The sequence below is a fragment of the Tenrec ecaudatus genome, chromosome 9, assembly GCF_050624435.1.
Source record: "Tenrec ecaudatus isolate mTenEca1 chromosome 9, mTenEca1.hap1, whole genome shotgun sequence".
NCBI classification, from domain to species: Eukaryota; Metazoa; Chordata; class Mammalia; order Afrosoricida; family Tenrecidae; genus Tenrec; species Tenrec ecaudatus.
In genome coordinates this window covers 149,437,115-149,507,380 of record NC_134538.1, presented here as the reverse complement: position 1 = coordinate 149,507,380, position 70,266 = coordinate 149,437,115, and the positions used below count along the sequence as shown (strand labels likewise).

The following is a 70,266-nucleotide window of genomic DNA, read 5'->3' as shown; positions in this document are numbered from 1 at the left end:
CATGATGATTCAACTGCAGAACTTCAAAAGCAGGGGTCTTTCTTCAAAGCAGTGAGAGAGGCAGCAGACTGCAGAGCCGTTGTGGATGCCTGGCTGGCCTCTGAGCTGCAGAAAGGGGAGCTGGGAGACTGGGGGGCCCTTTCCCCCCCCCCCGCTGTGCTGAGAGGAGAGCACAATCAGCATCCTATCATTTGGGGCCCAGTAACACTCTCTTTCAAGGATAAGAGCCCTTGCTATCAGTGCCTGGTATGCAGATGTGAAGAATAGCCAGCCTGGCTGGGATGCTGTCAATGACAGAGCTGACTTCAGAGGAGACAATGCAAAGTGCTCTTCTGGTTGCTTGTTTGCTTCTTTGAGATGAAGTTGTTTGTCAGGAGCGACACCATCTCAATTTTCCTTTTTTTTTTAAGCTACTCAAACCACCATTAAGGTTTGAGATATAAGGAATCTGGATGGATTTTTCTGCTTGCTTGTTTTTTAAAAAGACAAACAAAAGCATTATATATATGTACATTAAATAGCGCATTAAATGAAGTCAACAATAATATCCTGTTAAACCCTCCATTTTTTGCACACTCTCCCCGACCGTCCTTCCCCTCTCCCCGTCCCTGGCCTCCTTGGGGTCGTCAGTCTTGTCCCTTGATGTCTAAGCCACCATTCTTCTTCCTTGTTTTTTCTTATAACAATAGTGATATCAGATCTTCATCTTTGTAAGACTGACTGTGTTTGCTGGGAAGAGTGTCCTCCAGGTTCTGTAGCTTCCATGTCTCTCGGTGTTTCAGGAGGCTATCCCTGCTTTTTATTGATGCGTATAATTCTATACTACGAAAGTACTGGGGCTTGTTTAGCCATTCGTCTGTACTTGGGGCTTTTGTCTGTTTCCTTGTGTTTGCAATTGCCGAAATTGCTGCAGTTAACATAGGTGTACATATGTCTCTTCGTGTTGTGTTCTTAATGTCTTTAGGGTATACAAGGGGTACCCCCTACCTCCCCCAAAAAGAGAAAAGATACAAAGCTCCACCGGGAGAAGCTTTCTTCTTACGTATTTTTCCCACAAAGGGGAGCATCAAACAACTTGCTCAGTCAGTGCACCCAGTGGCGTCGCCTGGGAAGGTTCTCTCTGGTCACAGTGAATTTTTTCATGAAAACCACATTTTTTGTGATGGCCGATTTAAGAGAACAGCGTGCGGCTGTGAATTTTTGTTTTGTGGTCGGGAAAAATGCCCCAGAAACTGTTGAGATGTTGAACACAGCTCACAGGGACAGCATTATGGGAAAAACTCAAGTGTACTAGTTTTTTCCCATTTCAAAAAAGGTGAAATGTTAATTAATGATACACCTTGTTCTGGATGTCCATCAACTTCCCGAACAGCCAAAAACGACACTCATAGTACATCTGGAGTTCGTTCCACCAAGTCAGACTCTGTTAATGAAGCTTTCTATTCAGAGATTCTGAAATGATTGTTTAACAGTGTGTGACAAAAAAGGCCTGATCAGTGGCAGACAGGGGACTGGTTTGCCACCATGACAGTGTACCTGCTCACGTGGCCATCTCAGCGTGCCAGCTGTTTGGCAAAAAACAGCATGCCTCTCTTGCCTGAAGCACCTCACCTGACCTCACTCTGTGCCACTTTTTTTGTTTCCGAGAATGCAGAGGGACATGAAAGGACAGAAGAGGTGAGGAAATAAAGGAGGGAGGTGCTGTCAGCCATCCAAACACATGGATTTGAAAAATATTTTCAAGAATGGAATCAGATTTGAAAAACGTATTAAGTGTAATGGAGAGTACTTTGAGGGTGATAAGGTTGTTTTGTAATATATATATTTAAATACATAGCTTTGAAAAAATATCCCAGGTTTTTTTTGGGTATCCCCTCATATACCCAGTAGAGCAATTATTGGATCATAAAGTACTTTACATTTATTTGAGAAGGTGCCATACTGATTTCCATAACTTTTGTACAATTCTAGACTCCCACCAGCAATGAAAAAAGCATTGCTATCTCTCCACATCCTCTCCAGCATTTGGTATTTTCTGTTTTAGTGGATTTTGCCAAAAGCATCGGTGTGAGCTGATTTCTCATTGTTTTAATTTGTATTTCTCTTACTGTTAATGATCACAGTCATTTCTTCATGTGGTTGCTAGCTGCCTGCGCATTGTCTTTGGTTAATTGTCTATTCATGTCTTACGATGATTTTTTTTCCTGGATTATTTGTCTTCAGTTTATTTTCTTATCCCGATGTTGTGGTTTCCTATACATTCTGGAGATTAACCTTTTATCTGATGCATGATTACAGAATTTTTTTTCTCCAATCTGTGTTTTCTCTGTTGACCCTTTGGATGAAATTTTTGTTGTGCATAAGTGTCTTATTTTTAGTAGATCCCAGCTCTTTGTTTTGTCTTCTGTAGTGTGAATATTTTCATTATGTTCGGTAGTGTGTTTATGCTCGGATGAAGGTTCTTACGTGTGCCCCTATTTTTTCATTGACGGTCTTAATCCTTGTGTGATTTATATTTAGGACTCTGATCCATCTTGAGTTTGTGTTTGTACATGCTGTGAGGTGTGGATCTCCTTTCATTCTTGTGCAGGTGACGCTCCAGTTTGTCCAGCACCACTTATTACAAAGGCTGTCTCTTGCCCATTCAATGTGTTTTAGTTCTTTCTCAAAAATTAGGTGTCTATTGGTACTTTGCTGTATTTCTGGGTTTTCAATTGTGATCTGTTAGCCTTCATAGCTCTTGTTGTACCAGTACCAGGCTATTTTAATTATTGTGGTTACATAGTAGAGTTTGAGATTCTAAGAATGAAAAGCCTCCAACTTTGTTTTTATTTTTTTGTAGTGTTTTATTTGTCCTAAGTTTCTTTCCTCACCCCTAATTTCTTTGAAGAATAGTGGTGGGATTTGGATCCGAATTACATTGAACTTGTAATTTTGGTAACAGTAACATTTTCACAAGAATTAATCTGTCTCTCCAGGAACATGATACACTTGTTCCATTTGTGTAAATTCGTTTCAATTTCTTGAAAGAGTATTTTGTAGATTTCCTTGTATAGGAAATCTTATTGGTTCTCTGATAAGATTTATTCCTAAACATTTCATCTTTTGTGGAGCTGTCGTAAGTAGGATTGTTCCTTTGATACAGTTTTCAGCATCATCCTTAATATTCAAGAATCCAACCTCATAGGCTGTTCTGCTGCCACATTTTTTGATTCGTTTGAGCAATTCTTTAACTGAATCTCCAGAGTTTTGGAATTTTCCTTTTGATGATGTATGTAACCCCTCTCCTCTTTAATTTGTCAGTCTTGACGTGGTACATGGCATTGTCGGTTTGGGTACCGTCAAGCTGGCTCCACGTATCGGGGCCTTCTATACAACCGGACAGACATTGCCTGCCCTGCACTGTCCTGACAGCCATTCCCACGTTAGAGCCCTTGGTTGACACCACAGTGTCCGTCCATCTCCTTGAGGGTCTTTTCCTGTTTTGCTCCCCGTCTGCCACACATGACGCCCTTCTCCAGGGACTGGTCTCTCCTGACCACGTGTCCAAAGTTCGCAAGGTGAAGTCTGGCCATCCTGGCCTCTAGGAGCCCTCTGGCTGTACGTCGTCAAAGACAGGTCGGTTTGGGTTGCCCAAACAAGAAGGGCCACAGGAAGGCCTTTCAAGCAGGTGACAGCCCAGTGCCGTCACTAAAGGAAACGTTTTCAAGACGCACTTCGTGCTGAAAGAAAATGATCCCAAGTGGAAGATATACAAGGAGCGAATTAGGAACCTTGTGGGCGCGTTTAAAGAAACATTGGCTAGGTGAAAACAGCAATCAGGATATCTACTCTGGGGGGAGCCCTGATAGTGTAGTGGTGACACGCTGGGCTGTGGGCTCGAGGCCACCAGTTCCAAACCACCAGCTGCTCCTCGGGAGAAAGAAGAGGCTTTCTACTCCTGTAAAGAGTTACAGTCTCAGAAGCCCATAGGGGGCAGTTCTACCCTGCCCTAGAGCAGCGCCTCTCAACCTGTGGGTCACGACCCCTTTGGGAGTCAAATGACCCTTTCACGGAGGCCTCCCAATTCATAACAGTAGCAAAATGATGGTTATCAAGTAGCAACGAAAATAATATTATGGTTGGAGGGTCACCACCACATGAAGAACTGTATTAAAGGGCCACAGCACTAGGAAGGTTGAGAGCTACTCTCCTAGAGGGTCCCATGAGTCAACATTGACTCGCTGACAGTGAATTTGGTTCTTGGTTTAATCGCAGAGTATGAGGGGAGCAGACTAGATGTTAAATCCTGGGCAATACAGAGAGTGTGTGTTCGTCAGGGTTGGCTAGAGAAACAAATTCTTAGACACGCATATGTGTGAAAGAGAGAACTTTACATTAAAGAGCAATTGTACATTAAGAAAATATTCCAGCCCAGTCCAGATCAAGTTCATAAATCCAATATCAGCCTATATTTCTGATACCAATCTATCCATCTCTCTTCAGACTCATGCAACACATGCAATGATGCCGAATGCAGGAAGATCACAGACCAGTGGTGGGAAATCTTGTGGATCCAGTGGCTGTGGAAGCATCTCAGCGCTGGCAGGGGTCTCCACATGGCTCCTCCAGTTCCCAGGCTCTAGCATAGCCCCATGTGTCTTGTCATCAGGAATACCAAGTGGAGAGTCTGTGAGTCCCGACTCCAGTGAGCGATTTACCTCCTTAGCGCCTCCTAATGGGGTCACCAAGCAGCGACCTGATTGACAAGCTAAACTCCACCCCTTCACTCTTAATCCTCTCAAATTGGCACCAAATTGTGTAACTACCACAGTGGATCATCGGGATTAAAAAAGCAAACAAGTGTGTGGTACAAAAAAAACCTTGAAAGTGCTGCAGCTGGGTCTCCTCCTCCTCCTAGCGACTCCGTGAGTGCTCAAGTAGAACCGTGTCCCATGGGGTTCTCCATGGCTGATGATTGAGCGCCAGATCGCCAGGCCTTTCTTCCGAGGCACCTCTGGGGAAGTGCACATCTCCAAGCTTTCATTTAGCAGCCAAGTGTTGTATTCCCTGCTTTGTACCATCCAGAGTGTACATAACATAGTTCACCAGAAAACTTCTCTTTAAGAAAAGATGAGAAAGCTAAATTCTCTCTCTCCCTCCCCCCTCTCTGCAGAGTGGAAAACCTATAGGAAATGCTTAAAAGTGAAAAAATAAATTAAGCAGTAGCAACAGAAGTACCTTCTCCAGGTGTCGGGAGGTGAATGCCGATGGGGAGAAGGGAGCTTTCCGCTGCTCTCGATAATGAATTTGGCAGAGCGCCCCGACTCTGGAAACCTCACACTAATTGATTAGAAATCAAAGGTAAATTTGAGAAAGTGGCGTTAGAGCGGAGGTAAGTAAGATGTGTGGGAGTTCGCTGACCAGAGCAGGTGAAGGGGCTGTGGGAAATCTGATCATCCCCAGAATCCCTTCCTCATTAACGGGATTAAGTCCTCATTCTGACCAGAGACCACCCGGAGGGGTCTCCAGAGCCTTCGAGGGGCCCTCCAAAGAAAACTTTTGCAAAGAAAACTCCCAAATTAATTACATTCCTCACCTCCCTGCCCCAGCAAGGCCCTCCCAGGTGCCTCGTGAAATTAAAGCTATCGAATTCCGTCTTCCCAAACAGACACACAGGAGCCACAGCACGGCGGGACAAAAGGATTCTTGTGGTGAACAAGCGGATTGATCCCACGGCTTCTGAAATTAGCCCCCCAGTGCACTTCCAATGTGGCTTAATCAACGGCGACAACCACTCTCAGCCCCAGGCTTATCTTCCTTTCTAGAATTGTGACTGAGAGCTGCTTTCAGAGGAAACCCAGTTCTGAAACCCCAAAAACTCAGTGACCCACCAAAGACTTGGCAGAATGCTGCTTTCTCACCCCTTCATTCATCCGTCAAAATCCTACGTGGGGCCATCCCCCTACCCCCGTTGGAGCTGTAGCCGGGTAACCATTTCTCCCCACTTGGCTTATCACCCTGTCCTCCCGCCAACTCACCCAGAAATTTAAGTCCTTTTCAGGAAACGGTCTGAAAAAATAAAAATTAAAACTCAATTCAGTGCCATGGAGTCGATGCTGCAGACACATCGTGAACCCATAGGACAGGGTAGAACTGTCCACCCCGGGCTTCTGACACTGGACGTCTTGATGGGAGTAGAAAGTCATGGCATTTTTCTCCTTGAAGGGCCTGAAGGGCTGGTGATTTTGAACTGCTGACCACAAGGATAGCACAACATGTAACCCCCCAGCCCCCACCCCCAGGGCTCTTGGGAAAGGTCTAGCTCCCCATAAAGGTCTTGTGGGCAGAGGCTGGACCGGAATCATCCACAGGACCTCCAGGAACCCCGCACAGGGTCGGGGCCACTGCCAAGCACCTAGTTATTGGTGGTTGTTTGCGTTAATTTCATTAATTTTTTTTATTGAGCAATAACTTACTGCACATCGATTTTAAACGTTTTAGGGCGGACACTTCAGCGGCTTTTCGTCCAGTCACTATGCTGATCTAGCAACTTGCTGTCCCACTTAAAAATGAGTGAAAGTGCATACTTCGGGTCAGTCGCTCTCTATTTCCCTGAGTAACCGTCTTTCTGTCTCTCTGCACTGGCCGACTTGGTGTGAATGGAGCCCCCCAGCCCTTTTAGCATACCGTTCATTGTCAAGGTTCATCCAGACAACCCTTGTTGAACAAATGAACCCTCTAAGCTTCAGGGGAACAAGCCCTCGCACCCGAAGCCTTTCCTCTGGCTTGTACCACCCGTTCTGCACCCCTGGGCACAGAGCTGCTAAATCTGTGCCCCAGGTTGCTCCCCATTTTCCAGGACGGCTCCCTCACACCTAGTGGGAGCCTTACGCGCAGTCCCTCCAACCCGAGTACTTCTACCCGCCCCCCTCCCCCCAGCGTTGGAGCCCTGCCCCAGCGCAGGGCCAGCAGTTGCTGGATGGCTTGCAGGTCAACCTTTGCCACCTGGCTGCCTCCACCGGGACATTACATCTCCCCCCCCACCTCAACTCCAGTCTTGCCATTCTCAGGGGAAGAAGGCTCCCACAGTGACACATTCTGCCCCCCAGTCCCATAGCTCTTCCCACCCTGTGGCTGGGGATCCGGCCATCTAGGAGACAGCTACGGACCATTGTGAGTGCCTAAGATCACAAGCCAATGGGCCTACTCGCAGCAAGGCAGGGTGCTGGCAGCTACCACGGAGAGGCGACTTCCTATTCTGAAGAAGGCAGGCGCCAACGGGTCAGAGGGCCGCAGCTACTGCCTGGTCAAGCCCTGAGGAGTGGGGGAGAAGAGCCATTACACAGGCCTCTGAGAGGTTGAGGAGGTCCCCACTCTGTGCCCACACTACCGTCGACCCTACTTCAGTGACCGATTCTGGAAAGGCAAGCTGCTAAGACATGTCTCCCATCCTGGACGAGTTTTCAGTTCGTTGAAGGGCAAGCAAATGTTGCCTATCAAAGGCCAACGGATAAATAGTTTAGGCTTTGGGGACAGACTACCAGGTGAACTAGAGCAACTGTTTTCACTGAAAAGCAAATCATTTCTTCTAACCCCCCCCCCCAAAAAAAAAACTGTACAAACCTCATACATCTATAGTCGATTGATTATCAATGGAAATACTAAGTCCATTCAGTGGGGAGGGGGTGGGGGAATCAGCATCTCCTTAATATATGCTGCTGAGATGTCTATATTAAAGCATGAAGCTGGACCCATAAACTAAAACCACTGCCTTTGAGTCAAATTCTGACCCTTAGCAAACCCCATGAACAAAAGAATGAAATGCCACGTGGTCCCACGCAGTCCTGCGTCATCTCTACCAGTGTGCTTAAGTCTGAGCCAGTCGTTGAAACCTCTGTTGCCTTTCATCTGTAGAGGATCTTCTTCACCTGGCCCTGTGGCAGTTACATCATCTCCTGTCAACTTGCGCAGGGGTGGTCTAGCCTGTCAATCAGACCTCTGTGTGGGTATGGCCTTCTCCTGAGGATTCTGGGAACGCCTATCTTTCTCCCTGGACACACACATTCTCTACTTCGTATTCCTGTTGAAAAGCCACATGGAGCCACGCTGATGCCACCAGAGCCCTGGAGCTGGAAGAACCACGTGGAGCCCCCTGCCAGCTTTAAGGTGCTTCCACCATCACTGGATCCACAAGACTTTCCACCCAGTGGCCTGTGATCTTTCTGCACTCGGTGCCATTGCATGTGTTGCGTGAGTGCGAAGAGGAATTTATAGACTGGTATCAGACATATGGGCTAATAGTGGACTTAGAGACTTGATCTGCATTGGGCTGGGATGTTTTCTTGATGTAAAATTACTCTTTGATACAAAGTTATCTCTTACACACAGATGAGTGCCTCTGGGTTTATTTCTCTAGTCAACCCAGGCTAACACAGGTACCAAATACAAAGACTTGGATGGTGACAATGACACCTAGATGTATGACAGCAACAGCATAAGCAGCAATAGGAAAGAGGGGGAGGGGAGATACATTGAACTTTATCACAATGAAAGTCTTTGTGCATCAAAGTGACTTGTTCTGTGAATGACGGGGGAAGACCCAAATCCATCTGCAGGGTCCACACTTAGATAAAGCCTCTGATGAATGCCCTCTGACCTGAGAGGGGGATGAGAAGGACAGCCTTACTATCAGACAGAGACCTTGTGAAGGGGGGAGCATGATAAGGATATCATTATGCCAAAATGTACTCCATCATTTGACCTCCCTTTCAACCCACTTAACAGTTGTTTTCATTTTAAAAGAAAGAAAAATGAAGGGGAAATAACTCTGGCCATAGCGCAGAGAGGTGAAGAGCCCGGCTCTCGTGCAGACAGTACTGGAAAGTGGGTCCTTGCGGGAGCCACTAGGACACCTGATCAGTGGACACCTGATGGGTTGCTATCCCTTCTGAATTTTTTTTCTAGTTTCTCGTATTTCCTACTTTCTTTTTGATTGAAGTTTCTCTGTTTTGCTTTGTTCCTGTTGTTAGTTTTGTTGTGGTTGCTTGTTTGGGTGAAGTTTGTTCTGTCTATGAAATCCAGCATCGGTGAATCTAGAGCCACGGTAACTGGATTGCTGGTTCCTGGGGGGGGTGGGGAAGCTGAGGGAAAGGGGGAGCGAAGAACAATGAGGACAAGCAAGAAGAACGTGTTCTCAAACTGCTCGTGGTGGTGGGGGGTCCCCCTCTTCTGAACATGGTTGAGCTACCGGACTGTATCCTGTGTGGATTGTGTGCCAATAAAACTGGCTTTTTAAGCCCTGTGTTATGTGGAAGAGACAGACACATGTACCAGACTATTTGAAACGATTAGCAAATTCAAGGTAAATCCTGAATCCCAGGAGTTAGGAGCATTTTTCAATCAAATCCAATGCTCTACTAAGGTGGTGGGAGTGGTTCATTTCTATTGGGAGGTCAAGGGAGGAATTGGTAAAAATGCTGCTGCCTATTTACTTTGATTCCATCCTTTCAGCGTCGCTGTGTGTTCTACTCTTATCCCGTCCGTGTGAACATAATCATATTTTGAACGGCGCTGAATCATTTTCATCATGAGGATGCAGAATGGAAACCAAGCTGAAGGGTCCTGGCCCAACGGCGCGGCACCCATTTCTTTGGAGGCGCTTCACGCTGCCTATCATCCTTTTGAGGCTATAAGCACCTCTTCTCTCGAATCATGTTGGATGGCAGGCCCTGCTGTCTTTCTCCTCCAAGTACAAACAATTTAAATCAATGTTGATAAATATCCAAGAAGTTCACTCTGTTTGAAAGGAATGTCATTTGCAATTTGTAAAGAGGCTTTTTATTGAGCTCTGCTCTGAGCGCAGTTTGTGAGCTCTCTCGCGCGGGAGAAATACTTTGGGCCCTGGCTTTGCGTGAGGAAGAATTCACGCCGAAGCCTGGCTTGTGATCCAAGTGAGTTTTAAGGAAGATAGAAGAAGTTTCAGGTTTACACAGTCGCCCTCAGGTCCCTTCACTCCCGCACAGCCTGCAGAGAAGCTACCACAACAACAAAGACCAAAAAGGGCATGTGGTGGCCTCCGGATCCAGTTCTTCCACTGGGAGGCGTGGTTCACGATACTGGTCAATCCCATTGGCTAAATTGAATTCAACTGGCCCAGGTGGGCCAAACCAGGTTTAATGTACACCTAGGTGTACCACCCCTTCCTGGCCGGAAGCTCCAACCTCTGAGCATGGGCAATGGACTCCCCAGTCCCTGGTCTAGCTGCTGAACAGTTCTGTTCATGGAACCTGCTGTCAGATTAGGATTTTGACTCTCCCTGCTCTTCTGTGTCACAGAGTGAGGACCAGCTCCCAAGACAGGCCTTTGGGATGGAGAACTCCCAGGCAGAAATGGAAACAGAAACCACGTTCTTTGCGGCACTTGTCACAATAACCAGAAAGTGGTACGGCCCAAGTATCAAGAGCTGAAAGGATAAACAAAATGTGAGAGGTGTTTATGATGGAATTAAAAGATAACATAATTTTCCCATGAACTTTGTGAATCCACTCTTATCAGGGGAGGAAATGCAAATTCTCAAAAAGGGGTTGAATCAGAATGAACCCGTTCAAAGTCCTGAAATCACTAAACAACAAAAACAAAAACCCAAAGTTCTGGAGTGGGGGTGAGGACAAAGAGGAGAATTTGCTTAGGGAAAGAGCTCTGGGGGGTCGTGGTTTGGAGTTGGGCTATGATTCGCAAGATCAGCAGTTCGAAACCACTAGTCGTTCTGTGGAAGAAAGACTGGGCTTTCTACTCCCGGCGGCAGTTACAGTCTCGGAAACGCACGGGGCGGTCCCACCCTGTACCACCACTCGCTCTGAGTCGGCTTCATGAGTTTGGCTTTGGAGCTTTTGCTTGGGAGGGATTAGGTTTACGATAATGGCGGTGTCATAATTTGGCAATGGATCCACAACTTAAGGAATCTAAGCCACGTCGCTGAATTGGATGTGTAGGCCTTGTTGAGATGGCCTCTTTGGGTTATGTCCCATGTCAGCACAATAGACAAGTTTTTAAAGAATTAACGACCGCTGGGCCCAAGTTGACTTCAGGCTCTTGAACTTTCAGACGTTAAATCTGAACACCCGCTGTGTGTGCAACAGACAACAGCTAGCAAGTGTGTGTGTGGGCGGGGAAGTGCCTGCCGATTTCAAATCCTCACCTTGCTTGACTTTGTCTAGACAGCTTGCGCCTTTTGCCCAACATTCTGTGAAGACTGGTGGGAGATGAGATAATATTTCTTCGTTCCAGCGATGAACTAATTGGCATCACAACGACACAACTGGGATACAAATGGAAATAAAGACCCAGGATGCAAGTCTTTCGCCCCTCTTAGGCACATTGGATTCATCCTGGGAGCAGGGGGTTGATTTAGATGCACAAAAAGCATAGAGTTATAGAAGATGTCAAGGACTGTGAGCGGGCCGAGTTTTCTCCTGGGAGTGAGAGCCTGAATTCTAAGCACCGGGTTTTCAGAAGGCTGAACTGTGCAGAGTTCTATATAAAGGGTAATTGTCCATTAAGAAAGCATCCCAGCCCAGTCAAGTCCAAGCTCATAAATCTGATATTAGCCCATATGTCCAATACCAGGCTATAAAGTCCTCTTCTGACTCATGAAACACATGCAATGAAGACGAATACAGGACTATCACAGTACAGGCCAGTGGGTAGAAAGTCTTTGGATTCAGTGGTGTTGTAAGCATCTCAGCATTGGCAGGAGTCTCCACATGGTTTCTCCGGATTCAGAGGTCTGGTTGCATCAGGGCAGGTCCATGTGGCTTCTCCAGGTCAGAGTACTAGTGTACTTCCATGTGTCTTGTCAGCTGCACTGTCTCCCAGGGAGAGTGAACAGAGAGAGAAGTGTCTCCTGCCTCCAAGGAAGAAATATTGGATTTCCCAGAATTCTCAGGAGAAGGCCATGACCACACAGAGGCCCCATTGGCTATGATCTGATTGACAGGTTAGACCCCACCCCTACAGTCTTACTCCTCAAACTGACAAGCGGTTCTATAACAACCGCAGTTCTCTTGGCAGTCCGTGGTACTTTCAACGTTCTTTGCCACGACATAGTTCAAAGGCATCGATTCTTCTTCGGTCTGCCTTTCTCAAGTGCCTCCTTTCACATGCGGAGGAGGTGACTGGAAAAAACATGGCTTCATGCAGGCCACCTCAGTCCTCAATGTCACTTCCCGGCTTTTCAACACTGAAGGAGGTCGGTGGCAGATTTGGTGGTAGGTGCCATCAGGTTGTCTCCGACACGTGCCTATGAGATGAGTAACAGCACAGAGCTTGGGCCAGGCCCACTGTGATCCTCAAAGGGGGCTAATGATAAAGCGTGGGACACAGTGGTCACCGAGTCATGATTGGTGGCAGATTAATTTGTCACTGTTGCAGGCAGATAATGAAAGTGTGGGAGGAAGAGCGTGATGCAGACCATGACTGCCCAAGGACACACTATCTGATTCAAAAAGCTTACAGGAGACATGCTTGTCCTGGGGCCACCACCTGACCGGCTGACACTTGATGCTCAAGGTATAACTTGTGACCATGCCACCTCTGGCACTCTCATTTCCATTAAGGGAATTTCCCGAGAGTGAGACTGTCCCTTCTGGGGCAGGCAAGGGGGATCCAATGTCCTTTAAAACATACCCTACCTCTGTGGATGGCAGTGGGAGGCCAAGATGCATTGTGGGAACGACGCAGGAAAGAAGACTCTGGTGATCTTCCTCTACCCACAACAGAGGGATGGGAGGAAAGTAGTTACTAGGCAGAGGGCCTTAGAGAGAGGACTACAGAAAAGCAAAGGCATAAATCTGATTTGAGCACTTAAAACGCTGTCAGCTGATGCCCTTCTGATGCATGCTGGGCCTCGTCTGGCTTTCAACCTTGCCTGTATTTTTTGTTTTGTTTTTTGTTCGTTCGCATTAGGGTGTGTCTCAGAGGTGGATGTCACCCTCTTGAGGTTGTGGTATATGGGTGTTTCTGTGTCTCGGTATTTGAAACCCAGAATTGATGAACCTATAGGGACAGCAAGTAGAATAAGGTTAGGCCGTGGAGTTGGCGTGGCGGGGGGGGGGGGGGTGGTGGTGGTAAAAGGGCAATGATATCAAGGAGTTCAGAAAGAAAAAGATTGTTTGGAAACTGATTGTGACAGCAATTGTACCGTTCTGCTTGACGTGGGTGATATGTATTAACTCCCAATTAATAATAACTTTTCAAACAAAAATTAATTAAATAATTAACATTTGAAAACCCTGCCCCGCCTGCTGTTTATGGCCAGAAACAGCAGAAATGGAAGCGGACTGCAAATGGAGTTATAGCTCCCACCGTAAAGACAGCCTTCGGCGAACCAAGGGCTTAGACCCTAAGCCCCCCTACCCTGTCTCCCAGATTCCAGGTGGCGGTGTCCCCTGTGACCTCGGCTCTCTGGTGAGTCAAAAGAAGCCAGGGCTTCTCAGCATGCTCAGCGCTTTTCTTGTTTAGGTGAAAACGATGCGTTTCCAAGCTCTTCAAAGAGTAAGGAAATCCCTGAATCCTAGGTAATTCCTTGTCTTCCTGAGAGTAATAGGCAGTAAGCCCACCTGCCCTTTGCTCGGGAGGGAAGCTTTATCTTCATTATGCTGGATAGTAAGCAAAGCTGCCCTTCGCTTTGGAGGGAAACATTATCTCTGCCTTCCAAGGCTGTTTGTTGAAGAGCATATTTGTACCGAAAAGAACTTAAGCACAAAGAAATGAAAGTCTATAGGGTTTCTTTGGGGCTTGGGGCCGTGGCTATGGGGGGGGGAGGTAAAGGGGACACCAAGGTCAATTGGCACATCACAGTCTGCAGAGACAATGTCCCCCTCCTACCATGTGGAGTAGCAACGCGGGTCTAAGACAACTTATGAGCAGCCAGGAAAGGGCCAGCTATTTGCTTTAGCCAGAGAAAAGAAGAGTGAAGAAAAGTAAGTTAAAAACAAACCAACAAAAGCTCAGCAAGTCCGAAGAACTAATGGGTCATGGGAAATCCAGTCTCCATGACCCTGAGACCAGAAGAACTAGATAGTGCCCGGCTACCACTGTCAGCCTGTTCTTAAAGAAGTCCTGGATAGAGTGGGAAGAAAACGTAGACCCAATCTCAGTGAAACAGATCAGGATACTGGTCTGATAGAGGCTGCTGGTGGAACCTCAAGGGTAGGGCCCTTAAGCACCCTCCAAGCCCAGAACTGATCATCCTCCCCCAGGCTCAACTTTCAGCGTTATGCTAGACAGGCCTATGAGGTGAACCATCACCTCGGGGAGGCACGCACTCCTTAAATCAAGGAAGAGAGCAGCGTCTGTCCAGCGATCAAGCTCAGAAGGCAGGGGGCGGGGAGGCAAGAAGGACCAGAGGGATGCCACAGTGCGGGGCTGGCAACCTGTGTCACCAAACCCAGTGTGTGTAGGCTGCTGAATGGCAAGACCATTTGCATCCAAATCACCATTAAACAAACAAAGCCCTTCAGACTGATGTGCTCAGAAGGCTGCTCCTTATTGGCTAGTTACATTGAGGATTGAAGGCTGACACAGGTTGGGCTCATCTGAGTGGGATTGATGGGCTCACGCTCCCCATGCTGAGATCACCGGTCATCAAGGTATTGATGGTCTCTGTGGCCTAGCCAGTGGGACAGAGACGAGACTTTCTACTCCCATAAAGAGCTATCATCTCGTCAACCCACACCGACAGTTCTACCCCATCTTCTACGGGTGGCTGAGAGTCGGAATCGACTCGATGGCAGTGGGTTTGATGTTGAGTGGCCTGGCCAGTTCCCCACTCACTGGCACAATTCCTCCAGTGGAGTCAGGGGGCTTTTCAATAATAAAGGCCCTTCCGCTGCCCAAGACGGTCTGAAGTCTTAGCTTGCACTCTCAGGAAGACAAGGGATTACCTAACCTAAATGCTTCTCTTTAACTAAACTGTAAGCAAAGCCATGGCAAACAGATGTCTGGTCACAAAAAGGGACTTGCATGGTTTTATGACCCCTGAGTCTCCTTTGATCCCAGTTATCTGGTGCTGGGGTCATTCCACTACAGGGGGCCAGTGACCTTAGTGGAATTTCCTATGGCTCAGCGGAATTGCTCAGCCTCCCCCTCCTCAACACCCAAGAAGCTCATCCAGCTGCTCCGAACACTGCAGAGATCTGTGGAGAACTGTCTCCCAACGCCCGTAGCAAACCCTACGGAAATGCCTCTGAAAAGTGGGTTTGGAACAAGCCTGACTTGCAGGTACACGCAAACCAAACCCAGCATCCAGGGATTCTGCTTTCAATGGAGTCCAAGACTGTGTCATTTACAGAAAGTGCCGCCCCCGCCCCCGCCCACCACCCGAGTGATTCCAGAGGGTAGTTAAGGATAGGGGGTCACCTATCTAGCCACTTCCAACTCCTGGAGATGTCCTGCGTGCCCCAGTAGAACTGTTGTCCACAAGGGGTTCCAGACTTGTGGATGTAGATCACCAGGCCTTTCTGCAGAGGCAGTTTGAGGTGGACACGAACCATTAACTTTTGGGTTAGTGAGCTCTTGTCATGTCCTAGAGACTCACGGGAGGATGAGGTGGAGGATAAATGTAGCTCAGCGCTTCTCCAAATTGGCTGAGGGGTCGTGTCTGATGCACGCTCTGGTTTGATGGGACCCAAGGTTCTGTTCTGGACAAGCTCTTTGGTTAGTTTATTGTGCCAACCTGGCCGATAAACGCATGTGGGGTTAATTGAAGGGCGGAGAGATAAATGGCTCAATGAGTCTCGCCTTTCTAGTTCTCGGGTCTCGTGCTTTCTGATGGTTGGACCAGGGTGCAGCTGCCTTAGCCAGTTCCCTGCTTCAGCTGGCAAGGCTCACTTCCTGCAAGACAGCCCTGAGGAGAAGCCACATGGACCTACCCCGATGCAGCCCTGGGTGCTGGAGCAGCCATGTGGAGACCCCTGCCAGCGCTGAGATGCTTACACGTTCACTGACTCAGCTTTCCTCCTACAGTTGACATCACTGCGTGTATTTTATGAGATGGAAGAGGACTGTGTGGATTGGTGTAGGACATATGGGCTAATGTTGGACTTTGTGGGCTTGGGCAGCACTGGGTGGTTGGGAGGTTTTCTTGATATGCACTAAACCCTAATATAAAACTCGCGCTTATACGTATGAGTTTCTGTGGATTTGTTTCTCTAACGTACCCAGACTAACACACTCTCGTTACCTGTTGGGGGTGTGGAGTCGCGAGTTTGGGCCCCCTGGGAGCCCATCTCTCATTTAACCCATGCCGATGGCTAGGCTCTCCTCCTTCGGGTTTCCACGGCCATTCTTTATCCCGTGTGAAAGGGGAGGACAGCTGGCCTCTGGAGGTGGCTCTTGCAGTGCGATGGAACCCATGGACCACCAAGATGACCTGGGCACTGAGATCACCAGCCGTGTGGGGAGACACGGAGAAGAGACGCTCAGGAGACCTGGCCAGTACATCCCACAAAGAGCGTCAGCACATCCCTCCGTCACTCAGATACCAATGGTAGCAGTTGAGGGGTCCACAGGCCTGAATCCACCTGTCAGAGAAACAGATCACCAAGTACTGGTGTTGCCGAAGCAAGAGCCCCGCCAGGTACGAGCAGCCCCAGAAAGCCAGTGATCCACTTGCCACCATTTCTCATTCCATTGGGAATCCAGGTTGTCATCTCTGGACCATTTCCAAGCTCCTGATGTGATTGTCAACGATCATGATTTCATTGCTCCCCCTCACCCCCCGATTCAACAGAGCTGGCCCCCTGCATCCTTTCCACCTCTCCACAGCTCGGACAGACAGTGGGAAGATAAAGCTTGCTTCCAGAGTCACCCTAGACTGGCAATGAATCCACTTTCCAGTCTAAAGCAATAAGCTTTCTGACCCTGTGCATCTTCATTTGTCTCCCAGAATAAACTGAGGCGTTGTGGACCCCTTGCCAGACGCCAGGAAGCCCAGAGGACATGCGGAGACAAGTCAGTTGAACACTGATCCTGCTTCTGGCCCTGGGGCAGGAGGGAGGGAGGGCCAGTTAGTGCCTCCTTTGACACGCCTCCTTATCCAAGTGACGACCTGTCCACCCGCCAGCGGCCTGTGGACTGCGTTTTAGAAATATCACTTCACCATGATGAGACAGGTCTTTCTTCCATCCCCTCAGGGCCTGGCCACGCGGAGTCGTCTCAAACAGATTTGCTGGAATTGAAACAGGTCTTGGCGTTGCCTGACCCCTCATTTCTCACAGTCATCAGAAAAGAGCAACGTCCCGGCAAGAGATTGAGAGCTGAGGGAGGGAGGGAGAGAGGCTGCCTCCGCCGGTTAGCTCGCTGGAAAGAAGGCTCTGGGCTCCTCCAGATGTGAAGTTGATATTTAACGCGGAGACCAGAGGCATCCACTCCGGCACCTTTATGATGCACCAGGAGATGTGTAAGGACTGAGATCCAACGGGAAGTCTGTCTTCCCCTCTGCCCTGGGAGACCTTCCAAGTCCCAAACCTAGCTGTTTCCCAAAGTCTAAATATCTTCAAACAGAGACGATTCTGGAGCCTGTTAAGAGAAGGGGTCATTTTTTGTCATTCAAATTTGAGAGAAGCCACTGGCCAGTCTGGGGCAGCCAGAGAAGGACAGCTGGCATCTGTCCCCTGGCACAGTCCATGGTTGTGGTTAGGGGCCTTCGAGTCGGTTCTGACCCATAGCGGCCCCGTGCACAGCAGAAGGAAACACTGCCCGAGCTGCCCTGTCCCCACCATGGCTCCTGTGCCTGAGCCCACTGTGTCCATCCCACTCAACGAGGGCCTTCCTCTGTTTTTGTTCTTTGTTGTCCCTCCACTTGACCAAACCAATGTCCTTCTCCGGGGACTGGTGTCTCCTGCCAGCACATACAGAGTATGTGAGACGGAGCCTCGCCATCCTTGCCTCCAAGGTGCACGCTGACCGTACTTCTCCCATGACAAATCGGTTTGTCCTTCCATCGGTGCGTGGTAACTCTTCAACATTCCTCACTGCACGACAGTGCAAACATCGATGCTACGCCGCAAGTATACGCGGGTCTAGGACAGTGGTTCTCAACCTTCCTCATGCCACAACCCTTTCGTACAGTTCCTCATGTGGTGCAAAACCATAAAATGATTTTAGTTGCTCTTTTATCACTGTCATTTTGCTACTGTTAGGAATCGGGCAACCCCTGTGAAAGGGTCGCTTGACCCCCAAAGGGGTCATGACCCACAGGTTGAGGACAGCTGCTCTAAAGGCCTAGGGGCCATAGCTGATCCCCATGAAAGGGCACAAAGCACGTGAAGTGGCTGACGGGGCAGAGAAGTGTTTGGGGCCCAGTCCAGATGTCTCCTGAGCATGAGAATGCGACCCCTGCACGACCCTTCAAGTTCAGGTCCCTGGAGAAACAACACGACGCCCCTCCATCGTGTAGCCACTGGCCGGTCATGGCAGCCAGAGAGGAACAGCTGGCCCCTGGCCCCTCCCTAAAGTCCCTCCTGTCACCCCTAAGTTGAAAACTCACTGTTGGGGGCTGGCCGGATCATTATGGGGTGTGAGGGAGCCCACGGAGGTTGGTGGAACTGTGCAAGTTGCAAAGTAAAGCCCAGAGCCAACCACAGGCCCGCCATTGTTCATGGACGTGAGAACCCCCATCAGCCACATGATGGCCAGGTCGACACACATTGCGTCAATGACCTCCCCAGAAGCTCGGGAAGTACCGTATGTTGAAGCTGCAGACCATTTGACCCGCCAGAGGGTGAACCACGTTGAATCCATGTCCTTGTCTCCCTTCAGGCTCAGGGACATCTGTTCCAGTCTCTTGTTCTGAATCTCACTGGGCACTTTGGTGGGGAATGGCTCTCTCTCTCTCTTCCCTACTGCCCTCACGGGCCGAGAACCTGGCTCCTGAGGACGTGGCATGGAGGCCCTGAATCAGCGAGCATTGACCAGCCCCTGAGGCCGGCCTCGTAGGAGCCACAAAAGAACAGGAGCCCCAGGAAGTTACAGGAGCACAGCGCCCAGCTGCACCGCCCACCCAGAGACCCTAGAAGGGGAGCAGCCTGCTGGCGCCCTTTGGATGCCCCCAATACACCTGGGGCTTTACTTCAGATACAAGAAGCAGCTGGTCTTCGTGATTTAAGGCTCAGTACAATAATAGAGAGAATTTATTTCCAAGCTGCCTGCTTTGGCAGAATTCCAGAATCCATCAACCAGAAAGATTAGGCTGCCGCTGATGATGATTAAAAAAAAAAACGTTTCGACACCCAGGCCGATCTCAGAGATAGTGCGCACGCGGTTCCAGCCCGCCACCGCCAGCTGCTCTTCCCAATGAGGTGAGCCGCACGCTTTGGGCTGGTCGCTTTCCCAGCGCAGAGCCGAGTTCCGTGGATGCTCTCTCCTGTGCTCTGACAAGGTGGAACCCCTGTAAGCATGACCAACATAGGGCAAGCACAGAATGAGCACCCGCTCTTGGGACAAGGACACCTGTAGACTCGCCCACCACTGCAGGGTGTCACAAGCCTTCTGTTGGCCAGCAGCGCAGGGCCAGGTGTGCGAAGCTTCCGGCCCTTGGTCTTTTCATGGTGACGTAAGAACGCAGCCTGCACAAGATGGCCCAAAACTAGAGCTCCCCCTCAACTTTATCCCAAATGGATCTTTGAGCAGGCCCCAGCCAGCACCTAGAAAAAAACCAGAGGTGCGCCCCCCCCACCGCGCACACACACACACACACACACACACACACACACACACACCTCCTCAAGTGCATGGCACAGTGGGGTTTGGTCTTGCCTGGATCTGGGAAGTTTTCAGGATGGGGCAAGGGGCGGGGGCGGTGTGAGCTGCCATGGAAGCGGGCCCTGGTTCGAGGTGATTTCGGCATAAGGAAACTCACCACCCAAACCTGCATGCCGGCCCCAGGACAGGCTGCAGTGTGGTGGCCAAAGCACGTGGCTATCTGGTCAGCACCAAAACCCATGCAAGGGCTCAGAGGAAGCACTCCCACGTGGCACATACGACATGCTGATACAAGGGCGTTTGGTGCTTCTAAATATGGCTAAAGAGTGTACCACAAGGGACAGTACCCAGGGGGTACCTTTCTGGGAGCTGTCGAGATTTTTGTCATTCAAAGTCCAAAGTGAGCAAGGCTCACAGGGGGAATGGCAGCGACCTGATTCTTCCGTGGATTTGCAGTCTCCGTGCAGACCAGGAGTCCAGCTCATATGCCTGTCTTGTCCTAAGCTGTCCTCCTGAGGCATGTATGTGTGTGCACACACAGTTACTTCCATTTCAGATGTGTATCTTTCAACTGTTCCGCACTTCATAGAAAGGAGGCCGTGCTAAACTTCTGACTAGTGTATCCTAGAAACTTGGTTTGGACTCTTCTACACTATTTCAGTGGAGTCCCAGGGTGATGCTCACAGGGAGCAGGCTGGCTGCTGTACCAAAAGCTGGGCGTTCGAATCCAGCCAGAGGTGCCTGGAGCTTTGTGTCCAAAAAAGCCATCCTTCAGCCACTGAGAACCCCGCACTACCCAGTGCCACTCGGACGCTCACGGGCTCCCCAGGTGTTGTCACGGACTCATACACATTTTGTCTTGTGGCCTTGAGCACAGTCCCCACCACGTCACAACACTCATCCCTCTTGTTCCTGTGTCCCACTTCCACCTGTCCTTCCTGCCTCCGCGTCTCTCTCCCCGCACACATCGCTAAGCGCATTCTCCTTTGTCTCCTGGGCACACGCGTGGCTCGGGTGGGTGAGCCGGGTCAGTGGTATGAACTGCAGACGCTGGGGTCCCATGCTTTTCCGGAACAGTTTTGCTCATTCACGCGCCCATCGGCAATACCGAAGCAACCCCGTCACCCGTACCCTCTCCAACTGTTTAATTTCTGTGAAGCCGACGAGACCGCAGCCGAGCCTCCCTCCAGCCTTCGTTCACACTTCCTGGACCACTCACCGTCCATCCCTTCATCTGTTTGTCAGCTCGGCTGGCTTCCACTGAGGGATAGAGTCCACGCGTGCCTCTTGCCCGCTTCCCTATTGGATTGTTGGTGCTTTTCCTACAGATCTGTAGGAATTCTTTACATACCCTTTGGCTGCCAGGTGGGAGGAAATATTGTGCATACCTACCTTCTCCAAGGGGCCAACCTGCTTTCTGGCTGCCCGTAGGGTGTCTTTTCATGAACAAGGGTCCTCTCTCGACTGCAGTCAGAGTGGGCAGGCGTATGTGTGTGTGTGTGTGCGTGTGTGTGTGGTTTTGTAATGAGGACATCTTTTCCTTCAGGAATTAAAAAGGGCAGCTTCCCTCTGTGGGGATGGCACTCGAAGCTGTGCAGCATCCCAGAGGCCAGCACTGCCCTGCCTCCTGAGACCTTGTTGGGTCCTGGGCAGCCCTGAGTGGCTGGCATAAGGGACGGCCAGCTGTTGGCAGATGTCCTTCAGTTGTGGGACTGGAACCCTCACGCCATCAGAGCTGGGTGCTATTAAAAATTCTAATCAGAGGCTGTAATTAACTTTCCTTGCTCTGCTGCCCTGCTCGCTAAGTAACCTTCTGATTATCATTTGGCTTCCCAGGCCTCTTGCCCACAGGGAGAGAGTGTACCATTCGGGCCAACGTGAGGCTCCAATCCACTCAACAGTTACCGGCCACGGTGTAAATGAACAAATTCGTATTCTGATTTTTCTCATCTGCTCGCCTGTGCTCCGTGGGCGTGAGTCAGCACACCCATGCCTAATCAAGGCCAGCACGCAGCATGTCAAGCTTGAGATCAGGGACACTAAGAGCCAGCCCTGGGGATCAGAGCGACATCACCGGGGAGCAGTGCCCCAGAGGCCCCCCTGGGCGTCCCAGGAGGTGGCCTCCCCACCTGTCACGCCAGAGGGACAGGGATTAGCACACACTGTGTGACATGGCAGAGAGCCGTTGATTCAAAGGCGGGCCTCGGTTCTGTTCAGGTGTCGACAAAGAATGGGAGATGACAGGACAGTCATAGGGAACTGTGTTTATTAACCAGATGCTGCACACACCCGGGGCAGGGGAGATAAAGCTGCAGACAGGTGTAGAAAAACAAAAAGCAAAACCCACTGCAAAGGTCTAAGGAGCAACGGGACACGGAGAACCAACCAGAGCATCCCTGCTCCTCCGGGTGCTCCCCAGCGAGAAGAAAAGCACCAGCCAGGGAATGGCAGGAATGCTGCCAGATGTGACCTTCCCCCACAGGGGGGTGATTTAGGGCCTGCGAGTGAGGGCAAGCTCTTTGAAGTGAGTTCAAACGGCAGAGATGGGGTCCCGGGCAGGCAGGGGTCATTCAGCATCCTGCCTGTTGCCAGCACCACTTCACTTGGAGTGACTCCCTGACTAGGACCTCAGGGGACAGACATTCCCTTCTGGAGTCGCAGGAATGCCCACCTCTGAAGGGGAGAGATGATGCAAACTCTAGGAAAACCATCCCCTAGTCCTCAAAGTCAGCCCACTTCACTGTGGTCCTAGAAGGATGCTGCCCTGGGAGGGTTTCCCAGGGGAAATAGTGGCATCTGCTGACTGCCACGCCTGGCTCCCACGGAGCAGTTAGTGGATTTTAATCACTGGCCATTTGCTTAGCAGCTGAGTACTTTCACTGCACCACCAGGGCTGCCCAGGAGGACTGTGGGATCCGGGGGTCATCCTGGACTTTGCATCCAGGTGCCCCTCCATCCCCAGAAAAAGAAAGCCTGCACTGGTGACCTGAGAGGATGTTCTGCTTTGCAAAAACGTGTTCAGAAAGGTGAGGCTGGTCAATTTAAGGTCATCTACTTCCTCAATGAAGCGTGAGTCCAGAAGGCGATCTTAGGGTCCTTGGGCGCCTCCAGTGAGGTTACGGGTTTGAGTGGGTGTGGAGGAGGATAGAGGCCCATCTCAGATGTTCTTTGTTGTCAAAACAAAGTAGAGGGGTGTACCACCAGTGAGGGGAGGACCTATGTGTGGTCTGTTCCCTGGAAGGAAATGTGCTAAAGGCTCAGCCAGACAGCAGGACCCAAAGATGGCAGGGAGGACTGCGGCTGGGGAGGCTGGAGAGCACTCCTCGCAGGAGCACCTGCAGGCCCCAGGGCTAGAGAGCAGCCGCCATGTCCTTAACAAGGTCAGAGGCTCTGCATTGCAGGAGGAGGAAGGGACCCCATCGCATTGCTAGGCATTGCCTGTGTGCACCTGTGGACTTGGTTAAAATGGAAGCATGGGGGGGGGGGGTTGGGGGGCTGGTCTAGTAGAGGTGGTTGCACACGTACTCCATGATGGTCTTCAGACCCAGCCAAGTCTCCTCCGCTGTTGGGATGATCTGGCTGGCCGGCAGCAGGAAGCCATAATGGCCAGTGTCTCTCAACTCAAACGTGAAGGCATACTTGATGCCGTTGTCATACGCCCAGTCCATGCTGCTCCCGCTCGCTGGGTCTGTGAATACAAGAGACAGCTCCTTGAAGCCTGGTTGCCTTGGCAGCCAGGTGGGAAGGGGCCCAAAGGCATGACAGGGGCCAGAAATCCTGCCTTCCCGAAGGTAGCCCCTAAAGGTTCCAGAGTTCTTGCTACAAGTCATTCATCAAGCCGATGACACATCAACTTGCACCAGGTCCATAGCCTCAGGCGCTCCTGACCCATCATGAGGTCTTCACCCGTCTCCGGACAAGAGATTGTCCATCCTCACTCCCCCTTTGTAGTGACTCACAGCAGAGATTCCTGCAGATCGCGGAGCACCCACCTTTACCGAGATGGAGTGCGGTTGGCTGCTTCCAGATGACCCCAGGGAGCTTTGGCTCCTGGTGCTACTTACACCCTGGGTAGCCCTCTCCTACACTGAGCATGGCGGACCGACCTGTGTAACTCATAGGATGTTGCAGAAATGAAGGCGTGTGGCTAAGTCATAAAAAGGGATGGAGGCTTCTGCCTTGCCCTCCCTCCCTTGGATCACGTACTGTCTCTGTAAGGTCACTCTAGCCAGCCTCTGATGACTGCTTGTGGCAAAGGACTGATGCCTCCTGCCAGGACCCAGGATGGACATGCCCGACACTTGAATTAGCCACCTTGGAAGTGGTGCTCCTGCCCCAATCAAGCCTGTGGGTGACTGCAGCCCTGGGAGACATCTTTTTCTTCCCCTTTCTGCTTTTCCTTTACTGTTTTTATAAGTAATTTTATTGGGGGCTCTGGTGGCTCTGATAACACTTCATCCATCCATTGTATCAAGCACATTTTATATAGGTTGCCATCATCCTTTTCAAGACATTTTCTTTCTACTTGAGCCCTTGGGATCAGTTCCTCATTATCCCCTCCCTCGCCCCTCCCATCCTTGTGAACTCTGGATAAATGATATATTATTATTGTTTTCATATCTTACACTGTCCGCTGTCTCCCTTCACCCACATTTCTGGCTTTCGTCACCTTGATGGGGGACGGGAAGGGAGGAGTTATAAATCGATCACTGTAATTGGTCCCCCTTTTCTCCTGGGAGACATCTTGACTGGAACTTGGTGAGAGGCCCTGGATTGGAGTCACTGGTTAAGTTGCCCTGAATGACTGGCCCACAGAAGCCATACGAGGGATGCGGTGGCCACCCCGGCTAAGTGTTGAGGGAGGTTTGTTTTTGTAGCAATGGAGAAAAGGACGCACAGCCCTTGGGACTGGCCCTTGCTAAAAGCCTTGTAAAGTCAAGAGGCGTATCCTTCTGCTTCTGCCCAACCTCTGTTGTTGTCAGGGGCCACTGGATCCATTCCGCCTCCCGGTGACCCATGTGACAGGGTCAAACGGGCCCTGTGGGATGCCTGGGCTACCATCTTTATGGATACCAACCACCAAGTCTTTCTCCCCCAGAGATGGGTTCGACCCATCCTGGTTGACAACCTTCTGGTTGACAACGAGCTAACCAAAGGCCCCACAGCCAGCCTTTCTCTGTCCTGAGAAAATGCCGACTGGACAGCCCGTGGTGGCACCAGCGGTTTCCATGGTTATTGACATGTCAAGCTCCAGCATTTCAGAACACACCTAAGAGGCCAACACATGTCCAAGCCATCAAGGTCACCAACACTTGCTCTATTTGGACCCCTGCTCAAAGGCGACCTCCTCTTTCTCTAAACACACGTGGGGACAGGCGATAAGCAAGGTTCTGCGCGGTGCTCTCGCCAATGAGCAGGGGAAGGTCTTCCATCACGGCGCTGAGCGCGCCTCTGTATGGATGCGTCAACTCTTTATCCAGCACTCCACTGGTGGGCATTTAGATGCTCATCAGTCTTTTGCGACTCTAAACAACAGTGCCACGAACATCCTTCGCATCCACGATTTAGCTAGGAGCTGAACAAGCCCCAAGAGTTTGCTGCTAAGTCCTTTGTAGATCAGAATCAGCGAGGGGGAGCCGGGGGAAGGGCGACTGAAGGGAGTCAACCTGAAAGCCATTCCAGTCCGAACAGGAAGAAGCAGACACAAGGAGATACAGAGCCAAACAGGCCGCCGGGGTGATGCAGTCTATGGACTCAGCCCACCCACACGGCATGGGTGGCCTTCAGGATACCTAACGGATGGACAGAAGTCTACTCAGTCCTGAAGAAAGGGGCCTGACCCTTCCACATGCCCTGGTTGGGGGGCCAGGGGGGCAGGAAAGTGTGGAACTGATGTTAGAATTCATATTATCTTATTCATATCATCTTTAAAAAACCTCACAGCCATCAAGGCAATCCCGACTGATGGTGACCCTGGGGGGCAGGGTAGAACTGCCCCCTGTGGGTTTCTGAGCCTGTCACTCTTTACGGGAGTTGAACGCCTCCTCTTTCTCCCTCGGAGTGAATGGTGGTCTCAAACTGCTGACCTCGAGGTTAGCGGCCCAACACGTAACTGCTACACCCAAAGAACCCCTTTCCTCTCCTGCTGGCGGCATCTGAGGACTATCCCTGGGTTGGGGCCGGGCCTCGGCGGGGGAGAAGAATGCATACCAGAGGTGGGAGAACAAGACCACTATTCAAACTGGAATCTGGACCAAACACCAGGCCCCTGGTGAGCCACAGAGCCCTCTCAGGGAGACCTCCTCCAGGGGCGTGCTTGTACACTCCCTGAGCAATCTGCAGGCCCTGCCAGAGTGCTGAGGAAGCTGAAGGTGGTGAACCCCCGCGGCTGTGTTCGCTGCAGAGCTCCACTTAATAACAACAGTAATAATAAACCATGAATAATTAATAGGTTGTTGCTGCAATTAGCAGCGCAAACACCAACATCATGATAATAGTTGCTTCCTGCAGCCAAACCCGGAGGGAGCCCGCGGAGATCCCGCAGGCAGGGCAGGGCGGGGGCCAAGAGAGGAGCTGGCCCTGCGGGACACAGCTGGTGAGAGCACGCAGACAGGAAGGGCCAGTGTGGACCAGTGCATTGTGGACCGGAGGAGGGATGCAGACAAGTGGCAGGTGCCCTGAAGGCGGGGCCAACTGGAGGATACCAGCTAGAGGAGGGGGCAAAGACGGGGGAAAGAAGCCACTGGCTTGAACAAGGAGGACAGTGGTGGTTCAGGGGGAATTCTCGCCTTCCCTGAGGGAGACTGGGGTCCAGTCCCGACCAGTGCACCTCCCACGCAGCTGCCTCACCCTTCAGTGTAGGCCGGCATGTTGCTCTACTGCTGAAAAGGTTTCAGCAGAGCCCCCAGATGATGACAGACCAGGAAGAAAGGCCTGGCAAGCCACCTCCAGAGAAACCCCTGGGGGCACCATTCTGCTCTGACCACCCGGGTTTCCCTGGGTTGGAGTTGACCCCACGGCAGCGGACACCGGCGGCCTGGGTGCTGCTGTTTCTGCAGACATCTGTGCACCTGCAATTGTCCCCTCTTCCTCCTGCGCCCCCAGAAGCATTTCCCCTTTTCTCCTGGGCACACGTGGCCTTCTCCTCCACGGTGCTACTGACTGTCTGTGTCCCCACTTGAGTGGAGGCCCAAGGGGCAGGCTGCCCAGCACGTAGTATGCGCTCAGTAAGTACTTGTTCGCTGAGCAGCAGGGTTTTAGGATGGGCCATGGTGTTGGTGAGCGTGGGGCAGGTTGGGAGGAGTGCCGGGGAAGGAGTTTGGCTGCATCCAGGGTCAGGGACACAGGGATGATCAGACCCTTCACTGGAGCAGGTAAGGGCCAGGTGCTGGCTGACTCACCCTCGTGATCAATAATTGGGGGGGAGAGGAGGCATCAACAACAGCCACGCTCACATACGTTTGACATCCGTTCAGTCTATTCCTGGCAACACAACCCATCAGACCATGACATCAGAAACCCAGTTGGCAGCTCTCGAAGACCCCACTCCACGCTCCCTCTCTCGGGCTTTCTAAGTAACTAACAAGGAAGGCAAGTACTTACAGACAGTGGTGCAGGTGGGACCCACTTGGTACTCAGTGCCTGACAGGGAAGCCAGAGCCTTGGCTGCATGTCGCGCCACCTTGTCCTGGGACAGGGAACCGGCGAGTGAGAGAGATTCAGTCCCCACACCCCTCTACTGCTACCCACTGGGAAGGCTGGAGACACGCTCCACACCCAGATTTTCCCTCTGTCCCTTCCTCCTTCCCACCAACCAGACTGTGAACTGAGGGATGTGGGCGGGTTCCTCTAACTCCTCCTCCCACCCCACCCACCGTGCCTCATTTCCAGTTTGCTGAAGGCCCTTGGGGATGATGGTGGGAAGAGAGGGCCAAGATGGTGGGAGGGCACTCGTGGCGAGCATGAGGACAGGATTGGCTCCAGAAACTGGGCAGGCTGAGTTCAAGCTCTCCAAATAGCTAGAGGGCTGCCCCCCACTGGCACCCCCACACCAGGAGGACGATCGCAAAACCATCATCCACCTGTCCTGAGGAAGGGAATGTCCTTTCCAGGAACACGAGGTGCCACCAAAGAGAGGCAGGGCCGCCCCGCATCAGAGGGACTCCAAACAGACACCCCAGTAAGAAGACCAAAGGGGGAGCAGGAAGAGTCAAGTCCCTATCCAGCCAGGAGCCCTAGGTGGCCCTAGGTGGGGGTGGATCAGCCCAGGGGCTCCTGGGCCTACAGGGGCCCCCAAGCAGAGAGGGAGCTCAAGCTGACTGGCCCAGAGACTGGCCAGAGTCGCCCTGTAGATCTGAGCCTGCTCCGCACCAGGTGCCTCCCCCCTGTCCCGGGGTCCCCACACTGCCCACCACAGTTCGCCGGGGCAAGGTGCTGATGGAAAGCCAAGCAGGAAGGAAGGGCCAGTGGGTGGGGAGACTGTGGAACTCACAGAAGTGAGGGCCACTGCATCTTCCTGTCCCCAGCCAGCCTGATGGTGCTTCCCAAGGGGCATGGAGGGGGGAACCAAAGCCACCCACTTGCCCTCCAGTGGATGCCAACTCCCGGTGCCCTGCTGCACCCCCTACCCCACCCCAGCCTGAGTTTCTGAGCAGGGCTGTTCAGGAGGATTTGCAGTGTGGGTTTCTCAGAAGGCTGAAGCCTTCATGACCCAAGTCCAGGCTCCTGACCTCCTCTGTGAAGTCACAGGGCCACCACTTGGGCAGCCCCTGGCGGGACCCCGGGGGGAAATCAGCCACTCACCAGCTCTTCAGCATCCCGGGCTTTGTTGACTGTGTATCCGTAGGGATACATCAGCAGCTGTGAGTAGCTATGCAGGTCAACGAAGCATTTGAAGTCCCCATGTTCTTGGATGAAGTCTGCCACCGACTTCACTTCCACTTCCGAATGGGCATGGGGCCCGTGGTACACTTCAGAGCAGGGGTTGTCGCTGGCTCCCTGACCTGCGGATGGAAGCCGGCCCAGAAGCGTGAACCCGCAGGCCCAGGGGAAAGGTCTGAAGGTATCAGCCCCGGGGCAGGCCACTGAGAGATCCTCCCGTGGCCTGTGGATGGTACACAGAGAAGGGAGATCCACCAGGACCCCTCTCAATGAACAGCCTTGCCCTTGTCGGCACCCGCAGCAGCTGCTATGAATAATGAATATCACACCCGACAATGAGTTGTAATTAATAAGTACTCTCAATCATTAATGCGAATACCAATTACTAATGAAAATGACTCCATTTATACAGGTGTCAACGCATTCCCTGGCTCGGATCCTCATTGCCCAGGGCTATCAAAGATAATCCTCGGTTGAAGCTAAGAGCTCTTCATCACTCAGCAGGCGTTCAGGAGCACTGCCTTGGGCATGTCTTGCCATGATTGCTCCCCGAGGTAGCTCAGGTGGGTGTGAAGCCCCCTCCTCCAACCCCACTCCCCAGCCCCATCATTGCAGGAAGAGCTGGCCTGACGGATGCCCACCGTCCCCACCTGCCTATCGGCTCCTCGCCCGAAGCCCTAGTGCCCCTCCCTAGGAGGTTTTTTGGGTATTTCCAGGAGAGACAAACGCCAACCATGGGGTGCTGCGTGGCGTTGGCAGCGGGGGATGAAGTTGAGGCCTGGCGCTATTCAGCCATAGCAGGCAGAGCCCTGATCAGACACACACAGAAACGGGCACAACTCGCTTCCCTGTGGACACAGCGAAGGGTGGTGGCCAGCGGATGTCCATTGAGCAAGTCTACAGGTGCCTCTAGTCCAACACGTGTGTTCCCCACGTGTCTCTGTGTCCCCGTTCGGCCATCCCCACCATCGTTCAGACTGCGTCACAAGGCTACCCCCCACTCACAGACTCCGTGCCCCGTGGCGATGATGGCTTTCCCATGGTGGTCGGGAACCAAGCCCGAGATATCTCCGAGGTAAGCCCGCCTGACGTGCCGCTCTGCTCGCTCGTGGAAGACGAGGAAATCAGGTAATATAGAAGAAATGCCCTGGCACCTTGGTAGGGTCTCTTAGTAGCTGGGACTGAGACCCCCCTAACTCTCACTGCCTGGCTTCAGGCACTTGGAAGGGCACGTGGCTGGCAGCTCACCTTGATGGCAGGACCAGGTGCCCTCAGAGAGGGCATTTCTCTGTGGTCACCAGAAGACCTCCACCCACCCAGAAACTGACCCGGGAGAAGATGGCAAGACCAGAGGTCAAGAAGACCCTGGAAGGCTCAACTCAACCCCACTGCCAGCGAGTCCAGGCCGACTTATAGCGACCCTCCAGGACAGACAGAACTGGTCCCGTGACCACACATCTTTACAGAGCAGAAGGCCTCATCTGTCTCCCACAGATGGCTGATGGGTGTGAACCACCAACCTCACAGCAGCCCGATGCGTGACCCGCCATGCCACCAGGGTTCCTGACATCTCAGACCAGCTGGGTTGTGTTCTAAAAGATGGGGGCATGGGGGGGGACACAGTCGTTTCAAGAGTCAAGTCCAACTTCTGATGACCCGTGTGGGTCGGAGTAGAACTGTGCTCCCTAAGGGGTTCCGTGGCTGCGCGCCAGGCCTTTCTTCCACGAGACCTCTGAGTGGCCTTTCCACTCTAAACTTTCAGTTAATAGCCAAGAGCATCAACCGTTTACCCCCACTCAGAATGTCACAAACGACCTGGTTGCCATCCTGAAGTAAAGAGGCTCTAGCCCATGGTAATCTGGAGAAGTCACCCCCTCTCAAGGGGATAAAAATGAGATTAAAAGGGAAAAAAGGCAGACACAGAGAAGTCTAAGGGGTTCCTCCGGGGCCTCTCAAAGACTCAGCCGAGGAGCCAGGCCAGACCCTGGTCTTTCGCTGAATCTCGGGATCCTAGTGGACTAGGCGACTCCAAGGGGCAGCAGGATTGGAAAACGGTCCCAGACCTACCTGCAAAGCTGGCGTTCCAGTTTCTGTTTGGATCAGCACCGATGCAACTGCTCCCAGGATTTTGGGAACGTGTCTTCCTCCAGAACCGGTTCTGAAAAGTCCACAAAAGGTCCCAAGATGGGTCAGGGCGCTGGAGCGGGGCCCAGGATGGGGAGATCCTGGGACGGATGAGCTACCGGGGGTGCGGAGGTTTCCTTGGGCTCCTGTCCTCACTCGCCAACCCCCAGAAAGGAGAGATGCACCCCAAATTCCCTGCGGAGAATGCACAATGCCTGGTCCAGGCTGATGCCACTTGAGCCAGTGGTCAACGCTTGACTTTGAACAAACGGACATCATGTTTCTATTTCCTTCTTGCCCCCACCCCTCACCCTACCTTCCTCCAAAAACACCACACAGGACCTGCATGGAATCCCGCCTCCAGATCTGACTTCCTGCTACAGGAAGCAGAGTGGACAAGGGGGCAGATTGTAGGCCACAAAGCAGCCACCGGCCAAATTCCACACGTGAGGCAGGCTGCAGGGGACACCACTTGGTCTCTGCAAAGAGCGAGGAGCAGGGTGTGGCTGGAAGGCTTCCGGAGCCTAATTGCATATATAGTGTGCAGAGCTGGTTTGGATCCTGATCGGAATAAATGGCCTTTTAAAAGACTCTTTTTTTAAAAGGTATTGGGAGGTATCAAACTAGACCAACCCCCCAAGTCTATTCTGATTGGCAGCAGCCCTATACGACAGGGTGGAGCTGGTCCCTGTTGGTTCCAGAAGCTGTAAATCGGGACGGGAGCAAGCAGCCTCGTCTTTCTCCCGAGGAGCAGCTGGTGGTTTCCCACCGCTGACCTTGTGGTTTGGTTGGCAGTCCAGGGCAGAAGGACATGCTAGTCTTTGCTGTTGTCATTGTTTAAGCTGAACGTGGGGTGGCATCTTTTGTTCTCTTTTTAATTATCATCCGAAAGAAACGTGCACCAGAAGACTCTGGTGTGAGGAGGTGCTCCTGGGATATTGAGAATCGGCTCCCACATACTTCAGGAGATAGATACCAAGAAGAACCAGGACGTGTGAATGGCTTGGCAAGACCAGTGATAGGGGCTCATTAGATTCTACTCTTTAAAACAAACAAAAAAGAATCCCCAGGTGACCCTCAGCCGTGAGAACAGTGGGCAAATGAAAGCCCAAGGAGGCCCGTCTGGGGAAAGACTCCCCAAGGTGGTTAGGGACAAAGTAAGGCATTCCAGGGGACCCTCCACCCTGCGCCAGTCCACTGGGGGTGACTCACTTTGGTTTGGGTGTACACGTAGCCATCAGGATTGGCCACAGGCAACAAGAAAATGTCCATTTTCTCCAGGATGGAGGTGAGGGCTGAGTCCTTCTTGTAGTCGGAGACGATCTAAGCGAGGACAGAACGCTCATCAGCTACGCCTTACCCGTGCACCTCCCCAGATGCCCAGTACCGAGAACAGCAGGCCCCCTGGCCACCCCCCGCCTCACAGATCTCCACAAAACCCTCCGTGGAGCCTGGCTGCTTGAGGGACATCTACTTCAGTCAGTCCTTCCAGGGGACAGGAGTGGAGGTGCCTCACATGATCAGAAGTCAGTTGCCATGGAAATGATACCAACTCAAAGCAACCCTGTGTGGTACGAGGGCAGAATGGACACTTGGGACGTTCTTGACTTTGATTCCACGATGTCACGGCATGGGTTCGAATGCCCACCCTTCTGGTTAATAGTGGTTCACTAACTGTTGGAACATCCAGGGACCATAGGAATTTCGTGCCCCATCAAAGAGGTCAAAGGAAGTGTACCCTCTTCCCTTCAAAAAAATTCAAAATCAAACTCACTGCCAGCAAGTTCACTAGGGTTCATGCAACCATATGGGACAGGGTAGAGGCACCCCTGTGGGTCTCTGAGACTCCAACTCTTGACGAGTAGAAGTCCTCACCTTGATCGCACAGAGAGGCGGGTGGTTTTGAACTGCTGGCCCTGTGGTTAGCAGCTCAGGCAATACAGAACCGACTACACCACCAGGGTGCTTGCTTCTCCGCTTATAGAGCTGGCTTAAGCCTGGGTTCCCAGGGCTGGGGAGGGGGTCAGCAGGAGGTCTCTGAGGACCCATGGGACCCAAAGGGGCAAGAAGGCCGCATGGGGCTGAATCTGCTGCTACAGTGCCTCCCTGAGAGTTCTGGGTCCACCTGTGTGACCCACAAGGTGCATGCCCCCATGAGTGCCTCCAGCCATTTCCCCTTGGTGGGCTGACCACTGGACTTCAGCTTTGTGTTTCTCTGAGCTGAAAATACCCCGGGCTTCTGCCTCTGGATCCAGTGCCTCTCTACCTTGTCCCCTGTGCCTAGCCACATGGGAGGCGAAGGGTCCCCCTCAAGCACACCAGAACTCCTGGCTAATCTCAGGCGACATGACCTTCCTTGCCGTCCAGATGCCTGTGGCCTGGGAGATCCACTCTCGGGAATGGATGCCCGCATTCAGCCAGATGGCCGGCCGCTGCTTCCCTGCTCCGGTGCTGAACTGCAGAGAGAAAGGGCCCAGAGGGGACCATCAGGCCACATCTCCATGTGCCTCCCTGTCCCCACCACCCCTCCCCTGCTCCTACTCATTTAATCCACTTAAGATCATTCAGACACCCAATGTTCCGGAGGGCGCCGTCTACCAGGGCACCATCTATTCCTCATCTGTGACCGGGAACTCAATTGCTTGGTTAGTGGGGCCTCCAGGCAGACTGTGAGCATCTCCGGTTGGAAGTATTAGCGGAAGAAAATAAACACGATCCTAATGACACTGCGATTCCCCGTGAGATGATGTCTCTTGGAAGACCTAAAAGGATGCCCCGAGAGAGACACACACAGAGGGCACGAACCAGTCGATGGAGTAAATGGATTTGCTTTTCAAATGGACGTCAGGGGTTGACGACAGCTATATGTCAATGGTGTTACTGGACTCTGCCTCCTGCCTTGGCCGTGGTCAGAGGCTGGAGCTAACGGGAAGCAGAGTCTCCATATGCTCAGCGAACGATCTAAACATCATGATTTTGGAGCTGACAGCTCAGGGGCAGACCAAGGTCCTCCCCCTGGCAATGTTCCCATGGCTGCAAGTCTGAGTTCAGCGAGGTGTATAGGGTTTTGCTAAGGGATTGCCAAACTCTTCACAGGATCACTGGTCCCATGGCTCCTATCTCCTAATCATTCATTCATCCAACGGGATTACTTAGACACAGTGACACCTGTGGAAGTCACTAACTCTGTGAGACAGAGACCTGTTCAGGAAAGATAGCTCAAATCTTTTCCTGTAAGGGATAAGCCAGCTCCCTGTCAAAGACGGAAAACCTTTGAGGCTCAGGAAAGCAAGGCCATCGAGCTCACGCCGGTTGCACTGTCATTGATATGAGAGTCACCAGTCCCTAACTCCTTCACCGTGACCTGGATCTGTGAGAAATATCTGGAAGTTGTCCTTGGTGCAGCCAAAGACCCATGGCTGGGTGGCTGGGCTGAAAGCCACCTCCATGACCTCTATCATGAGCATGGTGGGCTGCTTTTCCAATCAGCTGAGCCAAGCCAATGGCCATCAAGTCAACGCCCACTCATGGACAACTCCAATGGTTTCAGAATAGGGCTAAACTCTGGAAGGTTGGCAATAGTTCTGAGTTTGGGGACATACATCACCAAAGATTTCTTTGGAGGGGTTTCTGGAGGTATTTTTCAGTCAGCGGTCAAGTGCATTAGCTGAATGCACCACCCAGAGACTCAACTTTTCCAAGAAGCCAATGGAGCATGTAGAACTATCCCAGTTCGCCTTATAATTTAAAGAAGATAAGATCAATGTTGGCCTTTTGACTGAGAGCAAGTGTGGAGAAGGTGGGGATGAAGGGAAAAGATTGTGGTTCCATCTTTCTGAAATACTGACCTTCCTCAATTACACGCCCCCCTCCCACATCCCAACTGATACTGCTGAATGGATGGGCTCACTCCGACTCCCCCCACATCAGCTAAAAGTCAAATTCTAACCGGGGCCGGATGTCTTCAGCCCTTGCTCTCTTCCCTGAGGCCAGGGAGGTCCTGGCCAACTGCCCCCATCAGAAGCCCGAAGCCTGGACCTCACCTTCAATACATACAGAGGCCGGTTCTCAAACGAATGTCCGATTTTCACTCTGGTCACCAGGTCAGGAAACTCTGTCGCCATGTTGTCCATCTCCCGGTAAATCTAAGCAGAAAAATCAGATCAACTGTGAGTCTGTGGATTCGATCTTGTCTTGATGATCTCGCGGAGCCCCCTAGCCTCAGGGGCGCCCAAACGAGTTGCTTCAAAAAGTTTATTCTCTTCAAATACCATGTTTCAACAAACTTTTTGAAGAGAGAGCATGAAACTCAAACTCCCTGCCATTGAGGCCCTTCGGGCTCATGGTGACCCTACAGGACAGGGTAGAACTGTCCCCGTGGGCTCTGAGACTGTAGCTCTTTTTTCTTTTCCAGCAACAAATTGTCGATATTTAATATAAAGCAAACAAAAACTTATAAGCAATAAACTCATCAGTGAAAGTTAAGTGGTGTGTGGGCTCATCTCTTCTCTATTTTAAGTGCATCGGACAAACACAGGGCTTCGGAAATGACTCGGCAGAAAGGCGTTACCTCTGTACTTCAGCTCACAATGTTCAACGCTCCTATTCCGCTGGAATCAGCCAACTTCAGTTGGGAGAGGTGGCCTGCCTGGCCCTGACCCGCCACCCCACCACTCCAGCCACAGGAGCCAGGCCCAGCCCCGCCAACCGTATCCACATAGCAACAGCCATCGATGCTGGAACTGGGATGGGAGCCTGCACTGTCCTCCGGGAAGTGACCGAACTGTCCCTCTTTACAGGAGTCAGAAACCCATCTGTCTCCCCTCGGAGCAGCTGGGGGGTTCGCAGTGCAGACCTTTTGAACCGCAGCCCAGAGAGAGGAAACATCGTATGAACAAAACAGAAGAGGTAAGAAAGGCTGGGTTCATAGGAAACAAATACACGTAGGGACAGAAGCTGTAGCTCCTCTTCCCACCCAAGGGGCCACCTTACTTACAGCCTGCAGTTGTGAATCCCCAGGGGGGAATGGTTTCTCCAGAGCAGTGGTGCTCAACCTTCCTAATGCCGTGACTCTTTAATATAGTTCCTCATGTGGTGGTGACCCCCCAACCATAAAATCATTTTCGTTGCTACTTCATCACTGTCATTTTGCTACTATTATGAATCAGGCGACCCCTGTGAAAGGGTCATTCGACACCCAAAGGGGTCTCAACCCACAGGTTGAGAACCACTGCTCTAAAGGCTCTGGGAAGCCAGTGGAGAACCTTCAACAGTGCCTGAGAGGCGTGTTTGTTTTCCTGGGGAAACGGGGCTTGATGGAGATGGCATTCATCCATCTGAGCGGCTCCAGCCTTTTGCGGATCGACAGGATGGTAATATATAAATACCGTAGCTAGTGAGTCCTTAAAGTTGGACGGCACTGCTTCACAGAGGAGACAAATGGGAACTCAGGTGAAACTGATCAAGGACTTGTCCGATTTGCAGTAGAGATGGCCAACTGAAGCAAGAAGCCACTTTCAATGCACAGGGAGGTCAGGTACAACACCATGACACGTCTCGAGTGCACGGTCAAGTTCAGAAACTTAAAACTCAAGGTGAGGGGTAGATGGAGCAGTGGAAAGGTTGTAGATGCCACAGGGGGAGGGCAGGAGATTCAGCAGAGGGACCATCTTTCTGCCTCAGGGAGTGAGGATTGAAAGCAAATCAGAAATAGGAGAAGAAGGCATTGGGTCCCTTGTGGTGCAAGGCAGGGAACTGAGCTCGTGACAAAAGGATGAGCTGTTCTAGCCATGTAGGAGGCCCAGAAAACTTGACCCACTGACCCTGGGAAGTGGGGCAGAAGCAAGACGCCCTTGAGCCACGAGGGGGAAGCCGGTGGTGACCCAGGAGAAGCTAAGTCACCCTGCTGTGCCCAGCGGTGGGTTCATGGTCACACTGCCAGCATCAGGAGAAGCCCACAAAAATCCCACCCGCCCCAGCAATCACCCAAAAGGTCTGGAACCTCGAACCCTGACCAGAGGCCACGTGACATTCCCACGGGAGACCTAAGAAACCCTGGGAGCCTGAAGGCTGTTTTTCAGGAAGCACGGATGGGATCCAGTTAGCGGGAGGTAGGGAGCACAGACAGTCCACCACCCAAGTCAAAAGCAAGCTGAAAACCAGCGCAAGGCCGATGGGAAACCAGGCCGCTGGCTGCAGGCAGGCAGGCAGGCAGGTGAGGCAGGCAGTCTTTGGTGGCACTTGTGACTTGTTAGCTCAGCTGAAGAAAGCGCCACGGTCATGGGGCACACACCTGGGGCCTGATCCCCGTGTGGGGCCCACTCACTCTGATTTCCTGCCTGGCCCCGGACTGAACTCCTAACTCCATCCAGCTGCCTTGCAGATGTTGCCACTGGTCACAAGAATGACTGGGGTTGGGGGTGGGGGGCAGTGCGGTTGGAAGGGGGTACAATCAGGGAGACTTGCGGCAACCACGGGGAAAGGAGTGGAAATCCCTAGGGAGGTGGGCAAAAACCAACCAAGTTCAAGTCCACGCCCGATGGAAAGCCCGCAGCAAGCTACCACGTCTGCCTGAAGAGCCTCGTGGGCTCACTGGTATTGGTCCTGAAGGAGAGTACCAGTTTAGGACTGGGAAGTGTTCCTGAGCCCTGGGGAGCCTGCAGGCTCGTGGGGAAGACAGCGCAGGGCCCCTAAGAGAACCGCAGGTCGTGTGATGCAGTTCCAGCCGGTTGGCGCCTGGAATGGTTAGCCCCGAGCTTCTCATGTGATGGGTTGAGAACCAGTCGTCTGTGTAGGGTGGTTTCTAACGAAACACAGAAGCGAAGCACATTATGGAGTAAGTCTACGGTCTAAGTGGTCGTGATAAATGAGGGGAAATATTTGGTTAACCTTGGGCGTAACCACTTGTCTAGTTGCCTGGAATAAGCAAGATGTTTCTCCTGAGTGAACCTAATAGAGGGGCCGTGGTGGGTACCGGGAGGTTGAATTACAAGGGCTGGCAACGACGGCAGCTAGTCCCTGTGTTTCTTCTAAGGGCAGCTTAAGAAGAGAAGGTTGTGTGCTGGAGTCAATGTGTCATTTGTGGTGTTCTCTGGGACAGAAGGGCGTGAGACTGTGCGAACGACGGACTCTCCTCCAGAGTTCAGAGGAGGGATTCTCAGAACCCAGGAGGCAGAGAAGACAGACAGTCGGCTCTGAAACACTTACAGCTTCCAGGGAGTGGTAGGCCCCATAGTTGAAATCACCATTCTGTTCCTTTCCTTCGATCCACTGCATCTCCTTAACTTCGTCATCTAAAAGGGACTAAAGCGCACAGGACAGTGTGGTGAGAGCGGCCCTGGCCTTCCCGGTGGGCTGACCAAGATGGCAGGCCCCCTGGCACACAGCTCAAGCAGCACAGGCATCACGGTTTCGAACGGGGTCAGATTTCTTCCACGTTTTTATAAAATCTTACTTCTTGGCGCCCGCCTCGCATCACCTCATTCAAAACCCACCGACTCCCTGGCAGCAACATATGTGCTATTTGGTTATTCGGCACTAGGAAGTCTCCAGACAGCAGTCCGCATCTGGTATCCAGCGCCTCTCGAGTGCCCCGCTTGGGAAACCGATCAGAAACAAAGGAATTCTTATAGCCACTCAGACTTTGAAGGTTCTTGGCAGATGCCTGTGACATACGAGGATGATTAATAAGCTCACAGCTGCTCACACACCATCAGGAAACTCCCGGGCCGAATCACCAATTAGTCCATAACCCACCTCCGTGAGGGAGAGAACGACGTGAGCCAGACGCGGCCCTGCTGTTCAGAGACAGGACCTGAGGCTGGTGTCTGGCTCGGAAGGGGCTGTCTCCCCTGCTGGGGGCTGGGGGTAACACTGGCCCTGGCGCAAAGGGTGCATTTTAGGTGTGTTCTCCCGGTCTGCTCTGCTCTGGCCCCTGGCTTCTGCTAAGAGGAAGCGGAGGAGCCTCACCTTTGTGGAGCATCTAGGAAACAGCAGTCACTATTTAGACTTTTGACCCGCATTTCATCACTTAGTCTTCCCAATCAGCTTGTGATTTAGGAATCACAACCACCATGTGACTGGGGAAGAAACCGAGGCTCCAGAGGTTAAAAGCTCTTCCAAAGTGCCAAAGCGAGTAGTTTGCAAAATCTGAATTTGGATCCTGAGGCGTGCGTTTGCATAGCCCATCTGCAGGCTTTCTGCGGCATGTGAGTTCCTGGAAGAGGTCGGTTGACTTTACTTCCAAACCAAGTACCCAGCCTACTGCCGTGGTGTCGATTCCAGCGCACAGCAAGCCCACGGGACAGAGGAGAATTGCTGCCTGGGGCTTGTGAGACTACGGATTTCACAGGGAAGCTCCTCTTCCTGCCAGCTCCCGCCCCGCTATTTTCCCCATCACTGCGATGGAAAAGGGTTGGGCCAGAACTTGCACCTCTCTCAGGTGCCTTCCGGATGGGGTGCCAGACCAGTGGGGGTCCTTGGCCTACCCACCTGCAGGTCGTCAATTGCCACGGAGTATTCTAAGCCCTGGGACTGCAGGAAGGATTTGACTGGCTGCAGACTGACAGATGGGACTAGGACATCCACGAGGCGATTGAAGGTGTTGGGGAGTTTCCAGAAGTTGAGCTGAATTTGGACAGAAGTAAAAACCAGGTTAAAGGACAGGTCGGGTAAACGGCACAATGAGCTGCTTCCCTAGAGCCACTGAGAAAGGCCAGGGGGGGGGGGTCCCTTGAGGGGGCTGGGTGTCTAAGACCAAAGCCATTTCACACCGGATCCGGCCAGTCTTGTCTAGTTGAGTTCCAGCACCCGTAAGTCCATGGCAGACAGCAGACTGGAGTCCGTACTTCCCACCTCCTCCCTCCCTCCAGGACAGCACGGCTGCTTGCCCACACCTGGCCCCGTCACCATCTCCACACGGAGATGGTGCGCTGACTCATCCCGGATTAGTGGCCAATCTTCGGGAAAAATACAAAGTACAAGGCACAAAAGTCTCCTCCCACCCAAGTGAGAAGATCCCCAAGAGGACGAAGAAGGTACCAAAAATTTGTCCGAATTCATGAGCTGAGTCACTTTGTTGCTCTCGTCTCCATTCCTGACATGAATCCTAAGGACTTGGTCTCTGGAAGGGGGCAGAGGAGAAAGGAGAACAACAGCGACATAAGATCCCAGGAGCTTTCAGCTGGACAAGGAAACCCAAACGTACCACTGCAGACGTAACCAGGGCCGCTCAAGAGGAAACGGTCTAGTCTTTGGTTATACATGTACAGCCATTAAAAATAAGACGCCGTGGCAACGACGAAAAAGTGCTTATGGTATAACTTTAAGGGAAACGGTAAGTGAAAGAGCAGGACGCGAGAGCGTACGTTTATGCCAGGATCACAAGTATGGAAAAAGCAGATGCGCTGGAAGAGAAACAGACAACGGAAAGATACCAAATGCTGACAGGGCTTATGCTCAGGTCGTGGGATTATGGAAGACTGATTTTTTTTTCTCCCCCCAGCCCCCTTCCCTTGTATCTGTTTTCTGTAAAGTGGTCATATTACTTTATAATGAAAAACACACATACACACACACACACACACACACACACACACACACACATAGTTTTTCCAGCAAGGAATGTTCCTGAGTTACACACACAGCTAACTCCGGACATAAAGAAGCACTTCTTCAATGTCAAGGACTGAAATACTGGTGAACCCTCAGGCTGGGAGGGGCTGGGAGAGAGAACAGAGCCTGTGTCCTTGGAGGCTTAGCCACTTCCTGTTAGGAAAGAAAAAAAAAAGGCAGGGAGCTATTGGAAGAGGGGGTTCTTCGATTATTTCCAGCTCCAGAATCCTATATAAAAGTGGGTTGCCGTGGGCAGTGACTATGGCCCCAGGTACTGAAGCAGACCTGGGAACTGCCCTCCCCATACCCCCTGAGAGAGGCCCGTGGGCCTGGCCCTCCCAAAGCTCTTTTGCCATTCGTCCTACACCCCTTGAAGACCTGTGTGGGAGTGGGAGAGGGAGAAAGCAGAGTCTGAAAAGCTGCCTTTGTGCCCCACGCCAGCTCAGAGCCCGGGGATCCATTAGGCTGTTGCTAGGTGACAGTGGAATGAATCCCCACTCGACACTGTCACATGCGTCATCCCTTTGACATGAGTGAATGCGGGAAGAGCGGCTGGAGAGGGCTGTGGGCTGAAGGACCTGATGACAAAGAAAATGGGGCTGTCACCAGGAGCTAACCAGGGAGCCTCACGTGGCAGTTCAGGCTCTCCCTGCCAGAAATTCCACTCCATCAGAGCCTAACTTTGTTCTGGAAGTCTTTAGAAGCTCTGGGGGCAGTCTAAAGCAGTCTCAAGGAGGCAGAACAAGCCCACTGAAAAGTTGCCGCCATTACAGGTGGTAGGTCTGGAAGTGTTGGAGCTGACGGATTCCCTGAACGACTCATTGTCTCCACAGGGTTCTGCAGGAAGGCAGTTCACCCGCACCCTTGAGAATAGCCAAGGCCTGTGGGAGAAACCACTGCCTGAGCAGGGGCTCAGACTGGACAAAACCGGTCTGCCCAGAGCTTGGCCCCAACCCTGGGAAGATGAGAAACAAGACCACCACTCCCAGGTGGGAGCATGCAGGCTTGCCCCCCCCCCCCCGCAAAAGGGGGGAATGGATTGGAAACTGTGGAGAACAAAGTTTTAAAAATAACCACAAGGAAATCCCTCATTCCTGGCTGAATTCCAAGGTCAAGTCATCCAAACTCATGCTCTACACTACCCCCAAAAACCCAGAAACGTGAGTAGGTTCTCCATTGAAATGGATTGGAGTGCACTAGTATTCTCGCCGAAGGCAGAAACAACCCAAATGCCCATCACTGGATGGATGGATGGATGGATGGATGGATGGATGGATGGACGGACGGATGGACGGACAAAATATGGCGCCTGCACTGTTGTTGCCCATGACTTGGCTCTGACTCATGGGGAATCCCACAGACAGCAATATGCAATGGCACCTTGATCCCCTCCATGCTCGTTGGTAAGCTTAAGTCCATGCTACAGCCACTGTGTGTTGTGGCTGCTGTACAGCCTACAAGGAGCCCTGGTGACGTAGTAGGTACTCATTGGGCTGTGATCTCAAGGCCCACAGTTCAAAACCACCAGCCCCTCCTCAGGAGAAAGACAGGGGGGCTTGAAACTCCAGTAAAGAGTTACAGTCTCAGAAACCCACAGGGGCGGTTCTCCCCTGGGCTATAGGGCCGCTCTGAGTGGGCACCGATAGGATGGCAGGGAGTGAGTGTTTGAGACAGCCTATGGGGCTCATCTTTCACCCGGGCATCAGACAATATTTGGTGGGAAGCCATAGGGTTTTCATTGGCTAATTTTCAGCAGGAGCTCACCAGGCCTCTCTCATCTGCAAGGCCTCCTGGGACCCCCCCAGTCCAACCTTTACTTAGCCCTCTTCTGCCTCTGCCTCAGGAACCCTGGTGGAGTCATTGGTTACTCGCTAGGTTGGTAACCAAAAGGTGGATGGTTCGAGCCCAGTCAGTCACACTCTGAAAGAGACGGGTTGGCCATCTGGTTCTGTAGAGATGATTGTTGGTGCTGCTGCTAGGTGCCATTGAGTCCCTCCTGACGCCCAGCGACCCCAGGAACACCAGAGCGCCACGCTGCCCGGTCCTGCACCATCCTCTCATGAGTCTTAGGCTTGAACCCATGGTTGCAACCACTGTGTCCATCCATCTCATCAGGGGCCTCAATGATTCTAACTCAACGCAAAGTCAAACTCTCCCATCCAGTCAATGCTAACTCATAGGCGCCTCCTGTGGGGACTGGACGTGTTTATGGGAGGAGAGAGCCCCGTCCTCGTTGCCATCACTGGCTTCCCCGCTAACCTCAAGTGTCTCACTGGGGACACACCTGTGGACCCCAGGAAGAATCCCTCACCTTGATGGCTCCCTGCTGTGGAGGCAACACTCAAGGCTGTGGGCAGAGCTTCCGTGAGCACACTGGGCCAGCCCAGCTGCCTCGGAGCCAGGAAACTCCACTCCCTGAGAAGGGGGTCTGCGTGGAGGAGTAGAGATTCTTCCAGGCCCGTGGACAAACACAGCGGGCACCTGACAGCTACCACACCTGCCACGCCTCACCCCTCCGAGCCATTTGGCAACAGACCCACAGGTGTGTCCAAAAGTCATCACCACGGGAAAAAAAGTACTCAAATCCACAGAAATCCTTTCCTGAGTAAACAGCCCCAGAGTCCCCTGAGCCAACAGTGCTAATGGAGAGGAAGCTACGAGCCCTGGCCAAATCCACAGGTCTGGGGCTCTCTGCAGAGATTAGCTCCCCTGCTTCCCAGCTAAGTGGCCTTGGGCGGGTTCCTTAACCTTTCTGAAGCTGAGATTTTTCATGTTTAAATTGAAGAAAATAACACCCCTGCCTGGCAGGGTTGTTGTGCGATCCAAAAGATAATGTACATGAAAGCTTTTTTGCAAATGGCAAAGCATTATGTGGTAATGAGTTATTATAATTCAATCTCCTAGCTGGGGCACCAGCGTCCTTCCATCTCTTCCCTCCTCCCAAACATCCCCTCCTGTCACACGGCAGAGAGGGCATTCTGCGGGGAGGGGCGGGCGGAGCATGGGCATTCACACACACACACAATGGACAGGTGTGCCCTGGCATATCCAGGTTCACAGCTGCACCGAGGCAAACCCTACCAAACCCCAAGGCCCAGAAAGCATCCGTTGAATCCCTCGCCGTTAGACGGAGGCCACATCGAGAGCCTGAGACCCAAGCTTTCCCTTCAGCGTGGCAGAAATCAGGATGGATGTCCGGTTCTTCTTGGACGTTAAGTGATGGAGAAGACAAAAAGCGATGGCCACAACAAGCTCAACAAAGAAGGGCGAGCAAGAAGAGGAGGAACTAGCAGGAGTTTAGGGAGGGAGCAGGCAACCACCGAGGCCATCTTGGGCCTTCACAGATGAGGTTCAGCCTGAGAGGGAAGGAGTTGGCTACGAGGATGTAGTGACTGAGCTGGAACAAGAGCCACGGTCCCCTTTCCCCAGTGCCAGGCTGCTTGAGGGGGTGACTGGCCATTTGTTGTCCACTTCACCTGGCTCCCATGCTTCTGAAGGCACCGTATATAAGAACTCCAAAAAGTACTTACCCAAAAAACTTTTCTCGGCAGCAGACGCTGGGCCCAACAACAAGGGCCCCAAAGAGCAGGATCCACCTCATGTCCCCAAGAGTGTCAACCATAGAGTGACTGAGACGGGCTGCATTTATAAGGCTCTGTAATGCAGCAGACTCATGACCTCAGAAATGCTAATGTGATTCCCAAGGCACCCCTGCACCTCTGCCTGTAGGCAGGATGGCCCGACCGATGCCTCTGCCATTCCTTTCCAGTGATCCAGGGCAGGTCACTCTATTGACACGTCGGAAACCTGCTCCACGGGTCAGAAACGTCTATGCCAAGTGTGCCAGGTTGCTCATCCCTTGGCACCCAAATGGTGTTTTCTGAGTAAGTAGGAAAGTCCCACGGCACTGGAGGGAGCCCATAGTGACAGTCCCTGTGGTCAGGTCCGCTGTGGGATGGAGCGGCTTCTGGAGTCCAGGAAAGATGAGAATCCAGGCCACCCCAGACCGAAGGCACCAGGGAGGGTTAGCACGCAGGCCGGTCTGTGAGCCGACTGCTAGCAGAGAGGTCAGCGGTGAGACCCATGCAGAAGTTTCACAGAAGGAAGGGCTGACCATCTGCTTCCCTGGCGACCACCAGGATGAACCCCTACAGAGATCAGCTCCACTCTGACCCATCGCATGAGTCTCGCCCGCCGTCAGGTTGCTGGCGGTTACAGGCGAGGAAAACCGTGGTCTCCGCTACCGGTCTGGAGCCTGCGCCAAACCTGGGCTCCCAAAGAAAGCAGAGATCCCCGAGGGGACTGGCTGCTCTCACGAAATGACCCGTTTTCCTCAGGGGGCTCAGCTGCAAGGTGAGGCTTCAGGAGCCCTGTCTCATGGGAGTCTGATGAGCTTTTCATCAAGCCCAGGAGAGTAATGGGAGACAACACGCAGGATTTCTGGGAATTCTTCCAGAGCTTGGGACCCGGAGTCTGCACGAGGCACCCTGATTCCCCCCGCCGCCACCCCTACCATTCTTTCAGGCTACCTTTTTACCCAAGGAGAGGGGGCACCACCAAGGGTCACCGTTGGAGGCTGTGGTGCCAGCGCCTCTATCTCACCTTCCTCCCTCGGGTCTCTTTTGTCTCTCAACACTGAAGTCGCACCCCCACACCCTCCTGTCCCCACAAAGGCCAGGCTCTGCTTCCCCGAGGTCAGGTGTCATCTTCGAAGCCAGACCCAGGAGGACCTGCGGCCCAGGCCTACACGAGAAGCGAAGGGAGGGAATGTTTTCTATACTGTTCTGTCCCCTGGGGAAGACCATCCACCGGAGAAACTGGACCCCCCCCCCCAAACGAAAGTGGGTGTCTCGGGAGAAAGTGTGCAGCATCAGAGACCCAGGCTTGGTGGGGCAATTGGGGGTGAGGAGACGGGGGTGTGGGGGGGGCAGAGGTGTTTTTCTGTTCCTTTGGGACCTCACCAGTTTTTACAATGCAAGAAACGCAAATGTGAAAGGCAACAATGGGGAGTAGAGCAGCCAACCGCAGAGCAAGGCTGGGCCCAGGGAGGCCGCTCCCAGATTCACTGAGGACCTGAACCTGAAACATCCTGCCCTAGCTCTCAGTGTACGTTCCCAGATGTCTTTGGCTGACCGCCCCCTCTTCAGGGAAAAAAAAAAAAAAGGAGAGATAAATTTCTCAGCGTCCCCTTGACCATAAAAAATGGTGGTACTCTAGCCCGTGATCCAGGATAAAGTGTGGATATCTGCTTATGTAGCCCCTCCCCCAAATGGATCCAAAGTTCCTCCCCCCCCCCCAGGTAGAGTAGCACCACTGTGGGAAGCACTGCTCCAAACCAACAGCCCCCATTGATTCTGACTCACGGCAAGCCCTCCCCCAGCCCCCAAGCACAGAGCAGACCCCAGGTGATCATGTGCTCCATGGGGGTGTTCAAAAGCAGAACACCAAGCCTTTTAGAAGTAGTAGAATGAGAAGAAACAATAGTTCCCAACCAGGATTAAAACCCGCTCCTCCGAGTCGATTCTGACTCATGGCGATCCCATAAGACAGAGCAGAACTGCCCCCATGGGTCTACAAGGACGAGGGGAGTTGCGACCTGCTGACTCCTGCTCAGCGGCCCGGCACGCCACCCTGGGAAAAACCACAGTGCAACGCTCCTTCAAACTTGGGCGATTTTAATGGTGTCTACCCTGGGGCCCTAATACGGATGGTCTCGCACATGCTCCATGATGGTCTTTAGACCCAGCCAGGTCTCTTCCGCTGTGGGCAAGATCTGGTTGGCCGGCAGGAGGAAGCCATAGCGACCCGTGTCTCTCAGTTCAAAGGCAAATGAGTATTTGATGCCAAAGTCATAGGCCCAGTCAATGCTTCCACCACTGGCTTGGTCTAAAGGGCAGAAGAGAATAAAGGCTGGTTAGGCCTAGCCCACTTGGCCCCTCACAGCCCGACCTCTGTATTCAGTCCCACTGTGATGGGAGATAAAGGCTGGCTCAGTTGGCCTCTCACCCCATCTATTCTTATAAATTCCTCTGTAAACCTGAATCTGTGCTCAAGGTCTGGTCCTGTGATCAAAGGCAGGTCAGGGCTGACAGGGGTGTTACCCTGTACTCTACAAGGGAATTCAAGAGCATTTGCCCATAAAGCTCAGAGAGGAGAAAGGATTAGGGAAAAGGGGTCTGATGGGAATGGTAAACACAGGGGTGGGGGTGGGGTGGGAGTGGGAAAAAGGCCCTTCCATTGTGAAGATTGCAGTCCACGTGGAGACTCAAAATGTGTATGAATTGTTGACCGGAAAACCAACGTGTTCCGTTAACTTTTACCTAAGTCACAGCAAAAAGTTCATAAATGAATTAGAGATAAACCAGGCCCCTCTGCTAGTGGACCACGAGATGAGGGGCAGTTTAGTAGGGGGCATGCTTACCAACAAAATTTTTTTAAAAACTCAAAATCCAGGACTCATCCGGAAAGCAAAGGGTGTTACTCCAATGGTCACTCCACTTGGCCTTCCTCTAGTGGCAGTGGGAGGCCCTGGCTTCCCTTTCCCGTGGGAGGCCCTGATTCCTCTTCTGCACCTTAGGGAACCACACATACACACGCGCACACACACTCCCTGTGGTCCTTCTCTTGGTCAGAGCTCGGTTAGCCTCTGGTTTCTCTATCGAAGGAAGAGGGATTACAGAGTAGGAGATTTGGTCCTTAACCTCGGGGGACTTTAAGGATAGGGGCGGGGCGATTCCGCCCAGCTGTCTGACACCATGCCCAGTTCCCTTGCATGATGGACTAAGCCAGTGCAGCAATGTGCCCCTGAGGTGTGTCAACACGGACATGGCAGGTGACAAAGGAAGTTGGCATTCTGAACAGAGGGCAAGTGGAGGGCAGGACTAGGGCAGGTGGACGAAGTGGCCTTGTCCCTGAAGAATAGGGTTGGGCCAAGGGTAAACCCAAGAAGAGTGTAATTGGGAGCAGTAGGGCTTGCGGCTAATGGGAAGTTATCCTGTGGACCCCTGTGATAGCTTTGTCCTTGTCTTGGTCTCTGTCTTCACCCACAAGCAGCTCTGGTCCTGTCCAACTACACCCACTGCCATCGATGACCACCCCATACAGGGCTGCCGAGGCTATAAATCTTGACAGGAGCAGATACCCTCATCCTGCTCCTGAGGAGCGACTGGTGGGTTCGAACTGCTAACCTGGAGCTTAGCAGCCCAACCCACTACACCACCTGGGTTCCTGAGCAGCTGCGGTAGCATCTAATACATGACAAACTGGACACGGTGGCTGTCTTGAACTGAATGGACTTTGGGTGGCCAAAGGACTTCTCCTTTGGGTGTGGCTAAGAGTCTTGCTGGCTCAGTGGTTAAAGCACTCCCCGGCTAACCAAGGGGTGGGAGGTTCGAACACACCATCCGCTCCTTGGGAGAAAGACATGGCTGTCTGCTGCTGCCACGCTGCATGTAACACCTTAGAAAGCCCGAGGAGCCATCCTGCCCTGCCCTGCCCTGCAGGGTCTCGGGGACAACAAGGGGGACTGGTGGGATCCTACACTAAAGTGGCAAAGACACTCAGCTGCTGACGAAACAATCAGTGGTTCCACCCCACCAGCTGCTCCTCAAGAGAAAGACGAGGCGACACTGTGACTCAGAATCACAGTATAGGGTCCCTGTGACTCAGAATCAACTCGTTGATGGTGGCTTTGGGTTTTCTGTTTGGTTTGGGGTTTAGGGTTTTCTTCTGGCTGACGTAGCTGCAAGACACGGCTGATCCCATGGAGGTCACTAATGGACACAGTATGACTTCAGAGAGATGCCGCCTACCCTGTGCAAATCATTCACTAGGTGGCCTGAGGCAAGTTAATTAACCTCCCTGAGCCACCAGTTGCCTCCTCTGTCAGAGAGGCTTAGGGAGTCAGAGATGGCCACGGTGACACACTCAACACCTGCTCCCGACATGTTCCAGGTCCTAGGCTAACACTGGCTCATTGACCCTCGGCCTGGTCAGGGGCAGGTCCCAGTCTCACTGCCACTTGTCACACAGGCAAAGGAGATGCAGTGAGACGGAACGGAGCAGCAACGCAAGGACGGTGGATGTAGGGCAGGCATTCAATGGATGCTCGCTCTCATCCCAAGGATTATGCTCGATGGGTGGCCACAGGTCTCACTGGAAAAGCGAGGCAGCCCCACTGCGATGAGCGGCAGCGTCTGGAGGAGAGTCCGGCATGTGCCAGTGCTCCGGTGGACACCCCAAGCCTACGGTCCACCTCTGGCGCCTCTTGACAACTCATCTCAAGGAGGACGAGCCCCAGGAGAGTTGAGTGACCTACCCAGGGTCACTTGGTCCCAGCGTGGCAGAGCCTAAAGGGGTTTTGCCCCTCCTCCTCCATTGCAAAATAATTCCAGAAACTTCTGGACCACACACACACCATGTGTCTCCTCAGAGCCTTTCCAGGTAGGCGGCTGCACCGGAAGTGTCTCAGTCACCTCCAGGGCGGGGCAGCCGGGCAGGTGTTCAGCCCTGTGCATACCATCCTGGGGCAGGTGGCAAAGAAGATTTAATTGTGGCCGAGGCAGGGCTCACCCAGGCTGAGAAGAAGCCAGGACACTGCGTCAGCACAGGCAGGGCTGTAGTCAGAACCTGCTAGTCGATTCATGATCCGGTGGCAAAAATCACACGACAAGCCCTGGTGTTATTCTGAGCTCCACCTGGCAGAAATGATTCTGTTCCCTTGCCTGTCAGTGACCTGACCGGGCAAGCCCCATGAGCCCTCAGCCTGTCCAGGCCCGCTTAGAAGAAACCCTTGCTGCTTGTCATTTTACCAGACCAACAGTTTTCCCTTTTCCTGTTTACACGTCTTATCCCAGGGGGTGTTGTGGAGATGGCGTGTAAACAGGTTTCCTCCGCACCCCAACCATCCAGGAGAAAGCAGAAGCTAACAGGTAGGCCTTTCCTCAGCTGCCCACCCCAACAGGGCCCACAGCATGTCTGAAGACTTGCTTCTCTTGGTCAAGGCTGATTTACCCACCCATGTCCACTTCTGGCCACCTCTGTCCACATCTGTTCAACTCAGCCCATCTCTGTTCACCTCTGCCCACGCCTCGCTCCACCTCTGCCCAGCTCTATCTACCTCTGCCAAGGAAAGGGACATTGATAAGGAGCCTGCGTGAGGACCAGGTCCTGAAAAGCCCCATTTTCCAGGCAGAGATTCTGCATCCTGAGAGGAGCTGTGAGAATTGGAACAAGTCTAGGAGCGAGTGCGAAGGCCAGACATTCAGCGAAACCCCTGCTCCCCGTATCCCACGTGCACTCTCCCAGTGGAGACCTCGCCTTACGGAAGGGCGGTGGGGCAGGTTGGGATCTCCGTCCGCAGACCCACCCCTTTCACGTCAGCCATTCAAAGGTCTCTCCTCCCAACACCCAAGGGCCTCTCTTCTCAGGGGCCCGTTGTTAAAGCCTCCAGCACATGAATACTTACAGATGACCGAGCAAATGGGTCCCACTTTGTAACTGGTGCCATGTACCCTTGTCAGCGAGTTGGCTGCCTTTTGGGCCACTTCATTCTAGAACGAGAGAACCGAGGAGGGGTAGTCGGATGGGCCCATCTTGCTTTTTTTCTCATGGGAGAATGAACACCCCATCCCCGCAGCAGAATGAAGAACGGGACAGTCAGGCGAACTGGACTCACTGGTGCATTCGTGCGTAAGCACAAGCCCCTTTTCAGGTCAACGATTCCCCCCCCCCCCCCCCCCGGGCAACATGACATGCGAACGGTCACTTCTCTTGACTCGCGGGAATGCAGCACAAAGGTTGGGACTGTTTGATCGACCACCCAGGTGCAGTATGCCTCCGCTGTCCTTTAGGCACCAGCTCACCTGGTGCAGAATGGTGACAAGCAACGGGGTATATGTACCCTGAGCCCAAGAGGGACCTGAGGAGTTGACGGCTTTGGTTTTTTTAAAACTAGATTCCCTCATTGGCGTATTTCCCTGCGACTGCTCCTTTTTCCAAGAAGTCAAGTTCAGCAAAATAGTTTCCATTATTCGAAGGTTCCAACTTTGACTGATTGAGGCTTTACTGTGCTGTCCTTGCAAGGAATAAATGTAAGGTCTTGAACTTGGATCCAGGAAAACAACTGGATGATTACCAGATGGGGGAGCTGGCTCAGCAGCACCCTAAGAGGGCCCGGGAGGCTCAGCTGTCACTGAGCCCAACCTGAGTCAACGGCACAGTGTTACTGCTCCCAAAATGGATGTGTCGCTCAACTGTGTGAGCAAAAATGCACTGTCTTGTTCAGCTCCAGCCCAAGGTCTTGGAGACCACAGGCAAGCCAGCGGAGGTCCAGACAACCGCAACTAGGGGCCTTTTTGGAGGTGCTTGAAGCCACTAGAGGCATTTAGTAGGGTTAAGATGCATTTGTGGATCAATGGTAGAACTCTCAGCTCCCACGCTGGAGGCCTGGGTTCGATTCCCTGCCAATGTGCTTCACAGGCAACCACCATGTGTCTGTCAGTGGAGGCTTACCTGATGCTACGCTGCTGAATTGGTTCCAATGGGGCCTTGGGACTAAGGTGGACTAGAAAGAAAGGGGAGGTTGGGGGAAATGAGGAGCGGATAACGATGAGTATAGGGTTGAAGACAATGTTCTAAAGCCGAGGGTGGTGGTGAATGTACGGCGCTTCTTAATGCACTTGAACTGCTGACTTGTGTGATAGGTGGATTATATGCCAAGAAAACGGTTGAGAAAAATAACTATCAGAATGGGAGGCAGGGGGTGGGCGGGTGAAAGGTCCCTTCCTTAAACATCTTCCTGCGTCCCTGCTCATCAGATCTAAACGTTGGTCTGAGCGGCTGTAAAGGGAGGAAGAGCCAAAAATGAAAATGACTTGGATTCTTTTGTGACAAATTGGTTTCAAGCAAACACAAAGGAAGGAAGGAAGGAAGGAAGGAAGGAAGGAAGGAAGGAAGGAAGGAGGGAGGGAGGGAGGGAGGGAGGGAGGGAGGAAGGAAGGAAGGAAGGAAGGAAGGAAGGAAGGAAGGAAGGAAGACCTAGCAATCTCCTTCTGAGAACTCGGCCAGTGACAATTCTATGAACCACAGCCGTCTGATGCCATGGTCCCAATGAACTGGGGACAACTCGGGGGCAGCTAGCAACAAGTAGGGTAAGGAAGGGTCTTGAGAAAGCAGGCTTCTAGTTTTCAAGTAAGAATGAGTTCGCCTCTCCAAAGGAAATGAACTCGTTTTTTGGAATGCTGAGAGGCAGCCACCGCAGCGGGGAAATTTCAGCTCTCTGTAAAGAAGAATCTAGCAATGCGATCTGCCCCAACATGAAAGCTGCTTCTCTGGGGGCTGGAAGCTCTCCCTTCTCCAGCTATTCCCTTATCAGCTCTACGGCTGCATGGCAGGTTCTGAGCACCAGCTGGAGACACCGTAGATTATCTAGGCCTGCTCAAGATAGCTTCCACGTTGCCACCGACCCTGACCTTCTTTGGCTGTTACTCAACTAGGTGGAAATATGTGCTCGGAACACTGCCCTACTGGGCTGAAGTCCAACTGATGATAAAAAAAAGTTCAACAAGAACATCCTTCAACTGATAAGACAGAAGAGAGGTCGGACTTGGAATGATTCCCTCTCTGCCTGGGGCTGCTGCCAAAATCTATGTGCAGGGAAAACGGATGGAAAGATGACATCGGGGTTCCCACACCAAGCCTGAAAGCCCAGTGGTAAATATTGGCCCAGACTCTTTGGCTGGGGATAGCTCTTGCTCGAATGTCAACAGTCCCCTGAGATGTCACAACCTGACCTAAGGCCACCACCGGTCAGCCCACTCCTAACACAGGAAAGATAAGTGGAAGGCATCAAGTTAGGGGGTGCGGGTTTTCCTCCCAATAGCACACACCAACGCATCGCCATGGCAGGCCCAGGGCCCAAAGCCCCGAGGAAGTACTACGTGAAGAGCCTATTGGAGCGCTGCTTGAGCACAGCATTTGGCTACAGATCCAAGAGCCTCAGGACAAACCCAAGTGGTTATTCCTAAACCACAGAAAGCCCACCCTGGGAATGTATGGTCCAATTGGGCGTGTTCCTATAAAGGAAGGCAAGAGGAATGCCATGAATTTGTTTCCCAAAGAAGTGCAATATCGGAAAGTTCCTCATCCGTCTTTCAGATGTGCAACCCAATCTTCCCAATGGGTGGAGTTCTGTCTCATTCATTTTTTTATGCCGTATCGTTCACACACCCCAAGCCCAGTATCGAACTTTATGACTGACCCCCGGCGGCCCACAGGATTGAAATGAAGTGGCAAGAACTCACCAGCTCATCAAAGTTATCAGACTGGGTGCATTTGTACCCATAGGGGAACATCAGCAACTGGGAATAACTGTGGAGAGTCAGGAAAGCCTGGAAGTTCCCATGCGTCTTGATGAAGTCCACAATGGATTTCACTTCGACTTCGGAGTTGGCGCTGGGTCCGTGGTAGGAATCGGAGCAAGGGTTTTTACTGGCGCCGGGTCCTGATGAGACACAGAAGACAGAAGCGAGAACAGGGGGCTTTAAGGGCTGCTGCATGGAGACTGTGGCCACACACCAGGAAGTTCTTCCTCTGGATTCAGAGGAAGACTGGGTGAGAGACCCAGGCGCCACCAGGGCAGAGTCAAGAAGCCGACAGAAATGATTCTGGCCTCCTTTCGCTGCCTCAAAAATATGGCTTCTCTAACACAGCAGCACTCAGTCCACCAACTGCACTGAGTCCATTCTGACTGAAAGCGAGCATGTACAAAACAGAGCAGAGCTGCTTGTTAGGGCTTCCAAGGGGCAGACAAACTCATCTTCCTCCTGCCAGTGCGAGTGGGTGTGAATCCTGTGGTGAGCAGCCTAATGCTTGGCCCTCCGCTCCCCCAGGTCCCCTCACCCATGGCAGCCAGGGCTATCAAACGAATCCTCTTCTCCCCGGGGAAGCAAAGTTCCCACTGAAAGAAAGACCAGGTTTACACTTAATGGTGGGCTCTGTGGTGGTTGAACAAGTTGGTGTCTGGGATCACACCCAAATCTTAAGAGTTCAAGAGTAGGAGATTCTATTCATTGATTTCGCTAGGACCAGAGGTTCTCAACCTGTGGGTCGCGACCCTTTTGGAGGTCGAACGACCTTTTCACAGGGTTCACCCGATTCATAACAGACGCAACATGACAGTTATGAAGTAGCAACTAACATAATTTTATGGTTGGGGCATCACCACAACGTGAGGACCGGTATTAAAAGGTCACCCACATTAGGAAGGTTGAGAACCACTGCTCTAGGACAGAAAGCCACAAACGAAGGGAACCTGACACCCTTTCTACAGCGAGGAAATCACCACGTGTGACAGCAAGGCCATCGTTGGGTGACAGGGCCTCTGGCCTAAATGCTCCTGCAATGGGAGCAATCCATGTTTACTGGAATGAGTCCATCGTAGGCCTGGCTGGAGCTCTGTCTGCTACAGAAGCTGGAGGGGACGGGGGGGGGGGGGGGAGGCCTGGGACTCCCCAGGATCTCAAGTGAGCTCAACCCTGTAGACGCCACCTTTGTCACCGTATTAAAGATGACTGTAAAGGATCGATAACATGTCAAGGAAAATGCCGCCACGGAGCTGATGTTTTCATCTCTTTCCCCCTCCCTACACCACGAAACAATATTTTGTCAAAGCAATGAATGAAATTGCCCCTCATCCCAACCCTGTCCTAACTCCCTGATGTGTCCTGACTGGTTCCATTAAAACACAATCAGGAATCGATGGAAACAGCAAGCATGCTGGCGCGCTGTGAAACTTGTTGCCAGAGTTACGGGGCAATTTGTATAAAAGGGGCTCAGTGGAAAGCCAGTCTGCTGTGCACGCTTCCACCCGCAACACAAGCAAATACTCTTTGGAAAACAAACAGTTGTCCTCCCGCTGGCTCCCAGGCTGGCCTCCAGAAGAGGGTTTTCAAAGCCTGCGATCTGGAGGAATTAGCGGGGCCTTCCTTCTGAAGCATTTCTGGGCAAGCTGAGCCCTTGCAGAACCCCACAACCTTGTGCCGTGAGCAGCTGCATGTTGAAGTGTTTGCTCTGCCCAAGGGCATCTCTTGGAACGCAGGCCACCCATGGATTCCTCCATCTGACAAGTGTGTAGTGATGTTTTTCTACGGCCCAGACACCGTGCAAGGGATTGGGGATCTTACGGTCAATAGGACCCGATTCCAAGTCCCTTTTAGTAGAGCTTAGCCAGGGGCAGCGAAAAGGGGGGTGGGGGCGGTGTTCCCTTCTGTTTTACATAAGGCCGCTAGGAGTCCGAAGCCACTCGTGGCACCTGGCAACAATGTCAGTGAGGCTCACAATGTCCCTCCCGAGATGAGAGAAAAAGAAGGGGTTTGATGAGGGTGCTTAGAAGCAGAAAGGAGCCCCCACCCCCCATCCCCACCCCCACCCCCACCCCCAGCCTTCACAGTTACAGCAGCCAGTAGGCAGAGGCGGGGCGGGCGCTAATCACTTATCATTGGAGCGCTCCTGGAAATCAAATGGCTTAACGCTACTTGTCATTCTTTTCTTAGTTTTCCTTCTGGAAGCATCCACAGATGACGTAATGCTTCTCGGCCGAGCAGGTCCTCGCGCCCCCTAGCGGCTGGCCGGGGGCTTCCGGCGGCCACTGGCAAAGGCCTGCGGCTGGGACGCCGAGCCGGAGCCGAGGCCGAGGCCGAGCCAGAGCCAGAGCCCAAGCCGAGCCGAGCCGAGGCCGAGGCCGAGCCCGAGCCAGAGCCCAAGCCGAGCCGAGCCGAGCCGAGGCCGAGCCAGAGCCCGAGGCCAAGCCCGAGCCAGAGCCCGAGGCCAAGCCCGAGGCCGAGCCAGAGCCCGAGGCCAAGCCCGAGCCGCTGAGCCAGAGCCGGAGCCGGAGTCCGAGCCGAGGCCGAGGCCGAGCCCCAGCCCGAGCCCGAGCCGGTGAGCCCGAGCCAGAGCCCGAGGCCAAGCCCGAGGCCGAGCCAGAGCCGGAGCCGGAGTCCGAGCCGAGCCCGAGGCCGAGCCCGAGGCCGAGGCCGAGGCCGAGCTGGCTTCACGGCGGCCGCCGGCGGAAACCAAGCCAGAGTGCCAGCGCTCTCCTCTCTCGGCGGCTCGGGGCTGGGGTCCCCGCGCCCCAGCGCCAGGCGGTGCTTCACTGACCGCTTTCCAAACGGCCTGGAAAATCCCCGCCTGGGCTTTGCAGGGCCTTGGGGTTCACAATAGCCTGCGAGGGGGCCCGAGCCCCCCACTCACCTCCAAAGCCTGCATCCCAGTTCCGGTTAGGGTCAACACCCACGCAGAGGCTGCCAGGGACCTTGGACCGGGTCTTGCGCCACATCCGATTCTTAAAAACCCAGAGGGGGCAAAGGCAGCTGGTTATTCCACCTGCTGAGAAGGTGTCCTGTAGGATTGCTGGCCATCCCCTCGCGCCCTCCCTGGACGGTCCGCTGGGAATGCCCCTAATATCCCTGCGCGTCCTGGGCCACGCTTGTGCTGGGCGCCGCTCCGCTGCCCCGAAAAGGACCTGGATAGACCCCTCTCCTTCCGAGCCGCAACCCCTAAACCCCCAGTTTCTCTACAATGTCAACCAGAGAAAGGAGGAAAGGGGGCTGGGGGGACACAGCGGACTCCGTGATCGAATATATGGAGTCAAATTAACTGACTACAGAACTTCCAAGAATGTGAAATATAACCCCCAAGAGAGGGAGACCGTGGGTGGTGGTCCCCATTCTTCCTAGGGTCTCCCGGGAGATTAACCCCAGTCTGAATTACAAGTTCTTTTGGCAAAAGAAAGAAAGAAAAGTCCCCGTAGACGATTCTCTCCCCAAATAAACTCCCAAGCTCTGACTCATTCTGAACCTCCGGAAGGTCACGGTGTGTCATAATGGTGTTTTGTCAGGGGCTTTCACGGAAAGAAAAGCGACGTAATTCTTTTTAGTGATATTACAAAGATTTCGTCTAGGGCCTGTGAGTAAAACACTCCTGCATTAGGCCGCCCACCTAAATCCTCCTGCAATCTAATTGTCAGCAGGTAACATCCGCCTCCTCTTTTCTATCAATCCACTGCCACAAAAACGCGGGGATAATTGGAACAAATCTCCCAGGTGTCTCACGGGAAGGGAAGCCCTGAGCGCTAACAGCCCCGCGGAGCAGCTGCGATGGGCCCTGGTCCAGGCAGCACGGAATGCCATGGGGGGCCGGCCCCCCGGGGTGCTTCTCAGCCCACCCCTGCCTGGATGGCAGGCCACCACCCAGCTCCTTGGGAAATTGTCCCCCCTCACTTTGGTTTGAGAGAACACATATCCATCGGGGTTTGTGACCGGCAGCAGGAAGATATCCAGGGTGTCCAAGATGGCAGTGAGGGATGGATCGTTTCCATAGTCGGAGGCAATCTGAGAAGAGATGGGAACACAGGGAGGGAGGCTTACGGCCATGTCGGGCTTTGGCTTGGTCCCTTGTTTCCCCCCAGGGAGCTCTCAAGATTACTGCGGCTAAAGGTGCCCCACAGCCGGGTCTCCTGCCTGTGGATGCAGGTAGTAAGCCCGGGTCTGTCTTCACTCCCGCTCTATGAAACACACACCAGAGCTCACTTGTCAAGGATGCCCGTACACTCTTCCCATTCTTGTGGGATTTCTGCAGGTGTCTTCAGCAACGGTGTGGAAGATTTTGCTGTGCCCTACCCCCACCACCTACCTCCCCAGTGGCCCAGGGACCAAAGTTTTTACGTTTTCCTTCATCACTACACAGGGTAGCTTTCCAAACGAACTCCCGACCAACAGCTGATGCCTGAAAGCTCCCGAACTTTCCGAAGATACTTAAGACCTTGTGACATTCCACTTGGGGAATTAACTTTTTTTTCCTCCCACTTGCGATCAATTGCAATGGCGTCAAAGTTTCTGCTGGATTAAAATTTATTCATTTCCTGTGCTCAGCCATCCTAAGGCATTATTATTCAACTGTTAAATATCCATTTCATAATACCCGAAAGGTAAGCGCATTTTAATTGAAGGGAAAAATGTATCAGTTGGTATGCACGTGGTGGCGCATGCTTGAATGAGCCCAAGTGGATTGATTGCCTTTTGCTCATGAATTAACATTCTGATTTATAACTTGTCATTTTTGAATTACTTAAGGAAGACCAGCCTGGGTCACGCCCAGCCCCCCACCCCTCCTTGTGGTGAATCTAATTCAAGAGACGGGTTGAAAAGAAGTACAGCTACATCCTGACTTCAAAATCCTATTGGGGATATTTCTTTCAGAACAAGCTACACACCATCACTCGTTTCTCTTCAGCTCGGGGTGGGGTGGGGAGCAGGTCAGGGGGTTACTTGGCCATGTTTATATTTGTCTTGTGACCCACTTCTTGGTTCTATTACCAGCCTTGAATTCCAGGCAGCAGAACTATTTCTCAAAGTCTGTTCTTTAACTGAAACAAAGTCCCTATTTGTCACCGTCTTAATCTCTACAACCAAGTGGCAGGCCCCAGAAGGAGGGTAGAAAGTGGGTAAGCCCCCCCCAAAAAAAAAGTTGGTTGGCTCTGTTTCCCTTCTGTGTGGCACAGGGCTTGGACTGAAAGGACTAGTGTGGGGTACGGTAGGTCCTGAGCCCAGAAAGAGACAATCGAGACAAAATGACCTTATTTGCGGTCCACAGGGCAGTCGCTTGTGTCACCCACTCTCGAGCATGGATGCCAGCGTCCAGCCAGATGGCTGGCTTGTCCCCTCCGGTGCTGAACTGGAAAACAATCGAGGAAATGTGAGCGGACATCACCAGGCAACATCCCCTCCCCACCCATTAGTCCCCTCTGGGTGCTACGAGAGACGAGGCAGCCTGGCTGGCGGTCAGCTCATTCTCAGTGACTTTCCTTTTGGAGGAGGAGGGGTGGCGTCCCTGTCTTTAATGTCAGTTGCAGGTGGACAAATAGACTTCTTTTGATGTCTGAAGAGAATCTCTGCTGATAAAATAATGGCTTGGAAATAGGTTCATCATATGTTGTGGAATGGGGACAACATGATTGTCTAATACGATGCTTTTTTTTAAAAAAAGCTCTGTGTATCATGCACACATACATATATGCACATGGGTAATAGCTACCAACATATACGTAAAGGGAGAGGAAGAGAAGAAAACAGGAAAGAAGCAGAAAAACATAAAGGCAGATGTGGAGAGCTACGATCCCGTAATTGTTGGATTAAATAACAAGGGTTCTGTCCCGCCCCTAGTGCCCAAATGTGTACAACTATGGCATTATTTTTGCAATCCAAACATTTGTGCCGACCGATTGAGTCTTTCATTAAAAAAAGAAGAAGAAACAAAAAGCAAGCGCGGGCTGGCAGGCCCTAGCAGGATCCTCAGTCTCCCAAGCTTACCACCGAGGCCACCTCGTCGTGTGTGGAACGGTGAGTGTGCAGTTTGGCTCAGTACGTGGGCAGGAAAAGATTATCTTTGCCCCATCACACGCGGCAGATAAGGAAAATGAGAAATGCAGATCTTTGCCAAGCATTTCATTTCCTGGGCTTGGAGAGGATGGGCCCTGAGTGAGTGAGGGAGTGGGGCGACCCCTCCCCCCAAAGAGCTCAAATGTAAAATGTAAAGACCTTTAAAAAATGCCTAACCTTCCCCACCCACCAGCCTACCCACCCTAGTGAATCCCAGGGGGAAAGGGGCAGCCTTCCGCTTAGGGAACCCCGTTGTGCGGGGGACACAGGAAGGAACAGGGTACATATTAGCCAAGTGGCCGGTTTCACTGAGCCGGCAAACCCCTCCTTTCTGGCCTGCTTTGGGAAAATCCATCCGTCCCAGTGAGTCAGTTGGTACCCAGCCACAATGGTTCTGGTTCCAAATTTAGCGGGGAGTTGTGACATTTCTTTTTGGGGGTGCTTTCTAGGAAAAATCCTTGCTCCTCTGCTCTCCAGCTCAGGACGAACCCACACTAAAGAAACTGCTGTGAGGTTTCCAGGTGGAGCCAAGCCCCAAGAGGCTTTTGTTTCAATGATGTTAAAAAAAAAAAACCAACAACCTGAAAACTGTCCATTAAAAATATCAAAATATCCACCACCCCCCAGCCCCCACCCCGCAAATCTTCTTCAGACCAGTTTAGCTTCTCTGTGAGGAATGTCATCCGCTCCCTTAAGAACTACCTATCCGGGATCAGAGTGACAGCAGCAATTCTGAAGATTAGATGGGGAATTTAGGGGGCAGTGAGGGAGCCCTTTATGTTCCCTGGGGGTGGGGGACAGGCCAGCGAGAATGGTGCCACATCTCAAAGACCCTAATCCTCGTCACTGAACTGGACATGGCGAAGCCTGGTGTCCGCTGGGCTGTGTCCATCGTCAACAAGAGAAAGAAAACGGAATTTTCAGCACGCCTTCGTCTGGGAGCCCTGGCTTTGGCAGCAGCTCTTGTTTTAAAAGGCAGCACAGCTCTGTCAGGTACTCCGAGCTCTTTCCACCCCCACCCCCATTCTGGTTCATTAATTTTTTTTTTAAGGAGGAAGAGGAGGAGGAGGAGGAAAAGAAGAAAGAGCTCCAGGGAAAGAAATGGGGCCGAACATCCTCCCTGGGTTAATTACGCCGGCCCCTCACCACGGAGGAGCCTCATCCCGACCACAGTCCCAGGGAATGGTGAAGAAAGGGGATGGGGGGAGAGGGGGGATAATACTCAAACCCAGCCCAGGCCGGTTAAGAGAGGACTCGAGGAAAAAGAGCAGGAGCAGACATACCTTGAGCACGTTCATGGGCCGATTCTCAGAAGAATAGCCAATGAGCACTTGGCTCACGAGGTGAGGGTACGCATCCACAAGGTGGGCCATCTCCTGGGCAATCTGAAAGGTTTCCAAGGAACACAGCCGTGGGCAAATACACGGGCGGATGCATCAGTTAGCCACTTTCTCTCTCATTTTTCTGCCTTTCTTCCCCACATTTCCACCACCCCCAGCCCCAGCCGGAGCGAGCAGGTGGAGAGGGCCGTCCTGGCCCATGCTCCAGGCGTGGGATGTTCACTTCCAGTCTGAGGCCAGAGGGGTCAGGCCCCACGTCCTCAGGGGCTGCAGAGGGAGGCCATTTTGTGCCTGTGCGAAATGGCAGCTCCCCGGTTGTCCCTCAGGCCCGGCAAGGAGAGGGGACTTCTCCTGCCGGAAGGGCCTGGCCCTCAGAACAGCAAAGGCAGTGACACACAAAAGTGGATTTCGAGGGGGGGGGGGGGCGCTGCACAATGCAGCCTGGCCACTCAGGCCAGGGGACAAAGAGGTGAAAGAGACCTGCCCGGGGCACTTCAGCCCAAGGCACTCCTGCTTTCAAAGCTAATTGAAATTCATGTCCCCAAGCTGTGTCAATTGCTGGGTTTGGAGCCTGCCTGGGTAGATCTGGAGGATATAAGTGGCTGAACAACAACTTTTTGTCCGCGTTTTCTCTCCAGCGCCCAGTTTGCCTTGATTTCTCGGCTCCTCTTCCTCCTTTGGGTTTTTAGTACCAGCCCCTAATCCCGTAACCGGAACCTTGAGGATCAAACCTGTTTCCAACTCGGAATTTGGGGAGAGATTTTAGCAAAGTAACGAGAAGCAGAGAATATAGATTTTACATACAGCATCCCACCCTATTCAACCCCGTTCCTATTTCTGGCAGTGAAACAAATGGAGGAGAATGTCATATGCAAGGACACCTGGTGGTGTTGGTTCAGAATTGGACTGCCAGCCCCAAGGTCAGCAGTTCAAAGCCACCAGCCCCTCTGCAGCTAAAAGATGAGATTGCCTGCTCCCGCGAGGAGTTGCCACCTTGGAAACCCAAAGGGGCAGTTGTTCCCTTCCATCCTAAAGGGTCGCCATGAGTCAGAATTGACTCGGTGGCAGCGAGAGCATGCCAGATCAGATCAGGTGTTGGCACCCAACAAATAAGGAAGAAAAAAAATCCCTTTTTCAGAGCATTTTGCATTGTAGGATAGCCGCTGCTAGGAGATACAAGAGTTCGATATGGCAGATTGCTTCTCTAAAGGTCTGTGGCTTTGGGAGTCTTCCTGAGGGCAGCTCCACCTTGTCTTATAGAGTCCCTAAGCCAGAATCAACTACAGGGCAGTGAGTGGCTCTGCCTTCTTCCTCCGCCCATCCTTGCACACAGATCCCTAAAATCAGTGCCCGCCCCCTCAAAGATATCTGTGTCACATAAGGGGAGAAAACAGCACTACCCACGTAGGGGCCCACATGACAGCAGGTGACCCAGGTGGAAGAAGGGAGCAGGACCAACGGAAAGCTCAGGAAGGACAGCTGATGCTGCTCTGCGGCCTTGGTGCCAAGGGCAAGTGAGGAGCGCCTGCTCTTGATTTGCAATCAGAAGGATCAAGATGGTCCCTGATTCCGTCCTCAGCCTCGCTGCCTTCGGGTCAAGGCTGACTCCTAGCCCATCCTACGGTGGCCAGAGCCAGGAAAACCGAGCCTTCAAATGGCTTTGTGGGGAATCCGGGTCAGAAATCAGCCTGGAGGCTCAAGGCGAGGAGCAACCAAACAAGAGGGCGATGGCCATGCTGCTCCCATGGCTTTGATGGTGCTGCTGGGTAAGTGAGTTGGGCTGCTCTCCGCAAAGTCAGCGGTTCAGAGCCACCAGCAGCTCTGTGGGAGAAAGATGAGGCTGTCTGGCCCTGTGAAGATTTACCAAGCTTCAGAATCCCTAATGTAGGATGGTTGTGAGTTGAAATGGATTTGATGGAAGTGAGGGTGGGGGTGTTTGTTTATTTGTTTGTTTGTTTTAAGTTTGCCTGGACACTTCCAGAATGACTAGGTGGCTGTTGGGCTATGTACGGGTCCTACAGGAAGCAAGAAGAGGTGTGAAGCCAGGGACACCAATACAAGCTAAGACGTTCTAGAGAAACCTGCTAGGTCACCGAGTCACCAGAGGGTGTCTAGGCCGTGTCATGGGGAGAGACGGGTACCCGTCTCTGTCATTCATTGGGCAGCACTCACCTCTTCCAAGCTGTGGTAGGCGCCAAAGTTGAAGTTACCATTTCGTTCTCTTCTCTGATTAAAGAGCATTTCTTCTTTCTCCTGATCCAACAGAACCTAGGAGAAATCCAGTGGACCGATGAGCGGGGGCAATGTATTTCAATCGACCTCCGGGAAAGAAAGGGTGGGACTTGGGTCTCTAATGCCAAACTCTCTTCTTCCTGCTCTGTTGGCTGTGGGGCCACATCCTTCCCAGATTCTGGCAGAGCCCAGAGCAAATCCAGGAGAGCTATAGCAAGAAAAGTACCCTGATCCCAAAGGGGATGGGACATTCATAGGACTTCTGGCCAGCCAGAGAGATGGTGCAGGTATAGGATGTTGCAGATATAGATGGACTTGCAAGCACAGTCAGGGAGTGCTTATCACCTTAGGGCTCACCCCATTATTCCAGCACCCCAGGATCCAGGGTAACCTCCAGTTCAAACAATGAATGGTAGCTGTTTGCTCGGCATGGACTAAGTCCCTCCACTTAGTTGGTGCACTAATTCAGCCTTTGCTGTTTCCCTCAGATGTATTGTTACCACTTGGGCTCAATGCCAAAGTGAGAGAGACGGTGCCCTTCTGTCTGCCCTGCAGGGGGTGGGGGGCCTTCCTCAGGACCATCCTCGTGGTACACACAGGCTCCTGCCCTGGCAGAGGGGTCCCAAAGATGAAAGACTTCCCACTCAGTAGGACCCGGATGATCTGGGGAATATTTACCTGGACATCTTGGATCATGATGGAATAAGCAATCCCCTGAGACTCCAAGAACACTTTGACTGCTTGAACACTGTCATGGGGAACCCGGACGTGGGCTGCCGCCCCTGGGGCAGTGGGTGGTCTCCAGAAATCAAGCTGAAAGGGAGAAAAGGCCAAACCAAGGCAGAGAGGGCTTAATCCAGGGGGGTGGGCAGTTTCAAGAACTCAATGTACTGTTCTTTCTTAAGCCCCAGAAGCCCCGGTCACTGTGGGGTCCCCAGGATGTAGCAGGGGGAGTTCTTGAGGCAGCCAAGCACCACAGAGGTGTCCTATTGCTTTTCCCTCTAACACGGCACAAGGAAAAGTTAATTTCAAATGATGGAAGTTTTGTTGTTGTTTTAAGAAACACATTGGCATGGAAGTGGTCCAAGTTGTTTCATCACAGGATAGTAATACAATAAATTATTTGAAGAAAGAAAGACTGCATTAACGGTGTTCCAGGTGTTTCCAAAGTCGCTTTCACATTGGACCTCTTTTCCTGCTGACAATAAACCTGTGAGGCAGGAGCATGGTGGAGTTACCCCCCATTTTATCGACTGGGCAAATGAGACATGAGGCAGATAGGAGACTGGTACATTGGCACCCTGTTGGAACTAGAGGCCAGGTCTTCAAATCCCAGGTCCGCGAGTCAGCCTCCCATGCTTTGCCCGAGGCAACACGACAGAATGTAAAGCAAGCGCTCTCCACCAGCCAGTCTGATCCAATTCACCCAACACCATCAAGCTGACACTGACGCATAGGGACCCATCGGGTAGAGTAGAATGGGCCCTTTGGGTTTCTGAAGTTTCCTACAGGAGCAACGACTGGTGGGTTCGAACCACTGATCTTTCCGTTAACAGCTCAATGGGTAACCCACGACTCCACCAGGGCACATCCTGTGGAACTGTAGAGAAATCCCTCCAAGAAACGAAGACCTCCCACCAAGACAAATACCTGAAGATCTTCTTCAGCCTCCAACTCCCCCAGCGTTGTTACTTGCTCCTCATCCCTGGGTGTGATCTCAAGAACTTGGTGTCTAAGGAATATGGAAAACAAGGCAGGACCTTAGAAACACCACCTGGACACGTGGCCTGTTCCTGGCTGCCGCCGTGGGTGCCACGAGTTGAAGTGGTGACCACGACAGTCTGTCACCTCTCCAATGACCCAGACACTTATAAACAGTCTGCTGACCCACAGTCCCAGAGTGAGAACTTGACACGATGGCTTTATTTCTCCCAGGGAAGTATTATCGAAATAATAATTAACACCATTTACCTGCTCCTAGCAGGAAGCTTGCCATTAAAGTTGTCTTAGCTAATGATTATTTGTCGGATAACACCTGCTGCTCATAAAGCATTGACTTTTAAGACATGCCTGTTCCTGATTTTCAGAAACAAAGTTAAAAAAATTTTTTTGTTTAAGTGGCATGATTAAGTTGATCCTGTTAGAGGAACCAACATCGCATCTGGGGAGACATAGGCGTTTTCATTTGTTTGGGGGAGGAGTGGTTTAGGGGGTCATTTCCTGAAGCTTCAGAGTCCCGTCTCCAAATCCCATTCCTAAGGCCCAAATCTAGGGTAGGACTGGGGCCAGTTTGGAACGCAGACAAATCCTGGTGCACCTCTCTTAGTGTGCTGATGCCCACGTGTGTACGCAGACACACACACACATACACAGGGAATAAAGGCGGCAACAATGGGCTCAGGCATAAGAACAATTGTGAGGATGGCACAAGGCCGGGCGGTGCTTCGTTCCGCTGTACGCCGGGTGGCTACGAGGTGGAGCGGCAGGGCAGCACCCAGCGACAACAAACGACAGAGTAAAAGGAGCTCCAATGACGCCGCTGGCCCGAGAGGTGAGCCACCCAAACCCACCAGCCGCCCTCGGGAGAAAGAGGACGCTTTCTGCTCCGTGGAAACCCCCAGGGGCTGCTCACAGCAGTCCGCTACCAGTCGGACAGGACTCGATGGCAGTGAGTTTGGAGCATCTGGGGTTGGGGTGGTGTGATGCGGAAGCACTCAGCTGCTGACCCAAAGGGTAGGGGTTGGAGCCCCCAGCCACTTGGGGGAAGAAGCCAACTGGAAGCCTGTTCCCACAATGATCTCTCCCAGGACAGCCGCTGGGCTGGGTCTCTGTTGGACAGGGTGGACCTGACAGCACACACCCACAGAACAACGTGGCAGCCCCTGCACCCCATGGCACAGCAGTAAAGCGCCCCACGCTGATGAGAAGTCTGACAATTGGAGCCCACTCAGAGGCGTCTTCAAAGAAGAATCTGCCCATCTGCTTCCCGGAGGCCACCACGTTGGAAGCCCTCCGAGTCCTGACGTGCAGTCAGCACCTCAGCCGGGTCAGGACAGGACACCTGGACAAGCAAGGGGCATCTGTACATTCTCCGAGGAGACATGAGCCCTATAGCTGGATCCTTACAGCCTTTCCCTGGGTGGCCAGGATGCTGGGCAGCATATGCTCTACACCAGTGGTCCTCAACCTTCCTCATGCCACGACCCTTGAATACAGTTCCTCCTGTGGTGGTGACTCCCCCCCCCCACCATAAAATTCTTTTCATGGCTACTTCATCACTGTCATTTTGCAACTGTTATGAATCAGGTGACCCCCGTGAAAGGGTCGTCTGAGTCCCAAAGGGGTCGCAACCCACAGGTTGAGAACCACTTCTCTAAGGAATAGTAGCCCTGTAGTTTGCTCAGGGGGATGAGCCCTGGGGAAGCTTGATAAGTGGAGGAAATAAAAGCAAGTTGGGTCAATGTGCAGCCTAGATCCTCTCCCATATATTTGCAACTCACTAGTAAAATTCCTGAAAAAAAAATCTATCTTTTAAAAGATAAACCAACCTGTGATTGCCCAAATCTATCTGACCAGAGCAGATCCATTTGACTACCTACTTGGGGGCACTCGTTCTCTGGAACATTCTGCAATGGAATGCCTCCGGGGGCCGTCCACGAATCTGGCAACCAAAATGGGGTTTTGGATAAGGTGACCAGACGTCCTGCTTTTGGCGGGACACTCCCAATTTTTAACAATTTTTCCCATGTCCTGTGGCATTTTTTTAAAGGCCTGATTTTTGGAAAGAATGCACGACAAGCTAGGGTATACGGTTTTCGGCGGCCATGTCGCTCTGTCACCTGGATCTGAGTTTCATCAATGGTGTCCCGCTGGTGTCCCGCTGGTGTCCCGCTTTACCAATGTTAAAATCTGGTCACTTTCTTTCTGGAGCAAGAAAAGGTTCTCTCCCTGAGCCTACAGAGCCAGCTGCAGCCCTGGTCCTCCCACCTCTCAGAATTCCATGAGCAGGGCCCTCGAGCTACCTAAGGAGGGTCAGGGGTTGACCTGAAAGGAAGAGATGGGAGGATGACCCTCAAGTGATCAAGCAAACATCTTCTTCATTCTTAGCAATATCTGTCTTCCCCTCATGCCCACCGGAGGAAAACCTAGCGTAGGTCAGAACAGAGAGAAATCGGGCTCTGTATATTTAGTTTCCTCTATTTTTCCTCTTCGAAATAGCGTTCATATCCTCTTGATGGCCCACTCCTCTTATCTCCACCAGTCACCCCAGACACCCAATCTAAGAGTTGTTGTTAGGTGCTGGAGAGTCGATTCCAATCCACAATGTCCCCCTGTGACAGAGAAGAACTGCCTAGGACAACCACGAAAGGGTTTCCTGGACTGTAATCGCCATGGGAGCAGATCTCAATTCTTTCACCTGTACAACCTCTCGGTGGGCCTGAACCATCAACCTCCTGGTCAGCAGCGAAGAGCTCCATTGTTTGCACCACCAGCAATCTTTCCATCCAAGAGAGCATCTCTGAAGATGCTCGCCGCCCCCACCAAGTGGGAATTTCAGCTCAGGGACCAGCAACTTTCCAACAAGCAGCAGAAAGCATAACTTACCCCACAAATGTTTCTTGGCAGTAGATGTGGCCCAAAAGGGCACCAAAAATCAGGATCAGCCTCATGGTCAAGAAGTCCTCCAGAGTTCAGGTGGCAGAGTCCCTCCTGAATTTATTTATAGGGCCTCCTGGCTGAGCCATTGGCCCGCTCAGACTTCACGTGAATTCCTACATGGTAAAATTCCCACCTGCACATGAAGTGATCAAGGTCATGGACACCCACCTGTGTGAGCGCACCAAGCTGTACATTTTCCATTCCCAGGATGAGATAACAAACTCCCATGCAAAAGAAAACAAATTGCCAGATCGGACCAAGGACAAATCAGATATTCATGATTTAGACCAGGAAGTGCCACTAACTCTAGCCCGTGATTGAAGCCAGATGAACAGACCTGGAGGTTAGAGTCCTTTCTGGGTCCCTGACAAGGAAAAGGGCACCGCATTTATAGTAATTACCCCGGCATCCTGTCTATCACATTCCATTAGCCGGCTCGTTTGTTTATTTTGTTAATGTTTGCCCCGCGATGCTGCAATCACTGAGGCCGCATCTGCGGAGTCTCCCACTACATGGTCCACCCCGGGCCGCGCTCTACGTTAAAACGCAACAGAAGGTCTTTAAATCCTCAATTTTAGACTGTCTCGAAAGTGATCCATCTGCATTTGCACCAAATTGATAGCCCTATTTCTGTGACTTTACCCAAAATGAAAATGTCTTTCTTTCTGATTAGAACAATAAAACTACTTATGATAGGAAGTTGGGACAAAAAGGAAGTGTTTTGTTGAATCACCAATTGTTGCTCAACCCAAAGAAAATCGTCTGGCACCTAGCTTTCCAAGTATTGTTCTACGCTTCCGAGGTGTTTTTCATTAAGCGAAGGCCAGACGCCATTGCCTGTGCTGTTGTGTGGTTGTTCTCAAGCAGAGGTCCTTTGACAAAGGTGATCTCCCCTTGTCAGGAAATGCAGATGAGCGTTCATCTGACTTTGTTTTTCATGCCTAAGATAAAAATACATCTCCCTATTTTAGGAAGCATACTTTATTGCATTGTAATAATTTGCACACTTTATATTCAGCCTCGCAAGAATCAACCGCAAACAGCGTGAGAAGGAATTTTGCATTTGTCCTCTGTGTACCAAGTTCTGTATCTGCATAGACTTTAAATCCCTGGTTTGAATTCTCAGTTACCTACCGGAAGGAAGAAGGTGTCTTATATATAATGCTTCTGGTTTGAGACATTCCTGGATTAATTTTGTTTTCTCCTGGGAGTCAGGGTGAAGACCAAAGCCAAGCGGCAGAGGCCCTAGTTCATCCTCATGTCCCCAAGCGAAACAATCAACCCCACCGTCATGGAGTGAATCCTGACGCAGAGTGACCCTGTAAAACAGAGTAGACCTGCCCCATAGGGTTTCCAAGGTGGAAAATCTTTACAGGATCGAACTCCCACATCTTTCTCCAGCAAAGTGGGTGGTAGATTCAAACTACTGACCTTTCACTGAGCAGCCCAGCGCTGAACTCACTCAACCACCAGGAAGGCTCTTCGTGTTCCCAGCACCCATTGCATAGACAGTAGTCAAATTGAGAAGTGAATGTACTTGGAGAACCGGCAAAAGCTTCCTGGAAAAGATGGCGCTTGAGCTGACTCCCAGGGCAAGCTGGAGGAGAGCTGGGTTTCTGGTGGTAAAGAGACACAAGAACTTGGAGAAGAAGGGATGACCGTGCCACGCTGGCGCACAGACTTGAGACGGGCAGTGACGGAAAGGAGAGAATTTAAAAAGGCGGGCTCCACAGTGGAGAACTTCATCCTCCAAATCGCGGAGTTCACACCTGATGAAATGGAGAAATGAGAGTCTCCGAAAGTTTCTAAACAGAAGACTGATCATGGAAGGTGGTATTGAAAGATGAGTCCTGCAGGATGCCCTGCAGTGAAGAGATAATGGAACTGGGAAGTCCAGTAAGGAGCCTTCTGGAGAATGCCAAATTTAAGAAGGCACAACCAGACCAAGTGGTAGTAGAAATGTATTAGATGAGCTAGCTGTGATATTTTAGTGGACGAATCTCATGTCCATGGTAAGTAGCCGGTGCCTGACTGGGTAGGGAAGTTGAGAAAGGACACTTAGGGGTGTTACAGATGGGGCAGAGAGACACCTCCCTGCCCCCCAGCCCCCCAGCACTTCCCCACCCAATTAGTGCACTGTGTGAAGGGCCATTGTAGGGATCTGCTCTGATGACCCCCCCTCTACAGGTAAGTGCTTGAGAAAGAGTTTTTGCTGAAAAGTATTTCCCAATTAATTAGACCTTGTAAATGTTTTTAAATACTGCATATGCTCATGTATAAGTCGAGTTTTTCAGCACATTTTAAATGCCGTTTTTGTGGTAAGATTGGGTGCCTTGGCTGATACTCCAGTGTATACAGTAATTGCTTTTTCTTTCTGAAAAAGAAACCTAGGATGAGCCTGCGGCTGCGCTGAGAAAGAGACAATGAGGAAGGGAAAGGGGGAAGAGGCCCAAGAGAGTCCTTCCCTCCCCTCGCTGCCAAGCCTGGGGCAGTCCAAAGGAAACTCACTCCCGGATGCTGCCTGTGGTGGGAAAAATGCAGTTTTCCCTAGACTACATGGAAATGGGGGACTAGAGAATAAGCAGCAGTTGGAGGAGGAGGAAAGGCATGTGAGAATTCCCCAAAGCACTGCTATTTCTGTTATTTACATTATAAACAACTCTGCATCGGAATAAGACATGATCATGCCTTCCACCTCAATACTCTTTTTTACCCCGCTGATTGTTTGTTAAGATAAAATGGTTTTGGACATTTTAGAATGGTTCAGGTGAAGTGTCACAGAGCAAATTCACTTCCCATTCAACAGTATCCGCACATTTGGTTCATGACTTTAGTGGCAATCTCCCCAATGTAACAGCACCTTGCTCACTTCCTCCCTGGGCTCCCTGCAGCCGGGTGCCCATTTTTCTGCCCACTTCTGCCCTTGGGACTCTGGGGACCCTTTAAGTCTAGTGCGACTGACTGTTCTGACATTTCTCAGTGTTCACGACCTTGACCTAGCACCTGTTAGACGGTGACTTCTGGTGGTGATTTCTGGAGGTGAGTCTCGTTCTGGATTTGAGGGGTTGGCTAAGTGCCATAGTCTTGGAGACTCTACTGATCTCTGTCAATCAATAGGTCTGACTTTTTTATGATTTTGAGTTTTGCGCTACATCTTTCTCTCATTCTGTCCAGGACCTTCCATGATGATCCCGATTGAAGCAGTCAGTAGCGGTAGCTGGGTACTATCTAGTTCTTCTGGT

General features: G+C 52.1%; 2 protein-coding genes across 2 annotated transcripts; both read right to left on the bottom strand.

Moving 5' to 3' along the window:
• Positions 1-23,243: 23,243 nt before the first annotated feature.
• Positions 23,244-43,960, bottom strand: CPA4 (carboxypeptidase A4). Its single transcript, XM_075557392.1, has 11 exons — positions 43,890-43,960; positions 39,787-39,868; positions 39,238-39,372; positions 37,954-38,049; positions 34,791-34,892; positions 33,099-33,203; positions 31,960-32,070; positions 30,691-30,781; positions 28,546-28,745; positions 27,346-27,430; positions 23,244-23,431 (listed from the first exon to the last, which is right to left on the bottom strand). The coding sequence occupies exons 1-11, from the start codon at positions 43,958-43,960 to the stop codon at positions 23,244-23,246; spliced, it is 1,266 nt and encodes a 421-aa protein (XP_075413507.1).
• A 2,097-nt stretch (positions 43,961-46,057) lies between these two features.
• On the bottom strand, positions 46,058-67,035 carry CPA2 (carboxypeptidase A2). The gene is made up of 11 exons (XM_075557730.1): positions 66,971-67,035; positions 64,016-64,097; positions 63,044-63,178; positions 62,306-62,401; positions 60,077-60,178; positions 57,991-58,089; positions 56,637-56,747; positions 55,609-55,699; positions 52,662-52,861; positions 49,826-49,910; positions 46,058-46,245 (listed from the first exon to the last, which is right to left on the bottom strand). The coding sequence occupies exons 1-11, from the start codon at positions 67,033-67,035 to the stop codon at positions 46,058-46,060; spliced, it is 1,254 nt and encodes a 417-aa protein (XP_075413845.1).
• Between the last annotated feature and the right edge of the window lie 3,231 nt (positions 67,036-70,266).

Coding starts and splice junctions, on each gene's coding strand:
- CPA4 (XM_075557392.1), bottom strand. CDS start 43,960: ATGAGGTGGATCCTGCTCTTTGGGGCCCTTGTTGTTGGGCCCAGCGTC. Junction 30,782..31,959: donor ACGTGTACACCCAAACCAAA/GTGAGTCACCCC, acceptor TGGACTTTTCAG/AACCGGTTCTGGAGGAAGAC. Junction 28,746..30,690: donor CTGGAACGCCAGCTTTGCAG/GTAGGTCTGGGA, acceptor TTCCATCCGCAG/GTCAGGGAGCCAGCGACAAC.
- CPA2 (XM_075557730.1), bottom strand. CDS start 67,035: ATGAGGCTGATCCTGATTTTTGGTGCCCTTTTGGGCCACATCTACTGC. Junction 60,179..62,305: donor CCTACCACAGCTTGGAAGAG/GTGAGTGCTGCC, acceptor GAAACCTTTCAG/ATTGCCCAGGAGATGGCCCA. Junction 46,246..49,825: donor ACCCATTTGCTCGGTCATCT/GTAAGTATTCAT, acceptor TCTGCCCTTTAG/ACCAAGCCAGTGGTGGAAGC.